This window comes from Balearica regulorum, chromosome 3 (assembly GCF_011004875.1).
Source record: "Balearica regulorum gibbericeps isolate bBalReg1 chromosome 3, bBalReg1.pri, whole genome shotgun sequence".
NCBI classification, from domain to species: Eukaryota; Metazoa; Chordata; class Aves; order Gruiformes; family Gruidae; genus Balearica; species Balearica regulorum.
This window is the reverse complement of record NC_046186.1, coordinates 83787991-83858663: the sequence shown is the minus strand read 5'-3', so window position 1 is coordinate 83858663 and position 70673 is coordinate 83787991. Positions and strand designations below refer to the sequence as shown.

Below are 70673 nucleotides of genomic sequence, written 5' to 3'. Positions count from 1 at the left end.
CTGTGTTCTAAACTCAGCATTTGTACAGATTGACTGAATGACCTCAGACAAGTTGCAGTCTCAATGCCTTCATTTCTTTGTCCAGATACACCAATGTAATTTCACTAACATCAATGAAATTAAAGTTACACACTCAAGAAAGCAACCTGGTTGAACGAATTGCCAGTCTGTAAAAATGAACTAGCTACTTGTTATTCATTCCACAGGAGTGATACAAAGATCAGTAAAAGGGGCAAAATCATCCCTCTACAAGGCAGTGTTAGGCACAATCTGAATTACTGCCAAACAGGGATAACGTGTTCTTTTGGAAACATGTATAGTACAAGTTTTCCTTTTCCAGAACTGTTGTCCTTACATCCTGTCCAACAAAGCTTCACTCTGACACTCAACTGTGTTAAGAGTCAGCACTGAGAAAATGAGCAATGTTCCTGCCATGCCTGACATGAAAGCAGCGAGGCCTGTATTTTCCAATTCCTGTCTTGAAGACAAGTGTTCCCTTTCCAGCTATAATCTCTCTGACTGACTTTGGCCAAATTCTCATCTCAGGAGCAATGGGTATCAATTTTGCACAACATACTTCCTGATAGAAGTCTGGTTGCTCTTCAGATCTACCAGCAATAACCTACTCATGGTGAAGGCTCTTGTATATTCTCAATCCCTCTGAATGTGGACAAGTCTTTTGTTTCTTAATTGGCTCACCTCTCTCCCTGCATAAATCCAGTTTAGCGTAAGTAAAGGAGGAGAGGAGAGTATTTGCATGTTTCTTCACTTCAAAACCAGTTTGTCTATAGGATAAATGCAGAGGAGTTGTGCTAATGTCTAGATCTCTTTTGTGTCCCACAGTTAAATCTGGAATACCTGTAATCTTCCAAAATTTCGTAACAACCAAATTCAAGAGGTTTTGGGGTTTTTTTTCAAGCCAGATGCTGTTCTAGGTATTTTTCCAATTCATATGGACAATAGTTACTGGAGGTGGAGTCAGCAACTAGGACAATGGTGAGCCTACCCTTATAAGTTGTAAGGGTCCACATGTCTTTACAGCAAACTCCAGAATTCCTTTTTTATTTGAGATATCTGAACACATCTTCCTCTGGCCTCTTTTCCCATGATAAAAGCATTCAGCAGAGGGCTTATTTTGCAGTTCAAATGCATGGATTCACATATATCTTGGACTTCTCTAGGAGAGACTATTCAGTTATGAATATACTTCTAGAACACTAAGGCACTTTTTCATTCGTTCCCCATGGCTCAGCAATCCCCCTGATACCTCTTTCAAAGGTAACCCTGGCACACAGACGACCTAGGGAAAATTAGGCCAATCAGGCTCTAAATTTGTAGGGCCTGATTTTTTACTGTTAAAGTACCGGTGGTGGAAGTTAGGAGAGTCATAGACTGCACTTTCAATTGCAGAAGAGAACGTGTAAAACAATGCATGATGAAAATATCAGCCAAATATAGGATTCTGCTGGGCCTAAAGGTTCAAACCACCAGGCCCACTCAGTGGGCAAAAAGACAATAAGTAATCGTACCCCGTAAAGCACTTTAGGGAAAAGACAAATTCCACAGCACTAGCATTCGTTATCCTAAAACTATCCACTGGATGGGGAAATGGAAGTATGGGCAGTTTGGAGAATGTGCTTCAGTTTTCTTTCTGTAGATCAGGAATAATACTAATGCTGTAAAGCATAAGGAAGTATGTGAAAATCAAATACCCAACAGATTTCAAATACTTGAAGACAAGTACAAATACTGTGATGACCACAGCTGAAAATCATAAATTTTGTATTTGTGAATATGCTTCAGCTGAGTGCAACAGACCTTCATTGAATAGAAAAAAGAAATCGTAATGCTGTAGAGCACTGCTTATGCAATGCACTGAACAAAGCAGGATTTCAGGAGAAAAAGCAGTTTGTGACTACACAATTAAATTCTGCATTGTGATACATACAAGCAGCTGAATTAACACTGCTTAGAAAACTTCACTCTGGCACAGTCCACCACTAATTGACTTGTGATCTTTATGTTCTTTTAAGATATCTGCTCAACAATTAATTATAAATATATTATAAATTAAGTAATTATAAATGAGTTCTGAATTGGAAGACAGTTCCTACAAAATGTTAAGGAAAGCAATAAAGGTTTCCAGTGCAGCCTAACAGTTACATAACCACCACAGCTTCTGCTCAAGAAAGAACATCATGTTTTGCATCTCACATCTGTCTGTTGTAGGTTCACACAAAAGAGTCTTCAAATGTGTTACAGTGACACAGATAGATGAGGCACATCTTAAAGATTAAATTGGTCATAAATTGTTTAAAATGTTTTGTTGCCCCTCTACAGACTAAACCAAAGCCCATACATCCTACTGTTATGAATCAGCAGGTATTGCAAACCAAATGGGTCCTAGCACAAGTAGAGCAAGAAAGATTTTTGAAGCATAACCTTCCTGTGCAGTATTTGAGAGCATTACAGCACGAACTTTGTCTCTGGCCACCAGGCTTATTTAAAAGAGGTGTATCAGCATCAGTGGCAGAATCACCTGATTCTTAGCGCCACACACTCCTCTTCACTACATGTTCAAGGCAAGGCTGCCTTCCTACCCACTATACTAAGTGCCTGTCAGGCCTTCTGCAGAAATAGCACCCTCCTCTCGGTGTGTCCAAGGAATTGCCTCTGATATCACTGGGCCTCTTAAGTCTCTCTCAAGTAGTTTCTCTGCAGAGAACTCACTTAGGTCACTGGCATACACAATGCAGGTAGAATGACAGAGTAAGAAATGCATTGGAGAAAACATTGACATGTACTTTTGTCCGTAAGAGTTATTAGCTGTTATCAAGAACATTTCCAGTTGTCAAGACTATCTTATGAAGGGCAGCACAGAGTCTTCACATCATCTCAAGACAGCAGGGCCAGTATTTTAACTGAAAACGTGGCACTTCTAGTACATCAGCAAATATGGAGATCTAGGCTTATCAGTAAAACTCAGTTACATGCCCTTGCCACCTAAATCAAACACACTATTTCTTCTAATAACAGGTTTTTTCCCCAAGAATTCCCGAGATACATAACAGCGTGAACGGTTTCCAATGCACAATGAAAGCAAATACAAAAGCCAAACATTTTTTAAAGCTGCACTGAAATGCAGGGAAAAGTTTTGGTGGTTTGTTTTTTTTTTACAATTGCAAATACTTTGTATAATTTAGTATCACAGAAATGCACTCTCTGACTTTCTAATACTTCTAAAAATATTATAGTATTAATATCTCTCTCATATATATGTGTATATGCATACATTAAAAAATGTTCAGTTTTTCCCAGTGTTCACAGTGCCACTGTGCTAGGCATTACATGAATGCATAACTCATTCCCACAAAAAAAAAGTAAAATAAACAAACTTTAGAAAGCGGATAAATAAAAATATGTAACTGAATATAACTGACCAGCAAAACTGGCAGAAATATTTTCTCCTCTCTGATACCAAATGGGGATCATATTGTTTTCAGCCATCATCATATAAAAGTAGTGAGCTCATTCTAGTTCAAACCATGTATTCACCAGGTATGGAAAAGGCCCATGGACTGGCAGTGACTGGGGAAATGAAGTAATGAAAGCAGCACTGGCTTCAATGGCCAGCTTGGAATTTGTATTTAGTGCATCTGAATAGGAATGACACTATTTCTCCTTCAGGGAAAGAGCTGTGATTCATCTCAGCATTTAAAAAAAAACCAAACCAAAACAAAAAAAATCTCAAAAACCCAAACCAGCAAATGGCTGGCTGACAAACAAATAGAATTTTGAACAGCTGCAGGTCAGGAATGGGCAGTTGCACCATATGAGATCTACTGCTATTCCAATGCCTGTCAGTTGCTTGAATAACAGGCAGTTGAGAGAGGTGACAGCAAGACAGTATGCTGCAGTAAGAAAAGCATGCTGTGTTAAGCATGTTCCTTATTGATCACTTTTTCCCCCCCTCCATCCTTCAGCTTATTGTCTCTTTTACTGTTTACAGCCCTGCTATGAAAGATGAGACATGTCTAGTACACAGCACTCTCCTTATTGCTTACTACATCCAAGTCCCTAATGGCCACGTTGCTACAGTCTGATTACCAAGTTCCCCCAATGCATTAAACAGTATGACTCACAACTACCACACAGTAGATCTATGACATCTACTCTCTCAGTAGATCGTCTGGCACAGGTATCTTTTCATAACAATAAATGACTAACATATACACATAGTATCATATTTCCCAACCTAATAAATATCAAATCATGACAAAGGACTACCACAATCACAGCAACTATGAGAGACATTTTCCTATTTTTCATTTCAACAACTGTGCAGTCATTAAAACCCAACTTTCTAGTTGACTTTTTACACAATAAACAAAAAAATCACAATTCATCAGGTAGCCTAGCACTGAAAGGACTGCTTTTTTCTTCCATTTTTCACCATCTCCATTTGTCTTCCTTACTCTCCCTGATGCTTTTGGGACAAACTAGACCTACTTCAAGTGGATACAAATGGAATTACAAATATGACTATTGCCTACCCTTTTCAAGCCGATGTTTTATCTGTATGTGCCTAGCTGAAGCTAGTTTGTTGTTTTTATTTGGGTTTATTTCTCCTTATCTAGAATATATATTTAAAAGCTTCCAACAATTTTGATTCAAAAGCCCTGTTTATACTGCCATATCAGAAAGCCTTTAATACAGTAAAATCCCCGAAATAGCTTCCCACCAACCCATACAGAGGGTTTCTATTTATTATTAGTTCTGGAATGCAGCTACACATGAGAAATTATGGCTGGGGGAAGCTGCAATAGATTTTCCAAGAAAAGCCAGGGAAATATGATACTGCCTGCCACAGTGGTCAGTGTCAGTGATGTGCTTCATACACTGCCTAGCAAGGAAGCTTCTTCTAGCTCTTCAGTTCAACTGAAGAATTTTTCTCCCTTCAGTCCTCTTCCAGCAATGAGAACTGCAATTCTCTGTAACCTCAACAACAATCATATTATGCTTGATTGTTTCTGCCTCCAGTTACATCAGCTGCGCACTCACACAACTTCACTGACCTCATCAGAACTACTCCTGAGTTTCACTAATGTAAGCATAAAAAGATCAAGTCCTTAGGGGAGGAAGGGAAAACAAATCTCAACACTCTCATTGTATGTATTTGCATTGCTACATGACACGGTGGCTCCAATTTATTTGCTTCTAACAAAAGCTTACCCAAGGGAAAAATGGCCTCAATGCCTTATCAATGTATACTCTGCACTGTCTGATCATTTCATAACGTCCAGAGGTGATGACTGACTGCTGCATTGTCACAGAGAGCAGAAAGAACTGAAAATAGAGAAAAATACATCACTGCAGCCTTAAAGTACACAATAAAGCACTGTTCTTCTTGATAATTACAGTAACTCTATAAATTCAGAGACCATAGATGAATTCTTATAAATGATAAATTTTCAATAGGGAGCAGATATGTACACAAATTAAGAACAAAGGACACAGATTAGCTCAGAGTAGCAGATTTAACTGCACAGCCTCCAAAACTACAAAATTTTGGTATGTCTCCTACAACCAATAACAAAACAAAATACATTTCTTGTCAATAAGATTACCTTGACTTACAAGATGTTCAAGCCACTGCTCCACAACACAGATCAGTTTACAGGTCAGCATACATATACCCACATTAAACACACATATCTGTTAACACCTACTTCTGCTTAAAAAGTTAAAGAACTTGATAGACTCTAAGAAGTTACAGTCTCCTTTGCATATCCTATAAAGGTTTTAATATCACTTCATTATGCTGCAATTAGATCGTATTTTAGATGTCAAACACTGCCACATTCCCTATTAGAAATGACATGGGGAAATGTCAAGGGACATACCAAGATTATTAGAAAGCGATGGTGAAGTGGCACAGAAGGTGGCTCTCTTCCATCTCCTTCAGAACTGTTTTAGCAATCCGAAATCATAGTGGCTCAGTGGATTACAGGAGGTGGTGCAAGCAGGAAAAAGCAGCATCATCTGAGCAAACTAATTAATAAGCTTTTGAGAGTACTTAAGAGTACTTAATACAAAGACTCTCTAACTTTGTATGTAAACAGTAAATTGTATAGGTAGTACTCAATTCCTTACCTTCATTTTGATATATTACAATTGAATGCTACTGAACACTCCTTTATCAGAAGTGATTCTCTTTTCCTCTTTAAATGAAAGTCCTCCCCATCTGCTGCCTACACATAAAACCAAATCAGAATGATAGAATCATGGAATGGTTTGGGTTGAGAAGGGACCTCAAAGACCATCTAGTTCCAACCCCCCTGCCATGGGCAGGGACACCCTCCACTAGACCAGGTTGCCCAAAGCCCCATCCAATCTGGCTTTGAACACTTCCAGGGAGGGGGCAGCCACAACTTCTCTGGGCAACCTGTTCCACTGTTCTGGGAGTGCACCTAATGAGAATTTGGTCTACAAAGCAGAACAAGACTTAGTCTGCATAAAACCTCTGAAATGCACACAGTGTGAGGAGCATTCCTCAGCACCACTTCATTCTAGAAATTTGCTCCTTCCGAGCTGCATTGCTTACCAAGGTAGATATATCTCTATATATGCACAGCTGGTGAGGTGAGTTGGAAGGAATATAAAGACCAGATCTTTATCTATATGAAGACATCAGCTATATTTGCTCCAGTGGTAGCACAAAATTACCCAGACATAAAGAACATTGAAAGTTTAATAGTGTTTGCATTTCTCAATCAAACCTTTTCAAACACACTAATGCTTTTGAGTGAATATCCTTACAGAAAACGCTTGAAACCGATCTCTTCTTTCCAAATAAAAATTAGCATATGACAATTTATATTCTAAGACTTCAAGATTTTTTAACAGACAATCTAATCTATCAAACACAGTTTAATAGCAGCCATCAGCAGAGGTGATCTCAGCTGTAGTATGGCTATGAATATTCCACCCATACAGACTAGCTATGTGATGATGTAGGCACTGAGAAGCTGAAGGGACTGGTTGAAATAGGCTTGGATTTAAGGTCATAAAAGCATCTCCTTGTAGTCCAGCATGGAGCAGCTGTGATATTCAGCTTCACCACTGGGGAATTACAAATCCAACTAGGCATATCTCCTAAGAGACTTTCTGTTTTTACATTTTTCCCAGGAAACACTTTTTTAGAATTAAATGAAGAACAAATATTTTTCTCTCTGCAAAAGATGTCTCTGTTCCTCCAATTAACCTCCAAAGGGAATCCCAGCTTTACTCTGAAAGCAAAAAAGGATGGAACAGAAAGCACAAAGGTATAAAACCTGTCTTGCAGCTCTCCATGGGAAAGAATAGAATGTGATAGGAGTACTGGAAAACCTGAACACATTTCAGCATTTACAACTTCTAGTTTATCTTTCCGGCTACAGCATTCAAATAATGAACCACATTGCTAAAAAATTTACTAGTTTTCTGTGTTGGTTTTGCGTGGCAAGGTTTTGGTAGCGGGGGGGCTACAGGGGGGGCTTCTGTGAGAAGCTGCTAGAAGCTTCCCCTGTGTCTGACAGAGCCAATGCCAGCCGGCTCCAAGACGGACCCGCCGCTGGCCAAGGCCGAGCCAATCAGCGCCTCTGTGATAACATATTTAAGAAAGAGAAAAACAGTTAGAGAGTGCTTTTGCAGCCAGAGAGAGGAGGGAGAAGATGTAAGAAACTCTGCAGACACCAAGGTCAGTGCAGAAGGAGGGGGAGGAGGTGCTCCAGGCGCCCGAGCAGAGATTCCCCTGCAGCCCGTGGTGAAGACCATGGTGAAGCAGGCTGTCCCCCTGCAGCCCATGGAGGAAGGATGAGGGGGTGTAGAAATTCCACCTGCAGCCTGTGGAAGACCCCACGCCGGAGCAGGTGAAGACACCTGAAGGAGGCTGTGACCCCGTGGGAAGCCCGCACTGGAGCAAGCTCCTGGCAGGACCTGTGGATCCGTGGAGAGAGGAGCCCACACCAGAGCAGGTTTGCTGACAGGACTTGTGACCCCGTGGGGGACCCACGCTGGAGCAGTCTGTTCCTGAAGGTCTGCACCCCGCGTTGGAGAAGGTCGTGAAGGACTGTCTCCTGTGAGAGGGACTCCACGCTGGAGCGGGGGAACGATGAGAGGAGTCCTGCCCCTGAGGATGAAGAAGCGGCAGAAACACCACGTGATGAACTGACCGTAACCCCCATTCCCCGTCCCCCTGTGCTGCTGGGGGCGGGGGGGCGGAGGTTGAATCCGGGAGTGAAGTTGAGCCTGGGAAGATGGGAGGGGTGGGGGGAGGTGTTTTAAGATTTGATTTTATTTCTCATTCCTCTACTCTGTTTTGCTTCGTAATAAATAAGATGAATTCCCTCTCTAAGTTCGGTCTGTTTTGCTCGTGATGATAATTAGTGAGTGATCTCTCCCTGTCCTTAACTCGACCCGTAAGTTTTTTTTTTTCCATTGTACCTTTTCTCCCCTGTCTAGTGAAGGAGGGGAGTGATAGAGCGGCTCTGGTGGGCACCTGGCCCTCAGCCAGGGTCAACCCATCACATTTTCTTTTTTAGAAACAGCTTTCTGCCCTTTGCAAAGACAACATTTTTTAATGTTTGGTATTTCTAGACATGGACACATGCATATTTATGCAGGTTTAAACTATGCTAAAAATAAGGTCACATGAAGGCTTCATAACAGAAAAAAGATGCACAGAAGCCACAAGGAATGTGAAAAAAAGCAACAAATTGGCCTTTTGGTTTGCAGCACCCCTAGCCAGGTCATTTGCTAGATGATCAGAATCTCAGTGTTTCCACAATCAGAAAAATAGCAATGCCATTAAATCAGTAATATCCTCCAAACACCTTAACACTGTTACAACTGCAGCGTAGCAACTCTTAACAGCTCAGCAATTGCTGTCATTACATACAGATAATACCACATCAGAAGTAACACCATATACAGTTAATAGATGCTCTCTGACAAGGCACCAGCAAATATAATTAGACACAAAGTCAGACGTCCAGCTTCATTTCTCTGCTCCCATTCCTACAAAGGCTTAACTTAGTACAAGCAAAAAAATCTTATTGAAATCAGTGGATATTCCTAATGGATAAAACTAAGCATTTAAACAATTCTCTGCAACCCTAAACTTTTATCAGCTTTTTCTATTTCTACTTTATGCTAAATGATTGCCAAATAAGGCAGCTTCACAATGTGAACAAATTTGTTATTTCTGCCATAGCTATACAGCTTCTCAACAATACATGGAAATAATTTTACAGGTCTGGTGCTGGAATTATTCTACTTCGCATAATTTTGTCCATCTGCTGACACCAACTGAAATCAGTTTTATTTCTCTTTTTCTGCCAGGCTTCTCCCGGTTTGTGACAAGCCACATTCACTTTCTGGCTTTGGGCATCACTTTCCAGGTGCAGAAGCCTGCAGACTTGAATGCAAACTGGTGGGAGGCTTCAAAGGTTTTAATATTAGGAATTTCTTTTTAATCTGAGGGTAACCAAACCTTGGATGAGAGGCTCAGTGAAGCTGTAGAATTTCCATCCTTGGAGATACTCCAAACACAACTGGACCAAACTCTGAGCAACTCACTCTAAGCTGGCCCTGCTCTGGGGCTAGATAAGGAGACTTTTAGAGGACTCTTCCAACCTATTTAGTTCTGTGGTTCCGCAACTGGGATCTAGCCCGTACACACTACAGTAGCTTTCAAGACCTTTTGCTAATGGGATTCCTGCACTTCCACTAGCATCACGCACTCCAGATACGGAAAAATCCTAAGAAGGAACAACTCCAGTTGCACATGCTGACCCCGCCGAGTAGATCCCCACCCACGGCCCGGCCTGTTGCCTTGCTGGGCTCAGCGCAAAGCCAGCAGCACACCCTGCCACAGACACCTCACTGAGCCTTCTCTATCCCTCCACCGGCACTGCGGGCCTTCACACCTCAATTAGTCGCCTGGACCAGCCGCTTCCCCAACGCGGACAAGCCAACCCCCGCCCCACATCCGCACGAAGCCTCCACACGGAGGCCGAGCTCCCAGGCACCCGCCCGGATGCGCCAAACCGACCACAACGGCGGCAACGGCCAACCCCCCTCACGGAGAGGCGGCAACTGCCAACCCCCCTCACGGAGAGGCAGCCACGAGCCAACACCTCCCCGCCTGCAGGTGGCGCGTGCTCGGTAGCGCGCATGCCCGCAGCGCCGAGGTGAGGGAGGGGCGTCTCTCTGCCGGTCCGGGGCGGAAACTTCCCGTTCCGCTGGAGCCGCTGCTTCCGGGTTAGCGGCGCGCGCAGCCCACGTGGGGCCCGGCACGGAGCGGCGCGGAGCCGGGTCGGTGTCGGGGACCGGGGCTGGGGGACGCGTCACCGCCTGCCGCTGTCCCTCTTCTCCTCTGTCTTGGCTGGGCCCGGCCCGCCCCCCCGTGTGTGTGCATGCCTGAGGGGCAGCTGGCAGCGGGGCCTGCACCGGGGGCGGCGGCGGTGGGGGGCCGGAGGGAGACGGTGTTTCTCTGTGCAGCTGCTTTATCTGCAGCTTTTCTCTCGTTAGGTTTCTTTGGAGGCTCCTTTCCTTGAAGCACGACGCTATGACGTCTCTGGCGGAGCAGCTGAAGCGGCTGGCCCTTCCCCAGAACGATCCCAGCCTGCTGAACCGCAGCGAAGTAGCGTCACTGCTGTTCAGTTGTAAGGAAGCGGCTGGCATTGACAGGGACACGTTCTTTGCGATCGGTGAGTTTGGCTCGTTAGATGCTAGTGATTTTAAAAATTACCTACCCAAAAAACAACCGGAGAAAGATAAATGGGAAAGGCAGACCCATGTTCATAAAAAGGCCAAAAGGATAATTGCAGAAACTACAGGCTAGTCAGCATCGCTCCAGTCCACGGGAAAATCGTGGCGTGGGTCCTTTTGGAGCACATTTCTGGGCACATGAAGGGAAGAGTCAGGGGCCCCAAGGTGGTCAGGGGCTGGGGAGCTTGCTCTCTGAGAGGAGGTTAGTGGGAGGAACGTCTCTGGTCTCATTCAGTCTGGAGAAGAGAAGGCTCGGAGGGTCTAATAGCAGCCTACCAGTACCTGTGAGGAGGTTTCAAGAAGAAGGCTCAGGCTGTCCAGAGTACATGGCTGGAGGATGGGAGACAGTGGGCATAAGTTAAAACAAAAGAGATTCAAATTGGATATGAGGAAAAGCTTTTTCACCATAAGGACAGTGAGCAGGTTGTCCAGGGTGCTTGTGCTATCCATCCTTTTGAAAACCCCAACTGGATAATGCCCTGAGCAACGTGGTCTGATTTCAGGGCTAACCCTGCTTTGGGCAGGGCCTTGGACTAGAGATTTCCCAAGGTCCCTTCCAGCTTGAATTCTGTGATTTCATGAAAACATGCTGACACCCTGGTCTTTGGTGACATTATGGCCACAAATAATGTAAAACTGAAAAGGCCATTGCTGTATTGGCACACTTCAAATCCTTTGTGCTTATCTCTTCCCATTTTTGTATAGAACTTTACCCAGGAATGCATTACTTCTTGAATAAAAAAGTTATCTAAAACAAAAAAGATAGATATCATATATCAATTCTAAGTAACAAGATTGTAGATATATATGTCTTTGCAACACAAAGAATTTTCTAGTTTCTTAAGTAGTTACTGCAGAACTGCTGCCTATGATAACAATTTATTCCATATTTCAGCCAGCTGCCTGGTTTCTTTATTTCATCTGAAGTTGTCTGCTTTGTGCTTAGCCATTAATATTTACAAGTGTGTAAAATAAATAAATAATTCCAGTGGTTCTCCTGTGGTGTACATGGGATATTACATTTTGATTTATTCAAAGAGGTTCCTTTTCTTGCTTTGTCCATATAAAATCATAGAATAACTTTGACTGGAAGGGACCTCTGAAGGTCATTTGTTACTAGCTCAACTGAGTACAGGGCTAGTTAGCTCAGGTCTGTGTTCAGCTGAGTTGGAGGATGGAGGTTTAATAGTCTCTGATCCAATACTGGGCCAGTATTTGACCACCCCAGTGTTATAAAAAACCCCACAATCAATCCATACATTGACTTGTAATTTCCTATGTTCAGCTTGCATCTGTTGCCTCCCATCCTTCCATTGTGCATCTCTAAGAAGAGTCTGGCTGCATCTTCTTGATAACCTACACCATATCCCATTAAGTAGTTGCAGACAGCAGGAATATTTCCTTTTGACTCTCTTCTCCAGGATGAACAAACCCAGTTCCTCCTTTTGCTTCTATGTTTTTTTCCAGTCCCCTGACCATCTTAGTGTTTCTCTGCTGGACTCACACCCATATGTCAATGTTTTTCTTCCACCGATGAGCTCAAAATTGTGCACAGTACTCCAAATGCAGCCTCACAAACGGAGGGGACGGTTCACCTCCCTCAGCCTCCTGGCGATGCTCTCGCTAGTACAGCCCAGGATGCTGCTGGCCTTCATGGCTGCAAGAGCGCACTACTGATATTTGTTAATGTTCTTTTTCTCCGTCAGTTAAGAACTGAAAACTTTTAAGCATAGCAAAAGTTTTGGTCTTAGACCTGTTTACGATTTGGTTTGGTTTGCTTAGTGAGGATGACATACACCGGTATAGCAAAGAAGTTGGCTATGCCAGTGAGGAGGTAGGTGGGTAGGACTGGTGAATAAAACTGTTGCATTTAAAGCCTTCTTCCGTTTTTTTCCACAGGATGCACTGGCTTAGAAGAGCTGATGGGGATTGATCCTTCCTTTGAAGTGTTCCAGTCCAGTTTGTTTAGTTCCACGTCCAAAAGCCTGGAACGCAGTGTTCAGTCTAAAGCAGTAAATCAGCAGCTGAATAAGAATATTTCATTGTTCCTGATTCACCTGTCCCCTTACTTTATGCTTAAGCCAGCCCAGAAGTGCCTTGAGTGGCTAATTCACAGGTAATCCACCTGTGAATATCCTACATGTCAATAGATAAGGCTACTAGAAATGCCAGATTTTTTTCCCTGATAAGAAAAGTTTTGAATAGTTTTACTTTAGTTTTCTGAAAATACAGGTTAAAAATCTTAAAAATATCCATTTTGGTTTAGTCTTTATAGGGCCAGATGTTCTTCTTTGCCAATTAGATTTTTGTCTTTTGATAAATCTCTGTGAAAATTTTGATCTGCCATCAAAATAGTTAGTCTATATAAAAATAGTTAGTCTATATAAAAGCAATTATTTCTTTGCCTGGCTTTCACCAAAATTGCCTAGCTCTAGCCATCTTACATCTCACATATGTAATATGCTTTTAGAAATGGGCTGTGTAAAATAGCTACTTTTCAGTATTAACAGTGAAATGTAAATAGCATGCTCTTGAATTTGTAACATGAGCTAAGTATTTTTATTTCAGGGTTACGTAGGAAGATGTGAAGAAAAAACAAGCCAATTATTTTGTGAAGTGGTGTTGTATTTATTTATATAAATTAACCTATCCAGATGCAGAAAGCGTAATATTTCATGTCACGCAAGAGTGGATGACTTTGTTGACACAACCTTTGGATCACAACATTTTTTTATATATGCGTTATGCTGAAATTTGTACTAGATTATTGTAGTGTCTGGTTTAATATTGAGATCTATGCAGAAGAAACTAAGGTAATCTTAAGTCCTACAGGGACACAAAATTATTGAGAGTGAGGAAGAAAATTGCTAGCAGTGTTTCTTTCCTCTAGCACATGCAGGCTAGTGGCCATCCTGGGATTCTGGACTGTTGGCAGACCATATGTCTGACAACCATCTCCTGCCTTGCTTAAAAGCGAGTAAACCAAGTGTTCTGAGAAGAACGTGGCTGGGTCTCATTTTTGGACTTCCAGATAATTTTTAACTGTGTATATATGTGGTTTTTTTCCCTTAGATTTCATATCCATCTCTACAATCAAGACAGTTTGATTGGTTGTGTTCTGCCATATCATGAGACTAATCTATTTGTGAGAGTTATTCAACTTTTAAATATAAAAAGCCCAACTCATAAATGGCATTGGATGGATCCAATAAGGGTAAAGTATTTAACAGATGCAAGTTGGGAGAAACATGAGGGACTTTATTAGTAAATACTCCTGACTCTGTTACTAGGTTTATGGATATGGTCCACCTGTTCATGTGGTTAGTTGTAGGACTGTACTGAAAGATTAAATGCAGGGATGGAGCCTGAATGTGCCCACCTGTTGTTTCTGCAATCTTTCTTTAAATGTAAAGGTAATTATAAAAAGTTTTGATTGTAATTACTCTTTATTTTGGCAAAGTTAAATTATGCTTTTAAGGTGCAAGTATTTGCTACTGCTGGGAACATACCAATTACTAAAATATATAGATTGAATATAGATTATATGTAATGCTCTTCATTGTCTGTCTTAATATAGATACAAAAAATTTCAGAGGTGTGTGCATTTCCATTACTTATTTCAATTTAAATGGTGTTAATTGATAGGTAGGACTAATTTAGAATTTATATTAATTTTTACTTTGAGTGCTTCACTTTACCGTTGAGTGTTCTAATTTTACTTTTTTTCACCATGTAAAGAAACCTGGAGTCCCACTGGCAAGGGGTACTGTGATTACACACTGCTACAAAGACCTGGATTTCATGGATTTCATCTGCAGGCTGGTGGCAAGATCCGTGAAGGTTGTTCATTTATTCTAGAACGTTACTCATTGTCACTTGGTTTTCCCATCTTTATATTTAGATAGTATTATGCTGTTTGCTCATATTTTGAATTACATATCAAATAGTAAAAGGAGGCATTTATTTGTAAATAATAGGAAAATTTATTCTCTTATTACTTGTATAGATGACAGTCTGTCAGAAATTCTGGTAAGGAAGTGGCTGAGAACCAATGAGCCACGACAAAACAGTTTGGCAATATTGTATTGCTTAAAAATACTGTATTGCTTAAAAATACTTAATTGTCTTAATTTCTTTTATAAAGTTATTCCTGCTATTAGTTTGTAACTGTGCTTAGAATTTGGTTATCTCTTTTAGGGGTTGATAGGGTGTTTTAAATGTATGTCTTCAAATATTAGTGAGAACTTGAGAATGTTAGAAGGTGAATGGATCTTTCTTCTCAGTGTCAAATAGAGAACTAGTTTTATAGTGTCAGAAGAGTAAGATGTACAACATTTCCAATTATTTGGAGAGCTAGAATGCATGTACTATCAAGCTAAGCAAAGCACACACAATACCAGGGTATGTTCACAGATGTAGTAGGGGGTGTTAAATATATATCATTCAGCTTCTTGGCTGTCCAGTTCTCAGTCTTGAGCATTACACCAAAATCATTTAGGTTACCTTATTATGATTAACTATAGTAGGTGAGCAATAGCACCCATTTCCTTCTAACTTGTCTGCAAGGGGGAGCAGTAACCTCTGGCGAGGGGTTATTGCTTGGAGGAGTTGATGACTTCAGTTGTAACACCAGCAGCTGGTACTGCTTACATGCTGGAGTTCTGAGGTATTGCTGGTTTGGGGGGAAGCCGTTGGTGTGTTTCTACTTCTCCTGATGTCTTAACAACTAATTTTTCTGTGGTCCAGGTCTTTTCAGAGTGTCCTGGCAACTCAGCTCAGTTGAGAGTTCTTCTTGTGTTTTATGCCTCCACCATTGTATCAGCTCTTGGAGCAGCAGAGAAGATCACAGACACTATAGTCTCTATGCTGCTCCCTTACATCCAAAAGGTACATGAAGCTTTGTTTTCCTTCCTGTGTGATGACATGTACTGTTTTGTGCCAACGTGCCTTCTGCAGGCAGCATTTAAGAGGGGCATTCTCTGTGAAGTATATCGTACCACTCTCAGCCTGCTTTGAAACATCAGGCGGGTGAAAGGTTCATGACTAGTAGTATTTTCTCACACCTCAGATGAGCACTCTAAGAACTCTGTTTCCTACTTGACATGAGGAGTGAAGCTCTGAGGAATTCAAACAGAGTTTGAATGAACTTCTTTGCCTCAGAGACTTATCATGCTAAGCAATGAGGAAATGGAGTCAGGGTGGACAGCCTGCTTTAATATCCTCTTTCCTCCAGGATTGTTGCTCTGTTAACGAACAAAGCAACAGTTAATGAATGTGTCTTCTGTACGTGTGACGGCCTGCATGACGGCTTTTCCTTCTTGAAAGTTGGGTTTATAATTCCCTTAAAAGTTAACACATGGAGAAGAAAGTAGTGCGATTGCCTGGATGTCAGAATACAAATGATTTTTATGTTAATGTATGGGGTTTTTTTAATTTGTGTGTGTTAAAAGTGCACCTTTATCTGTTTTTCTAGGGCTTGAAATCCACTGTACAGGATTACAGAGCTGCAACATACATGATAATCTCCCAGATGACAGTAAAAGTGACAGTGGAGACTTCCTTGGTGCATTCCTTGATGTTACAGATAACCAAGACATTATATAAAGTGCCCTCATTAGTCAGGGAAGGGGTGGCTTGCTTGAACCTACTTCTGCAAACTCAGAAAGGAGACAAACTTGGGAAAAAGTAAGTCTACATGAATTAAGTTTTCTCAGTTTTTCAAGCTCAGGCTGCACTCTGATAATTTGAATTTTTTTATCCTCCTCATTAAAGGGACACTTTCCTATCAGAAATTTAGGTAGTTGACATTTCAAAGGGCTCAAAAGTTTCTTTGGCTTGCTTTGAAAATTTGTCTGCTTGCTGGAGTTAAGGAGTCTCAGTGGTGCAAGTCTGTCATCTTATGGTCCCTGTCCTGCCACTTCCCTCAGTGAAGGATTGCTGTCACTGTGCAAACCTGAACTGTGCCAGTAAGGGGTTTTCCTCAACGTGGGATTCCTGGAAGAGAAGCCAGCATAATGGTAGTGCAAATTTGAGGTTATTTGAATAGCTTGGAAAAAAGAAGTTTTGTGCCTTTGATGGCTTTGAGTTCATGTAGTTTAATGCCTGAAGTGTAAGTGTTTCTCTGCCACCACTTCTTTGGTCCCACAAGTCAGGTGTTCTTCTGCAAATACATGTAGTATTTCATTCCCATTGACTTGGCTGACCTGCACTGATGCAGTTAGCTAGTGCTGTTAATGTGCAGTTGAACACAGTGATGGAAGTCTCGCATGCTACAGGGTGTTTGCTTGCTGGATCCAGCTAGGTGGATATAAAAGGAGAAGAGAGGAACTTTTGATTAGCAGGAAGGGAAATTGTTTCTTCTGTCTTTGAGGATCTCCTGTCATTAAGCTATTATTCCTCCTCCCTTCCTTTTGCTGCTGTGGGTTACTAGATATGCTCCTTGCAATGTGAGGATACCTCTTCATGCAATCCATACGAGTAGTTTTTTCTTGGTACTACCAACTTCACAAAAATGTAGGTATGTTCAGTGTGCCATTGCAGCAGCCATGCTCAACATGACTGGCAGAACCCAGGTTTTTTTTTGGATATTAAATGCACCTCTAGCAGTGAGGAAGTAGAACCCTTTAAATCTTTTTGGCATTTGTTTATGATGAGGCTGTTACCTGATGCTGAAAATTGAATTCTTAGGAAGTTTGCATGTTGGTAACCCAGATGAGCGTATGTACTTTTTTTTTTTTTATTTCCCTGTTCCATTGTGCAGACCATTTAATTATCTGTGCAAAACCCCAGAACTGGTAACACTTCTGCAAGGCCTTTCAGCAAGCTATGATATCTCTCCTCTTCTGCGTTACATGTTGCCTTATCTTGTTTGCACTGTCATGAAAAATGATACAGGTAAGTTAGCATACACTTTTAAAATTTTGTTGAATCTTATGGACAGATGACTGTGGTCAGTGTCGTAGCTGTGTAATTTTAGTTACTTCTGCAATTAAAACTGTGATAATACATGTGAAAACCTGACTGAGTGTGTGTTGCTTTTTGTTTTTCCAGGTCCTACAGAGGAGGCTATTTTAGGCATTGTTATATCTATATGGCTTGGATATAGATGTTGATTTGCAGTATTTCAGCAGTAACAATTTTGTTGTATGAAATTTCTGACTGACAATACATCTGAGATGACTACAATACAATCTGAGATGTATTGTAGTACTGCAAAGTAATTTTTAGGTAGATCACACTTAGTCCATGTGTAGTTAGAGATCTATGTTTATTTGGTGAATTAAATGTGCCTGTGAATGGTCCGGGACAGCGAGGCTGACTGGCATGCAGTAGTAGCCAGTGTCTGCACTAGTAAGTCTGGACTTGTAGCTACCAAATCATGGTTGGGAAAGCCCTTTTATTGAAAAGGGCCAGATTCACACCAGGGAATGTTGTAGGGAGCTTGCACAGGTTGTGGTGGTAGGTCTGGAACGTTCCAAAGCATACTTAAATTTATTGGTGGCAATACAGCCTTTGGCATTTTAATGACATTGCTAGCAGCACATGGAGACTTAGTGCTAGTAATCAGTGGACATTGTGGTCTTCAAGTCTTGTGCTTGTCAGGATGATGCCTGAACAAGCTATTAGCTTTAATCAGTGTGAGGGGGTTATTATGAAATTATTGTTCATCTTTTATGATTATGCATTGTCCTTAGAGGAACAAGACGAATCTGAGGAGGCAGAGAATCAGATTTACATCAAACATCTTGAAGCTATTCTTCAGAGTATACCACTGGAAAAGGATTTAGATCACCTGTTGGCTTCGTGAGTTAACATCAATTGTTTTTCTTCTGCAGTACTACAGTCATTTCTGGTTTAATAACAATTAGTTTCTGACAATGGCGTTAGCGTTATATGAGCATGTTTTTCTGAGTTCATAAATTAACTCCAAACCTGGATCTTGAAAATGAAACATTCAGTAATCCAGAAGAGCCATGCTTTTAGTGCTTCTGGGAGTACTTGTGGGGCAGAGTGACACTTCAGGCCAGGAGCAAATCTGTACTTGAATAAGTAATGCATATTAATCCTAACCTCTTTAGCAATGTGCTTTGTAACATTAATGGAAACCGTACTGTCCAAAAAATGGTGGCTTTTTCTTTCGTTTGTAATTTTAGCAAGTTTCTTGAAGAGTTTATCTCCTATGGTACAGAGATTGAATCTAATCCCACCAAAATGGCTGCAGTCAATCAAAAGATGCTTCCTCTTATCAGACTTCTTGAGAGAAAGTAAGTTCTATTTTTCTATGACAGACCCACAATCTGTAGAATAGCGATGTCAGCTATGATCTTGGTTTATTGGGTGTAGTAAGCACAATATTCTTGCCCAAATAAATACAGTAAAAATAACTGACTCCTAATCTTTGTCCAAATTTAATTTTGCTGTTCCTTATATACTTTGTTATCGCTGTAATACATGGGCACAGACTTACTGGCTTTGTACAGCTGTTTGCTGTGTAGCATGACCTTTTCTGCTCATTATTTATACTAGTAGTCTGCATATCATTCGTCTATGTTAAGACATAATGGTTGATTGCATTTGCAAAGCTATTTAAAATGGCTGGTTCAGATGAGTGCATGTGCATTCAGCTTCCTTGTATTTCCCCACTAGTTCTCCAGTAAATACATGTTCTTCTGTAATCCTCTGTGGAAAATGGTGGGGATTTTGTCTGTTGGCAGGTATCCTAAAGCCTTAGACTCTGTGTTGGAGAAGCATCTGGAAGATTGCACAGATGAAGCTGAACAAAATCTTTTTCATCAGTTTATTTCCCTTTCGTTAAGCTGTGGCAAATACAAGGTAGGTAGAAGCTCAGTTCATGATCCTAGTTGTTGTCTGGGTATACTGTCAGAAGGCTGATATTTTGGTAGACTTCTCTGTCTTCTTTCTAAACAAAATCTCTACCATTGCCTCAAAAAAAAAAACCCAAACAAAAAAAACCCCCACCAACCAACCCCCCCCCCAAAAAGCAACTCCACAACTTAAATGTGATTTGGGGGTGGGGCTTGATCAAAACTGTGGTAAAACCAAAAGCTATCAGATCTAAGTTTGTGTTTCTCATGAGCAGTCATGAGTGTGAGCTTTTTTTCGTGGTTAAAATTTATGTATTTCCACCTGCCCTGATTGCTATCAATATTTTTCCTTAGGAACATGGCCACTACCTGTACTGTAGTGGTTGGTAATGCCAACATGGTGGTGGCCAGCAAGGCCTCCTCTTACTTAAAGATTTTAGCAGTGTCAGAGGTGTCTGTTTTGGGAAAATTGACAAACAACTTATCACAGTTGAGAGAAGGTGGCTTGTTCCTTTTTCTTGCATATGTTTTATGAATGTTTACAGTCAGTAACATGGAAGAATAGAGTGATTGCAGAGCTCTTCCTGTGCCATTTCTGAAGAGCAATTGAAACTCAGCTTAACACAGAATAACCATGAGTGCAACAGATCTGTCCAAGGAATTTATTATAAGAGATGGTTAATATTATGACTGTTGTTTGCAATGATTGAAAAACTGAAAGCGCTTAGGAAAAGATGGTAAACTACATAAAGAAGTGCTTTGCGTATTTTTGTACTGATTTAACGAAGGCACAGATTCTCTGCCGGAATAACAAGTGGATTAACAGAAAAATGAGGCATGCAGAACAAAGGCATATGACTCTCTTCTAGCCTTTAAGGTTCCTGAGATAAGCGCACGCAATTGGACTGGCAGGGATGCCTTTTTAACAGTTTCTATCTGTGCTCTGTCACACTGACATTGTCACTAGAGCTTTCTCAGAATCCTTAGATAAGTGTAGTGCTTTTCTAGGACAGAAGGGGATCTCTGGCTTACTGTACTTTTCAAGCTATATTCCAAAAACTGTCTGCCAAAGTAAAGATGACCAAATTTGAAACAGTTATACAACATCGTTGTTCTGTAATTGATACTTTTGGGGCCTGAATTATACAGGTTTTCTTCTGGTACAAAAAATTGCTCAAACAATTTCTCCCATTATCCTTATATATACTTAAGTTTTTTTAACATGCAGCAAGTCTCTCTGAAATCTGTATTTCAGTTTCTGGAAGACTCTGATACCTCCCTTCTGCTTAGTTTGAATCATCCTCAGCCAGCTGTGCGAGTCCTGGCTCTTCAGCATTTGAAAGATGTTATTGAAACATCAAAGGTTTGTGTCCTGAATCTCCTGCTTACAGAACTGACTTAACATACAATGTCTTCAAAAAGCTGTTTGCCAGACATATGATTTGAAGAGGGTGGTTCGTTAAACAATTTGTATGTCATCCTCCACCTTTTGTGGCGTTTTCAGTAGGCTTCTGTCACTATTTTCCCATATTCTGGAATCTGAGTGTAGTTCTTGTTTATTAAGCTGCTTGTAGTCTTAAGATAAAAATATAAGTTAATGGACACTTCTGGGTTTCCTTCTTTTGTTGTTGAAAGTTAGTCTGCCTGTTATTTGAGGTTTAATTTAGATGATGTTACTACTTTTCTCGTACTAGGATTCAGATATTTCATTAAAAGCCTGTAAATTATGCTACCAAAAAATGATTATTTTTTTTCTTTTGGCTCTTTTTTCCCTTTATTCTTTCAGGAAGGCTTTGATCAGTCTTTCATAGAAGAAGCAATTTTTGATCGGCTCAAGGATGACAACAGAGATGTTGTAATGTCTGCTCTCAGTTCTTTAGAGGTAAGTGGGTATCTTTTGATACATCAGGTGAGATTTTAGCTGGTCTTGAATATGTGTGTCTGGAATGTATTCTTTGTAATTGCCCTTCTGCTCACGTCCTTAGTGTACAGCTTTTGTCCTTTAACAGGATGAAGGAGCACAAATTTAGGAGGCTTGTGTTGGTTACCTCCTCACAATCTGCCCCCCCTCCCCCCCCCCCAGATTTCTGCTTCCTTATCTTTCCCAAAGTGTTTGCAATTAACCTGAATTTATTGATACTTTTTTTATGTAGCTACTAAAGCATATTTTAATCTTTGATTATTATTTGGAGTTTACTTCCAGCTTATCCTGTATGTTTTTCTATACAAACGCAAGCCCCGTCATCTGCCTTTCGGACGGAAAACAGCGCAGTGACAGGTCATTACGCTAGTGAGAAGCGCTCAGTTGAGTTTTTCCGTATGAGAGTCATTTGATCAGTTGATAGTGGCAAAGTACTAAACTCCAGCTCAGGTTCACTGGCTAGGACTCTGGTATGCATTGTGCTGATTGTTTCCAGCTAGAGTAACAGTCTGTCTTTATTGCTTCTCCTAGTAGTAGTGGAGAATATTATTAGCAGTAGTATAATTGATCTTGTGTGTTCATTCATTCTCAATCACTAAAAAATAGGAACAAAAGTACGTGAGTGCTTCTTTAAACTTTAGTGTCTTTCGTTATTGCGCCTTATGTTTTTGTCATACAGATGTCATGTAAAGTAAAAGCAATTCTTATTTAATTATAAAGTGGTTTGTTTATTGCTTATTAATTTTACCAAGCATTTCTGCATTCAACAAATTCTCCATATTTTAGTATATCAAGATGGCATACTGGGCAGCCTTATAACTTCTGTTTACTCTGACAATATTTTTATTACATGATGATCAATAGGAATTCAGTTGGTGATGTTTGATCCATATTTCCACTTGGTTTAGCAGATGCATTTTCCATTATGATATGGTAAATTCTTTTGTAATTTATTATACTTTATTTTTCTTGATTACTTTTCAGATTTTCAGGAAACAAGTCAATCCAGAAGTAGTAGTATCAAGTCTTTTGAACATCTTCCAGAAAGCTGATCTTTCAAAGGATGGAAAGTGGTATGTTTGTGCCTTTTTTCAGTCTACATTCTTTCTGTGTAAGTTAAATTTAAAAAATGTAACTCTAAAGAATACTTTAATACCTGTTTTTCCACTTCAAATAATTTTTCTTATGCTGTATCGATGTGTTGTGGTTTAACCCCACCAGCAGCTAAAACAACCACATCGCCATTCACTTACTTCCCCCCCAGTTAGTGGGATGGGGGAGAGAATCAGGAAAAAAAAGAAGATAAAACTCGTGTGTTGAGATAAAGACAGATTAATAGGACAGAAAATGAAGAGAATAATAATAGAATATACAAAACAAGTGGTGCACAGCACAATTGCTCACCACCTGCAGACCACTGATGCCCAGCTAGTTCCCAGGCTGCAGTCTAAACCTCCAGCCAGCTTCCCCCAAGTTATATGCTGAGCATGACGTCCTACGGTATAGAATATCCCTTTGGCCAGTTTGGATCAGCTGTCCTGGGCTTGTCCCCTCCCAGCTTCTTGTGCACTCCCAGCCTTCTCACTGGCAGGGCAGTATGAGAAGCTGAAAAGTCCTTGACTTGGTTTAAACATTACTTAGCCACAACTAAAACATCAGCGTGTTATCAACATTATTCTCATCCTATATCCAAAACACAGCACTATACCTGCTGCTAGGAAGGAGATTAACTCTGTCCCAGCTGAAACCAGGACACTGCTGAGCCACAAGAGAAATGTTTAATTATTTGCTTGCCATTTCCCATCAGTTCTGTATTTGTTCTCACTGCTATTTGGATTCAGAAGATCACCGTGGATGATGGAGAGCAAATCAAAGAAGTGTTGCTGCTACGATTGAGCAATGGGTTTTCAACATCACTTGTTCTCTTTTAGGTACAAGGTTCTGGAGCGAGCAATAAAAATTTTAGTCAAAGAGGAGGTTTTGAAAGAAAAAAAAGAACTATTAGATGAAGCAGTAATGCAGTTGCTACCTTTTATGGTAATCACTAACGCGAATTCAAAATCTTCAGATTGGAAAATGGCCGTTGGTCTGTCAGAATCTGATCTCTGCTCCTTACACCCTTTACTGAAAGGCTGGCCAGAAGGTAAAGCATTAATTGTAACTAGTTTGGTGAAAGAAAACTTGTGACAATTTAGGACATGATGCTTATTGAACGTAAATACTTACTGAAGGAGACTGGCTGTCATTAACAAGCTATCATGCCATGAGTGTGAATAGTTTTCTTTAAAAAGCTCTTTGAAAAGATGAAGAAATTGTCAAGTATGTTTCTGACTGTTTCTAAATATTATTGAGCCACTAGTGTTTTAATATGTCATTTGTATACCTAGATTTTCTGTTGGTTTTTTTTCTTGGAATAGCTCTCGAAGAGGCAGTTAAATCTAGCAAGTCTGCAGAGTTGATTGGAGTGGCCAATAAGAAAATGATTCTGCTGTTTTCTAAAAACATGACTTCAGGGGACCCTTCCTTACTATCACAAATGGTATGCGTACCACGTTACTTTTCAAGTGATCACTGCAGTAGAACAAATGTGATATAGAAGAACTTTTTATGCGTTTTTCTTAGTATGCCATCATCAAGCTCCTAGGCAAATATCTATATATATAAAATAACAAACCCTGATACAGTCTAGATAAAACAAATTTCTATTTTAACATAAGGAAAAGAAGAAGTGAAGGTATTACCTATTTGGACAAATTATTAGTGTAGTGAAATTTCAGGGATTTTTAGTTTCCTGGGGGGAAAAAAAAAGATCTAGAGAATATAGAAGTGTACTTGTGGGTAGTTCATAGAAACAGATGTTTGTGCATTCTTAGGTTTCCAAGAGTACCATTACAGCAGACGGTAATTTCTAAGATGATAAAAGGTAACAAGAATTTAATTGGACATGCAAATGAAACACAGTATAAAGTCACAGTGAAGTCTCAGTGTCTTAACAGACCTTTTGTTGTTTTTCCTCCACTCCCTTTTCTAAGGTGGATGATCTGATACTTGTTACTGAAACAGAATCTGACAGCGTGAGACAGAAAGTAACTGCTCATATAATTGGTTCAGTGCTTGTTCAGTGCTGCTGTGATACACAGAGGAAGGAAAATTATTTTTCAGTGGCCATCAGAGTCTTCCGTTTCTTGGATAAAAAAATAAAGGATCTCAGAGCTTATGATCCTGCAGAGGTAAGATGTAAACAGTTTGAAGAGGGCATTTTCTTTGTAGTGGAGAAATCTTCTTTTATTGCAGAGCAAGAAGTTTAGAAACCTTGTGAAGGACTGAAAATAACACCTTCATTTATTTTCATAGCTAAACCACACTTAGCAGCAGTACTAGAAGCTACCATTAAGAATTGCTTTTACATTTTACCACTCTAGTGAGTCTGCATTAAAAAATTAAGAACTCCAGAGCTTTAGGCTAGCATCCCACCAACTGATTGAATGTTTCAGTGCTGTGGGCTTGGCACAAAATTTGAGGCATTTCTGCCAGCTTCTCTGTGGCATCATGTGGTGTCATTGTTTGACTTTGGAATATCAGGGGTTTTAGTCATTGAGTAAAGGTTTTACTGTCTTGTTCAATAGGGGAAAGAAGGAAATGCAGTCGAGTACGAAAAAGAGCTTATGCTCAGAGCGAGTCCAGAGGAGGCCACAAAGATGATCCAAGGGCTAGAGCACCTCTCCTATGACAACAGGCCGAAAGAGTTGGGGTTGTTCAGCCTGGAGAAGAGAAGGCTCTGGGGAAACCTTTTTGCAGCCTTCCGGTGCCTGTAGGGGGTCTACAGGAAAGCTGGAGAGGGACATGGAGAGGGACAAGGGTATGGAGTGACAGGACAAGGGGTAATGGCTTTAAACTGAAGGAGGGCAGATTTAAGATTAGGTATTAGGAAGAAATTCTTCCCTGTGAGGGTGGTGAGGCACTGGCACAGGTTGCCCAGAGCAGCTGTGGCTGCCCCCTCCCTGGCAGTGTTCAAGGCCAGGTTGGATGGGGCTTTGGGCAACCTGGTCTAGTGGAGGGTGTCCCTGCCCATGGCAGGGGGGTTGGAACTAGACGATGTTTAAGGTCCCTTCCAACCCAAACCATTCTGTGATTCTATGAGTTGCAGCCTTAAGCAAGTCCTTGCAACATCATTGAAAGTGTTGTTCCTGAATTTGTTGGGATTTGGTTTATTGTGCTGCTCCGTAAGCAGTTGTATTGACACTTGGGAGGTAACATGGAGGCAGAAAGAGGAGCCATGATAGAGGCAGGAACAATGTTCAGAAAGCATATTTCTGCATCTTTTTGCTACCTTTTTTTTTGCTTTATTTTTATCCATATTTCCCATTGGGATTTTCTTGATTTATTTTGTTGTTGAAACGGTTTGCTCTTTTTTGTGTGTGTAAGAAACCCACATGAGCAGGGCTGTGTTTCTGTGTGTGCACCCCCTCACACACACACATAGCAATACATGGTAATTAGTTATTCTGACCTCAGATTATTCCATTAAAGAGATTTTATATATACAAGTATGTGAAAGATGCGGATTATGTTGCTGGAACAGAGCTAGATAAAAGGATTAAACTGATCATCCACAAAATGCTGTGAGTAACTTCTAATCCCTTTGAAGAGATATTTTAGAGAGATTGGCATTTTATGTACACTGTTAATTCTGGTAGTAAAAGCTGGCGTAGGTTTTAAAACTACAGATGCAAGTTTAAATGTAAAATCAGAAATGTAATTCACTTCATAAAGATAACCTCTTTTGAGGTTGGAAATTAAATACTGCTGGGTTTTAGTGCTAAATTTCTGACTTCCGTTGGATGAAATTGTGACAGTATACATCAAAATGAATTTTCATTCACAGGAAACTCCCCTAAATTGGTCTGTTGAAACAATAGAGGAAACCTTGGTGCCTAAGGACTTGTTAACTGCATATATAGAAAAGCTCAATAGTGATCAGACTGCTCATGCAGAGGACTCAGCTATGTTCCTGTTCTTATTGAAAAACTTCATTAATGGCCTAAAACCTCCTCTGTCCTTTTCACAAGGTAGGTGTTAAAGTTTTATCTGTCCTTTGTATCAATGAACTGAAGAAGAAAAGTCAGGGGTTTTTTTGTCTTCTGAAGTTGTTGGAAACAAGCAAGCCTTGCTTCCTTAACCTTCTTATGTTCTTACTGAGACCTGTAAAGGTTACTTACTTGTGAGCATGAAATCAGCCTCATGTATTGTCTTCTTTTAACTAGAGATGTCTGTTTCCTCTTGGTTGTTCACATACATACACTGTGTCTCATTTTTAACCTGTATTTTTTAGAGGAAACTTGGTGGAATCCCGAATCTCTGGATCAAGATAGCCAAGACTACCTGCATCTCCTTTTGGGGCTGTTTGACCTCCTTGTCTGCGGAGCTAGTGAGGGAAACAATGCTGTTCAGTACAGAGCACTAATGAATCTCTTACTCAAGGTATTATTTTTGCCTTTATTGCTCTGAATTTAGTCATGAACTATTACGCAGTTACATAATTTTAAGGAAAACTGAGAAAAATTCAGAACTGATCATGCAACACTGCTTGTGGCATGCTAGTACTGTGGGCAGATGAAAAAGCTTCAGCTGGTTAGTTAACCCTAATTAAATGTAATAATAGAAAAATAAAGTAAAAAAAACAAAAACAAAAAACAAAAACAAAAACCCCACCAACCCCCACACACACACACCAATAAATGACCAGTTGAAACAAAGGTGAAAACATTACACTGATTTGCAGGACAAGGGCAAGAGCTTGAAGTTTGAGCTTTGGTCTGATCTGGGAGCAAAACAAACAGTTGCTCAGTAAAATTTGTTAGTTTTTAAATAGAAAAATTGGAAGGAAAACTTTTAGAAGACATTACATATTTCCTTATAACATTATCTTATGTTTTCTCACCCTCACTGAGTGATAGATTTTTGTGAAGAGAATAAGGGATTTTGGCAGTCTGGATTTTAGATATTGCTAGCTATTGCCAGATTGTAGTAAGCAAGAACTGTAAATTGATTTGGGATACTATTGGGAGACAGTGTAACTGCTTCAAAATCAGAAGCTGTCCTTGTTAAATTTTGACAGAAAGGTCCTAAGGCAAAGTTGAGGTAATTGGGCAGAGATGTAGTGTGAAAAACTGAATTGAATCTTCTTGGAGCAGCTATTATTATTGCAGGGGTGGGAACATGTCTGACCTGTGTCTGCATTGTCAGTAATACATGTATGATTCAAAATTTGTTAATTTTGGTCCATGCTCCGTTATTATAAAGCCTATACAGCCAATCCAGGACAAATTCAAGAATAAAGTTTACTGTGAGTATTCAGCACAGAAAGCTGTGCCGTATGAGGAAACTGGATGCCCAGCTCTTCTGAGATGCTGGTTTATAGACTTTTGAAAACCACTTTGTATGACTGGTGAAAAAGTAAGGGATTACTTGGAGCACTTTTAATATTAAGATTACTGCTGCACAGAACAGGAGATAGAAGTTCTTTATTTTACATGTAGATTTTCTTGCGCAGTTGACATACTATACAAATGTTCGTATGATTCTGTTTTCAGTCTGTTATGATAAGAAAAAAAACCTGTTGTATTTACATACCTATAGACCACGAGTTATCTGTTAAACTAAGCCAGCTGTTAAGCAACATGTGGACTTCTATACACGTGCAAGTACTGTTTACCCAAAGACGTCTGCTCAATGAATTTTTCTTTCCAAAAGACACTGTTTCTGACTCTTTAGGTCTCTTTCTGTGTACTCCTTTGATTTGGGTAGTTTATCAGGTGTTGTGAGTAGTAGTTTGTCAAATAAAGTTATTAAACAAGTGCTTTTCTCTTTTTTCTTTTTTTGTTTTTGGTTAAATTTAAGGTACATCTAAAAGATTCAGAGATTCTCTTCAAATTCCTTTCAATTTTATGGACTTACAGTTACAACCTTTCAAATCATCTGAACTATGAAGTCAGCGCAATGCTACAGACTCAAGCTTTATATATTGGCTATGCACTGCTCGAATCACAGACATACCAAAAAAAGAAACAGCTGCTATCACCATCATCTCCAGGTAAAGTAAAACAGCATCTATCTCTCATCTTAAGACTTAATCACAATACCTTTTTATTTTGTGCAATTTTACTGTATTTTATACCATGAAGGATATCTATAGTCATTTATGTTCAACTGCCCTAGGCTGAGACGGCTCACTCCTGCTGATTCACTGGGCAGTTACTAGCCCAAGCTTGGAAGTAGGCAAAACCACTTTTTTTTAATCTTAAAAGTGTTAGAGAAGCACTCTCCTATGCCATCAGTCAGTTACAGCACCTTACTTTCTGTACAGTATAAGTATATGGCAGTCAGTAGCAAAATAGGAACTCTGAGCTTAAACACAAACGCGAGGATTGTGATGAAGAAGTTCAGAGCCATGGATCTGTGAGATTCATGTTGTCTTTGTGTGTTCTAGTGGTTTATAGTGAAAAGAGATGACTTTTTCATTCCAAAGTAATGTTGATGCCTCTTCAGAGACAGGTATGGTAAAATTCTGACCACTCACTGAATTCTGTTGTTTTTTCCTCCTTCCTTCCCTCACTGTTTTTGCAGTGGTGATATCTTTGCTAATTAACTTGGGTAGTCCCGTGAGTGAAGTTCGAAGGGCTGCTCTCAACTGCCTCCATTCCTTGAGAGGGATAAAGGAGTCTCTATTTCATCCTGTTCTTCAGCATTTGGAGCAAAAAACAGAAGAGATCATATCTGACCGTACATACATAACACAGGTATTTTTGTTAAGGAGTACTTTAATACAAGGTTTGTCTGCTGCTGTGAGCTCCCATCTTTTCCAGAAGAAATCAAATTAACTGGGAAAGTTCATTGTCCTTGTATAGCAGACTGATTTTTTAAAGGACTATAAAAACATTCAAGTGAATTACTACATACAGAGAATTGAGAATGTCAGTCAAATAAGAAGGATTAACTTGTGGTTTATTTACAGATGAAGAATTCTGTTTGTAGCTAGATTGCATTATTACAAACACATTGAATAAGCATTGGTTTAAGGCATTTTTATTGCAGGGAAAGAACTTAATATTCACTTTGTTAATGAACTAGATAATGGAAACTCTTTTTGAGGAGCTTGAGACGCAACCAAAACAGAAATCCCAGAAGAAAAAGTTGTCAGAAGCTTTGGAAAGCATACTTGATTGTGTACAGAACCCTATTTTCCCATCATATGTTGCAAGAAACTTAATGAAAATTCTTCACGAAGTCCACGGTGAGGTAAGTGCAGCATGGTAATCTCACATTAAGTCTTGTATTTTTTCCTCTTGAATAGCTGTTGCATAAAATATTGTATGCAGTGTGTTACCAGAGAGGAGATGGTGCAGTAAAATGAAGCCATGCTATTGGAAGTTTGTTAAAATGAGAATGGATAAAAACTTCTCTTCTAAATTTCCTCTGTTTGCAGATGATTCTTTCTCACCTCTTGCCTGTGCTAGACCGGTTGCTAGAGAAGGTCTTTAAGAAACCTGAGGCAATGTTGAAAGATGAAGTTGTTCTCCTGCATCTCATCCTTGGAAAGTTTAATGAATATTCAGCCACGCTCTTGTGCAAGAATCAGCAGAGTCTGGATTTATTTATCAGAAGTCTGCATGCTGCCAAGAAAATGTATGAAGAAATTCCACCTTTTCAGATCACAGCACTTGGGCAGGTATGGCTTTCTGAAAGATCTTTAATTTATTTTTATGCTTAAAGCAAAAAACAGTGTTTAGGATTGGTTTTACAAGGACTCTTCCTGTGTTAAGGATTCCATAGCTTTTAACCTGTCTTTCTTCTAGTACAAGTTTTCACGGTCTCCAGAGTGTCTTTGAAACATCTAAACAGGCTGCAAAACTTTCTCTCTTAAACTTGCCAGAAGGAGAAATTGCTGCTTGCTTTGTTTTTGCATTTTGACAAGTACAGACTAGAAATACCATGGTATCTGCATGCAGGTGAATACCTGTATCGTTGCCTGCAGACACTATGGTTCCACTGTCCTTAGTATATGCTTGGCATCTAAGGATTCCTGGATATATACAAATGTATCGTTAATATGCCGTTGGTTGGTTGGTTGGTTTTTCTTTACAAGATACTAACATGTGTGTAATTGGGATATCATACATAATCTAACATACCTAAGTTCCATAGCTTGTGATTTTGTTACCCTCTTACAGTAAACCTCTCTGCATCCTTTCTTTTTTCCCTTTTGTAGATTACCAAACCATTCTTTGCAGCCGTGTCAGAGATGGTGCAACAGAAGCTATTAAAAGTCTTATTTGACTTACTTTTAAACTGTAAGAACCCGCTTTGTGCCCAGACAATTAGCAGTGTGTTTAAAGGGGTAAGTGGCAAACTCCAGAACACAGAAATATGTTCAAATCTGTTGCAGTGCTTCTATGTTGCTACGTTAAGTAACACTCGTTTATATCATTCATGAAAGGAATTGAAAACTATTTGTCACATAATATAGTTGCGTTAATGGCATAAGAAGTTTGTTAAGTGACTGTTTTTAGAAGATTTTTCTTTAAAAGACATGCATCAGTCATTTTCTGTACTATGTGAATGAATTCAGCGGAAGTCACTTCTTTCTGCTGCACTGGTTTTCATTTTCTGGGTAAGAACTGCTTTAGGAGGAGACTTCTCCCAAAATACATTCATTGTAGCTTTCATATAGCAATTTGTTGTGAACTACAAGTAGGACAGGCATTCAGAGACTGTGGTGATATGACTTGAATATATGGATTATATAGCCATATGTGCATGAAAGGGATGTGTTTAAAAACAAAGGAGGAGGCATAGATGAGTGAGATAACACATTGTTCATTGGTACTTGCGTTACTGTTCTTTCTTTCAGATTTCAGTGTGTGCTGAGCAGATGGTCAGAGAACTGGAGCCACCTGAGAAAACGAATAGTCTGGCCACTGTTCAGCAAACTAGAAGGCAGAAAATGCAGCAACAGAGGTAAAATAACTAGAAATCAAAAAAATGTAATCTGTACAGTTTGAAAATGCCACTTGTTTTACTATGTTGTATAGTTTGTATTGAAAGCATAAGCATCCTTTCCCCTGCACAGTAAAATAACTCTGAGCTACTTTTGGCAGGAGAAAACCAACCCGCATAGCTGTTTGAGAACCGATGGAACTATAGTAAAAAAAAAAAAAATAATAATTTCCCCGTACTTTTTAATGTTGGCATTTGCTCTTGTAGAATCTGGCTTGACACAGTTGAACAAGATTCATTTTTGTAGGTATTAAACTTGATTAGTAATAAATATGTATGACAAATTACATACACATGGCTGAAATCTAAAGATACTCATCAAAATGTTCTTGTTAGCTGTCTGAAAGACAGTATTTTCTTTCAGTTAAAATCTTAATTTATTTTTAGAACTGTTCATCTTGTTTTTTCTCTCCATTCTCTTAAGGAATGTTTTGTCCACTGTACTTATTCTCATCTAAGCATCGGCTGTCAGCCACTATTGAAACAGGATATTGAGTTGGTTTTCTTTGTTTGACGTAGAATAGATGTTCTTATGTTCTTATTTTCCTTGACCTTTTTTAACAATCATCACCCATTAGATTGATCCATCTGTAAACTGTCAGAGTTCATAAAAACATGCACTTGCACACACCCCCATTGCTTGCGTAGTCAGTGGTTAGACAACGAGTAGTTAAGAAGACGCAAGTTTCCGGGATGGCAAGCAGATCGGTATTTGGACAATTATTTGGTAATAGACTTTGTTTTTTTTCCCCAGAGAAATCTGCTTCATTGTGTAGACTTTTTGTATACACAGAAGGCATGCTATACTTGTTTGTTTTTTCAAGTTTGCTCTGGATTTTCTGTTGATTGTTTAAAATGTGTTGGTGCTTCAGTCAAAAGCCCACACATTGCCACCTCTCCCAGGAGATGCAGTAAAGGATATTACTATGTGAAAGAAAGTTTCTTTTTTTTTACTTATGTGTGTGCTTGTTCCCCAAAACACCGTACTATTTTCTTGGCAGATGTATGTCCTGATTGTTTGTCTTCTCTTTTTAGAAAGCCTCAAGATGCGGAATTGGCCCCGGAAGCAAGCCACTTCAGCTGGCGGCGGGTTATGCTTATTCTGGAGTTACTGCAGCATAAGAAGAAACTTAGACGTCCGCAGGCGTTGGTACCTGCGCTTTTTAACCTGCTGAGCCGGTAATTGTGCCTCTGTAACACGAGTCCTTGAGCTTTCTCTTCTGCAGCAGACACTGTAAAGCATTAAAATGTGGGCGACTTTCTCTGTGCTTTGTTGCCGTGTTTCGTAGCTTTTTTGTTGCCATGTTTTGTAGCTTAGCTTGCCTTCTTTACTTGAACTTCTTTTACATCAGATGAAGGGAATGGGAAGTTGTTGCAGATTTTTTGCCCTGTAAACAATGTGGTGGGCTTTTTAAGATGGTTACCTGATGCATAGCTTCTTATGTGAAGACTTTGTTTCTCAGGTGGAGGGCTTGGCACAGCTAAGAAGGATGACACCTGTGCTAAAACTGGCATAATTGACAGGATTTGTGTCTTTTGCAGAGCCATTATAATAATACTCTAAACTTTAAAGTTCCTCCCAAAACATTCTGGAATAGCCTTCATCCAGTGCAACCGAAGAAACTACTGCTTTTCCTGCCAGCCCTATCTCCAGGCACGTAGGAAAGTTTACATAGAGATTGGGTATTTTTCTTTTTTTTTCTTTTTTTTTTCTTTATGCCTTGCCTTTACATAGACTGGCAGTCATATTTCAGGTAATCATCTTAGTCCTCCGACAGTGCTTTGATAAATGTCTTATTTGACCAGTTCATGTATTTGAAAACAAAAAAGAAGAGACGCTTTTTGGCAAATGCTTTTTAGAAGCCTCAATTTAGAAGTTCTGTAGAATGAAGATTGCAGTTTCTTATTTGTATCTTAATATATAGTTTGGTCACTTATTTTTCTGTCTCCTTTTTCAATTCCTAAATTTTTTCCTAAATGTATAGGTGTCTGGAACCTATGGCATCAGAAGAAGAAAATATGGAATATACAAAGCAGCTAATCCTCAGCTGCCTGCTAAGCATCTGTCAGAAATTGTCTTCGGATGGTGGCAAGATCCCAGCAGGTAAAAATTGCCAGACTCATTTCTTGGTACTTCTCTCGCCAGTACAGCATTAGAACAATGGCCTCTAACGTTTTTCTTCTGTGAATGCACGCTGAATTCTTGAGGAGAAATAGGTTCTTTTATAGGGTATACAATTTTGCCTTCTTAATAATTTTTTGTAGATCCCTTAGGTATGGTCTGCAAATTGAGACCAGTGCTTGAGTGTACTGGTTTTATTCCTGTGTTGTTGACCATTAAAGTATTCATCAGTGAATATTTTTTTACTTGCAGATATCCTTGACAAAGAAAAATTCAACGTGGAAGTGATAGTTCAGTGCATCAGGATATCTAAAATGCCCCAGACACACCACCATGCATTACTTCTCCTTGGTGCTGTTGCTGGCATGTTTCCTGTAAGTAGGACCTGAAATGTATGTGTCGGCTCTTGTCTTCAGGTTCCAAATATTGGGAAGAGTGAAGAACATATAGAGCTGTTCTATGGGGAGAAACTTCCTGAAAGGAGCAAGAGACAAAACTGGCAGGTTTTGTTTGCTCTTTTAGGGCTTTCTGTTCCATTTTACTTGAAAACAAACCTCTGCCTTGATGCATTGGTCACTAGTCATTTATGACTCACAATGAAGCCCATTAGAAATGGAAGAAGCTTTCTGACAACAGCCCTGCCTCACCTTCTTGCTGCTGTCAAAGTTCTGGTGCATTGTTTCTTCTTTCCCCTGACCTTTTATATACAAGAGAGAAAACATCTAGTGCAATAGCACATGTACTCTACAAGTTCCTATCTTGTACAACACTGAGAAATGTAGTTGTAGTTGATGATAAAACCAGGTTGGTCTGATTTTAATAGACTGAGAAACAGGTCTTGTCTTCTATGGATTGAAATTTGACTGTACACTCACTCTTCTAAGTAAGATTCTTTTGCTTTGAAACTATAAAAGCAGCAAAATGTATCCAGATGTATCAAACTCAGTTTGCACCTTTATCTTTACCTCACTACTTTCTCCACACGTTCAGGAAGATGACGTTTTTCCCAAAAGGCAAAACTGGAATGTTTTTGACAAACTTGTGGAGGGTTTGGCTTTTTTATTGTTGGGGTTATTTTTCTTTGCCATCATCTTACTGCCATCACCTGCAATAGAACTGAGCTTTTATTCTACATTAATATTGGCTCTTACAAGATTTTCAAGGTCAGAATACAAGGAAATAATTTGTATGAGTTTCATCTCTCTTTTTAAATCTAAAACACTCCTTTCACTAAAACTGAAAGAGAGAGGTACCCATAACTTCCTGTTCTGAGTTCTGGCAAAATCTAGGAAACTAACTCTTGAGCTAGGTGACACCTCTAAACCAGCCCTCTTGAAATTAATTACTGTGGTTAAGATCTCATGCCTCAAAAAAAGCCAAAAATTAAAATGAGCGTGATTGCTTTCCATTGTATGACTGTAGGTACTGCAGATGTTTTACAAATATAAAAAGGGTAGATAGGAAAGGTACTGAAAATTGCTGGAATCTGTGCCACACTCAAATTTGTGCTTCCGCAAATCTCCCCATAACTGATTTTGCTATACTACCATGGCACTGAATTGAAGAGTACAAGGTATTTCATCAGACTAAACTCTCAATTTCCACTCTTTAGTTACTTGCGTAGAAGTGTATCTCGGTTTCTCTAACAATCATGTAGTGAGTAGCTTTAAGGGACACTATACATGTAAAATTAGTTAGTGGAGATTTTGGAAGATACTAATGATTCTCGTTTTCTTTTATAGGAATCTAGAGGCGTTTGTGAGAAGGAGAAATGCCTTAAGGTATAATATTCAGAGCAACACAGTTCAAAAAGCAAACTAATCTTATCTGTTGTCTTTTCCAGGATAAAGTTCTCCACAACATTATGCCCATTTTTACATTCATGGGAGCAAATGTCTTGCGTCTGGATGATACTTACACATTCCAAGTAATTAATAAGACAGTGCAGATGGTTATTCCTGCTCTTATACAGGTAAAGTTGTCTACTTAATGGAAAGGAGTAGGAGGAAAAGTGAACAATAAGATTATTAGTTAAGTATAGTAAATCTGAATTCTAGAGTCATTCATAGATTTAAACATGAAAAATACCATATACATTTCTTATGTAAAAAATTAATTTAAAAAAGAATATTCTCACAATGGGCTGAAAGGTTTTGGGATTTCCTCATGTATTTTTTAATGGTATGTATGCACATTTTGCATCTTCTTGCAGATCTCTGTTAGACAAATCAAGTTGTTTGTGGCTTATTGTTTGGGTTTTTTTAAACCTTTCATAGCAGCCATCACAAGTTTCTGACAATTTTTTTATGGCACACACAATTAACTACATGTGAGGAGAGCCTAATGTTACTTACCTGAGATCATGTGGCCTACTTGTATTATGTTTACTAGGCCCTTGAATCCAAGACCCTATCAGGCTTATAGGCAACATTTTCAGAAGGATGCTTTCCCTGAAAACATCCTGTTTGTTTCAGCTGATGCCAAGTAACTGTTTTGTTTTGGTTTTTTTTTTCTTTGGGTTTTATTTTGTTTGGGGTTTTTTTCTTTCTTTTTTTTTAAATTTCATTTGAAGCATCTTCCTTAAACACTGAAAAGGAACTGTGTGATTGAAAACTGTTTCTTTTGGAGCACTTCTGTTTTCCTTGAGATTATGCTTTTGGGAAAAGCATGTAGTGATTTCTCTCATTTGCTGAATTTACAAGAAAGAACTTGTTTGAACCGCGGTTCCTGTCTGTACATAGGCTGAAGACAGTGATTTGTCAGAGTCCTCGGGAAGTGTGGAAGAGGTGGTGATTAAAATCATTCGCGTGTTTGTGGATGCCTTGCCCCATGTGCCAGAGCACCGCCGCCTGCCGATCCTGGCCCAGCTGATCACCACAGTGGGAGGAAAGAAGTTCCTCTGGGTTCTCCTGGTGCTGCTGTTTGAGCAGTATGTGACCAAAACTGTGACTGCGACATCAAGCATAGACAAGGTTAGAAGACTAGTGGGTCAATTTTTTCCTCAAGAGACTGATCTCCTCCTGTCTGTTCATGGTCTTGCCTTCAAGAAGGTGCAAGATAAGCCCCCTGGTTACGCCAAAATAAATAGTGAGCTCTGAGCTCGTGCTATAGCAGGACCTGCTGGTGATGCTGGCTATACTTTGTATTGCTGGTACAATATTGTTTTGTCCTGTAGCCTGAACAATAAATCAGGCCATATTGTACTGCAGTCTTTGACCTGAAGGGCTGATAATCTAATTTTGAAGTGCTTCAATATTTTTAAAGTGGGTTTTCTTTCTTCAACTGTGTTTGTGAAACATGATACTGGTCTGTCTGTACAGACCAAGATAAAACCCTGTTATGTTTCTGTGTAGGCAGGCCCTCAAATTAGTTGAAAGGATAGTTTGTGGAGAAAACTAAAAGAGTTAGCAAGAAGATACAGTCTTTGCTGCAACAATTTAGTCTATCTACACAATCTGGAGCGAAGTTCTCTCCAAAAGCTTGCTGCCGTTACCCTTGGTGTTAATCCTGGCAGTGTTTGGCTCACCATGGTATTTTCACAAACTCACTGAGGAGTTCTTGAGTCTTTTTATCATTGTTAGTAATGGTTTTTAACTCTTTTTTTTTTTTTTTTTTTTTTTCTAAACCATAAACAGGATGCTGTTCTGGAAGCCGACACTGAATTTTGGATTTCCATCTGTTGCGAATTTAATGTACATTCTCAGTTCCAGAGCATGATGAAAATAATCCAGTACTTGACAGAGCTGCCAGAGAACAAAGAAGGTAACCACAAAACAGAGCCAGCACAGCAAATGCATGTAAACCTTCCTTATTACTCCTCTAGACAGAAGACTAAGGGATATGGAATTACTCTAATGACATTTTTTTAAATAAAATGGCTAAGATGTGATTACTTTTTTTTTTTCATCCTTTTAATTATAGATTGATTTGAGCACTTAGAATCAAGCAGTAGTCCTCATTTAGAAGTTACATTAAATCATTTCATTAAAAGCTGTTATTCAGAGAAGACAAGATCACAGGGACTACTGGTCATTTCTGGGTTTCTTTAAAGTTTCATTTCTTTCTCCTACAATACAGTGGAGCAATAATTAAACAATATGTTTTAATAATATTCCAGTCTGTTATTTCAAAGAGCATTGGGGAAGGTGGGTGAGGGTTGTTTGTTGCTTTTTAAGGAAGGACTTGCCATACTTGATGTTTGAATGCATTTTCTCAGCCAGGAAGGACAAGGTAATAACACTGACAGCAGTTCTCCCAAGTATGTGACACTCGGTGTATGAGGTCCTGCCTCAAACGTCTCTTGTGTTTGTGGCCAGCATACTGTAGCTTTAGTGCCAAGAAAAAATAAGATTCTTCACATAAAGATGATCAGATGGAATGGCAGTGAAATGGCACTACTGCTTTTGAGGCTGCTGAAATGAAAAATTTATCTCCTGAGGTATTTCAGAGCATCTTTTAGGGAACTTTGACATGATTTTGGATACGCAGAATGACTCCTTGATAGGCATCTGACTGCAATTTTTCTTTGTTTCTGTAACCAGAAATCAAATGTCTCTTCCTCTTGGCTGCAAATTTGTTTTGTGAATGTTTTCAACAGATGATCCTGGGTCAAAAAAGTCAAGAACATGCAAAACAAAGCTAAAAAATCAAGATGGGCAGCTTTTTAATGTGGAGTCTCACTCAGACAAACAGCTTCGGCATTTCAAATTCTTGTCGGTCTCCTTCATGTCACAACTTTTATCCTCACAGAGTTTTGTGAAAAAGGTAATAATGGCAGATTGCTTTTAAACTGATCACATGAATTAATTGTGCCGTACTGTAACAGATGAGGTTTCATTTGCTTTTTAGTATGGCTTTATATTCAATGGGGATGAAAGAATACACTGTCCAGTCTATCTCGCTGACACCTTTATTGACACAGTTTTGAAACTTCTCGTTAATGTTAATTATTTTTAATAAGGCTTTTCCAGATAGATTCAGCTTGTGTGACTGATGAATAGGTAACAAAGTGAAATTCTGGTCCCAGTGGGTTCCCACTGGCTTTATGGAGTCTGGGATTTCACTCGCAATCTGTGTAACTCCAAGTTTGGTGTGGGATTCATACTATTAACTCTGAAAAGACAAAATAAATGTTAGAAATTTTAGGCTGTGGCTCTAGCTGGAAGTAGTTCCCAGTGTTTCAACTGAATGTCATCCACCAGAATGAAGTGTATTTGCTACTGTCACTGTATTGCCTAAGATTCTCATATTTTCTTTTAGAATGATGGCTTAATGCAAATGTGGGGAACTCAGAATTACTATGTTTAGTGGACATTTTATTCAGAACAAATAAATTTGTTTATACCAGAGTATTAACTTAATGAGGGGATGTAGGTTTCACACTTAGCATTTTCATTCTTCCTTTTTAAACCAGATAGTTGAATGTGAAGAAACAGAAGAGCTGCAGAAGTTGGAACAGAGGTATGCTTTAAATCTGCTCCACTCCTATTTCTAGCTTTTACTGCAACATGGGAATAGTTTTTTAAGTATAGTCCCATTAGAATATTTTTCCCCCAAGGATATATTTCATGTTGTCCTTGGCGACAAGCAGTATTTACTATATTCAAGTTATTTAGGTTTTGTTTTGAGGTTTTTTTAATATGATGTGGAGTTTTTTTATTTCTGAAAGATTGCTTTATCCAGTATCCATTCTTTCTGTACTTCTGATGGTGTTTATTTACATACTTAGTCACAACTGTTATGCTATTGATGATGGAGTCTCTAAAAGAATTCTAGATTTTTAGCAAAACGTATCACTTCATTTGTAGGAAAAAAAAAATAAATTGTTATTCACGGGTGCCCTTATATTGGTGTAAGAAATTTACCAGTAATCACAGATCACAGTTGTAGTCATTGGGTTATGACAGGCAATGATGCAAAATGGAGGGTTTCTTTTGTGGAGGCTTAACTTTTATGTTTGTGCTAAGCAAATAAGCTTGTAGAACTTAAATGCTTTGTTCCTTAAACACTTATTTTTAAGCATCTATATATTCCCAGATTGTTTTTGTTTTAAAGTAGAGTTCTAAAAAACAGAACTACTATTGTATGTAGATGCTAATTTGGGGGTACCAGGTAGACTTCCTTAATTTTCCTTATTGCTCTGCCTTTTGTTACTATGTAGATGTGATCTGCTACTTTCTCTATTAGGTGTTTCATTTTCCTTTATGTTGCTGTTCTTGAAATGTTATGTTTTCCAGGAATAAAGTTGACTTCGTTAGTGTTGGTGTTACTTACTAAAAGATGCTTTCTTTCCATCTAGGCTATTAGAAGAAGTTCTTCACTATATAAACACAGTAGCATCCTCTGTGGAAGGAAACGTGGACAAGCCAACAGCCAAATTTTGGAGGGTTCTGCTTAACAAGTCCTATGATATGCTGGATAAAGTATGTCTCATTAGCCCTCATGTTAGCTGTGGGACATTTCTGCTTTTGCTTGTTAACATGGTTGTAACCTTTGCAGGATTTCTTGTTGGATTAGTACTAATCTTTATTGGATGGTCTGCAACCTGCTGCATCATTGTTTAAATTCCTCTAACAATTTTCATAACTACAGCTAACAGCTTAGAACAAGCAGAAGAAAATCAGGAACACTTATTCCCTCTACTTAGTATTCTGCTGGCTGGAAGCGGTCATTTCACTATCTGTCTGGTGGAGAAGAATGGCTTTTGGCAGCGTTTCCCACCGTTAACTCACAAAATGATTTAACTAATGCTGTTGGAATTGCTGTATGTTTTTACGTGGAATTTAAATAGAGAAAAAAGTCCTTATGCTTTTCTTTCTGATCTTTTTCTGATCAGAAGTATATCTGTAGAATTGAACTGGCTATCTCATTGCATGCTGAGGAGTATATGACTTCTCACAGCTTGCAAAAAAATTTTTTTATTTTGAAGCATATTCCAGTTTTCATGATGTACATGCACAGGGGCACTTCCAGAAGTATTTTAGGCTAAGGAGGGATAGCTCACCAGTGTAGACAAAAGGAATTGCTGAGAAAATCTCAGAGCTAGTGGGTATTGGCTGGTTAGTAGCCAGTGAACATACATCAAGTACTGTAACTGGAACCTGCTTTGTTCGTTTGCTTGTCTCAGATACAGCGTTGCTACCCTGTCCGCTCTTCTTTGATCCTGAAACCCATGTGGGAAGTTGAAGAGAGTTTGCCTATGTTATTTGGAGGCTACGGTGTCACAGTGCATGGAAGAACATTTATGGTATTGTTTTGTTTGTGTTTTCTTGTAGGTCAATGCCTTATTGCCAACAGAAACCTTCATCCCTGTAATTAGGGGACTAATGATGAATCAGCTCCCATCTGTGAGACGTAAGGCAATGGACCTTTTGAACAATAAGGTGCAGCAGCGCACAAGGTGGCAGAAGAGCCAGGTGAGGTGAAGTGGTTAAGTATGTGGAGAGAGGTTGATGTGGAAGAGGTTTGTTCTATGTAAAGACATCAAGTACCAGTGCCAAGTCTGGCAGGCAGTTCTTGAGTAGTCAGAGGTAGGTTACCTGCCCATAGTCACCTTGCAGGTTCTGAGTTTCTAATTGTGTGTCTTGTGTGTGCGTGTTCTCTTGTCCTCTTAGATCCTGCAGCTCTTAGCGCTAGTTCCTGAGCTCATTGCTATTGTGCAGTGTAAAAGAAAGGAAGAAGAGGAGGAGCAAGCCATCAACAGGCAGACTGCTTTGTTCAGCCTCAAACTACTCTGCAAAGGTTTTGGCACAGAAAATCCAGCGCCGTTTGTACCTGTTCTGAAAACTGCCATTGATCTGATTTCTTCCGAGAAGGAGGAAAAGAATGTGATGGGAAGTGCTTTGCTCTGCATAGCTGAGGTCACGTGTACACTGAAAGCCCAAGCAATACCTCAGCTTCCAAGGTACTGTTGGCTTCTTTTTAACAGAACCAACTTCAGCAGGAATAAGTTACACTGAAACGCGTTACTGCAGGAATGCTGATGAAGGCCAAGTGGCAGTCTGCCCATGTGTGTGTTTTGTGTAGATAAGAATAACGGTATTCGTAGCGCTTGAAGGTGCTTCCTGGTTGTAGAACAAAGAAGCCAGTGGGGAAATTCTAAGAGTTTTATAATCAGAAGAGTTCCTGGTGGAGTCCGTGACTGTGAACAGCGAGGCAGTCTTCATGGCTTTAGAAAAGTCAGACCGTATTCTGTGTTTTTACTGTAGAACAGATTGCATTTAAAAACATGAGAATCAGTACAGTTGGAAACCCTGTGTGTTACATTATTATCCCTGTTCAAGAAGAATTCAAGCATCTAGCTTGTTGCTTTTCAGACTGTTTTATCTCATTACAAATATAAGTTTCTTCTTGTCAGTAAATCTTTAAAGACAGGGCTTTGAGCAACCTGATCTAGTGAAAGATGTCCCTGCCTATGGCGAGGGGGGGTGGACTAGATGATCTTTAAAGATCCTTTCTGAGCCAAGCTATTCTATGATTCTGTGATTCTACACCTAATATCCTTCATTAGCTTCGAAAAAATGGAATACAGCAGAAGAGCCCAGAATACTGAGTTTTCTGAAATACGCATGTAAAAATTCATGTGAAAATTGTCCCTGCAGGCTTAACAGATGGATTGCTGTGATTGGAAACGTGCCTCCAAATGGTCAGTGGTTTCATCTTTCTCTGTTTACACTTGGTTATTCACAGGCTGATGCCAGCACTGTTGAAGACTTTGAAAAATAGGAAGGAGCTGGTCTCCAATGAGATTTACTTGCTGAGTGCCATCACTGCTCTGCTGAAGGTTGCAGAAACATTACCCCACTTCCTTAGTCCTTATCTCTTGGATTGCTTGCTGCAGGTGAGCCAGCTGACTCCTACAGATGCATAAAGGGAGACAGGATCTGCCCAGTTCCTAGAAGCTACAGAGATTATTTTTTCTCTCTGAAACTGAAATAGGAGTCTGTGCCAACTATGTGGAAGGTCATAACATACTACGCTTCTACGCTCCTTCTTATACAGATAACTAAGATACAGAATATAAAAGCGTCTCCTATTCCTCCCTCGGATAGCTTGTAGTTTGCTTCTTTGGAAAGGGAGGTGAATGCTGAAGGATCAGTGTGTAATATCTATGATCTCATCAAAGGTGCATCTAACAGCTCTAGTTAGGGTAAATCTGACCCCCTGCCGCTGACATGCACATTTTTTCAGTGTTTGTCTTCTGAAGCCGGTGAAGCTCTGTACACAGACATCCTAATGCAAGGTGCTTCAAGTGCTGCAAACAGCAAAACTGCCGTCTGACGCTTGCAACAGACGACTACTGTAAAATAAGTTCTTGAGTTGTTTTAATTATGCCTAACTTTTGCTGGATTTCCTGATAGGTTGTCTGCTTGGAAAAGATTGTGGTCGAGTTTGGTCCTTCTTCCCAGATAAGCTTACGCGTAACATCACTGAAAACTATCCTGGCTACGAGGCTTTCTCCCCGAATACTCTTGCCTGCAATTACAAAGTGTTACAGTGAAGTGGCAAATACCCGGAAGGTAAGGATGTTTTTTCATTCTTTTGCACTGTGATTAGAGAGAAAGGAAAAAAAGAAACAAGCAGGGCAAAATTCAGTTCAGCTGTCCCAGCTGTGTCCCCTCCCAACCTCTTGCCCCCCACCAGCCTACTCACTGGGGCAGCAGAGTGAGAAACAAAGGAAGTCTTAATGCTGTGCAAGCACTGCTCTGCATTGCTAAAACAGCAGTATGTTACCAGCCTTGTTTTGCTCACAAATCTAAAACAGCACCATATGAGCTGCTATGAAGAAACTAACTCCATCCCAGCCAAACCCAGCAGAGCCTTTATATATGTCTCTTTTCTTTTGTACTGCAGTGGTGATTCAGGAAAATTAGACCTGGGAGAAATGCACCACTTTAATGTCCTTAGCATGTTAGATGATGAATGCTGGGGAGATGAACCCATTCATAAAGGCCTTGATTTATCTGCTAGGAACTGGAGTCATAATTTTCATTTAGGCTTTGCTCCTGTCTCATAAGAGCAAACCTTTCAGACTTAGCTGTTAGCTCCAGGATTGGAGATGGGAGACCAAGCTCTTTTCAGGAATCCTACTAACTCAAATTTCCCAAAAAGTACAGGAAAAAGTCCATTTATTTTATCGACAGCATCTTAAAGAGTAAATGCGGGAAGTGCAAAAAACCAGTTTCCTTGTTCTGTTTCTCAGTTACTCTCAGTGTCACAGTTGCCTTTGCATTGCTCTGCTTTTGTTTTGGCAGAACTGCCTGGGTCCTCTTATGAACATTTTGAAGGAGCACATTGCTGGTATGGAGAAGGAGCACCTGATCTCCCATCAGTCTGAGCTGACGGCATTTTTCATGAAAGCCCTGGACTTCCGAATGGAGCACGCCCAGGTGGCTTGTTTAGGGGGGGTGACCAGAGGCAGTTCAACCTCTGCATGCTAATTCTGTCAACTGTTCTAAAAAATGTTAGTAGTTTCCATCGCATATGTGCTCTGAAATTCTGGGTATCAAATATTCTGCTCTGGAATTCTTTTTGGGGTAGAAAACATTTGGTTAGGTATTTAGTCTGAAACAGACAAAATTAAAAGGTGCTTTGAAAGCTCAAATTCTTACATTTCAAACTTGGAATTATGTTTTCTAATTTTTCTAGGATGATTTGGAGGAAGTTAGCAAGACAGAGGCTTACATTATTGATTGTCTAATAAGTATGGTTATGAAACTTTCCGAGGCTTCTTTCAGACCCCTCTTCTTCAAGGTAAGAAGTTTAAATATAATTCATCTACATCAGCATATTTGTATTTTCCAGTGCACAGGTACAGGAAAGAGCTAATCTGCCTTTCCCTTTCAGCTCTTTGATTGGTCCAAAACAGAGTCTACCCTAAAGGACAGACTGCTGACATTCCACCGAATAGCAGATTGCATCGCAGAGAAGCTCAAGGGTCTCTTCACCCTGTTTGCTGGTCATTTAGTGAAGCCATTTGCTGAGACACTGAACCAGGTCAACATTTCTAAAACCGGTAAGTTCTCAGTTACTAACCAGAGAGAGGCATTGTCAGGCTAACTCTGATCACTGAGAGGTTAATTAGAATTGCTGAAAGTTTAGTCTTACAGGATTTACTTCGCAGCACATACCTCTCGTTTCTCTTCCCTCTCCCATAAATAAGGCATCTTTCTTATTTTGATGGAACCAAAGGACATTTTTCATCCATGGGCTCTGGGCTGCCAGTACAAAGTTGAGACCAGATGAAAATTTTCAATGTGAGTCCCAGTGAGTTCCATGAGAATAAAATTGTGTGGAAAGATGGTGACTGGTTTCTGTTTGTTGGGATTTTTTTCCTCTTTTTTTTCTCCCCTCATTCTTTGACTTCTCTTACATGCTACCTAGTGTATTCAGACTCCTCTGCTTTCCTGGCAAAAATAGGTATTACTTGAATTACTTTTTTGTATGGGAAGTTATTTGCCCATCCCACTTGTAGTGATCTGAAGAAATCCTCCGTATCCACAGGTATGGCCAAGCACTTCTCCTGTAGCCTGTGGCTATCCTCTTTTATCCCCAGCTGACTGAACAGTAGTGGCAGACCTGCTAGGGCATCAGCTAAAAGCCAGATAACATATTGCATCCACTTCGTTGCTCTGAATGATGAGTACATAACTACTATGTTATGTACTCCTTTAGCTATATTCACAAGCTAACACTGTTTCTATCTTGTGGGGAAGTTTCGTATTTTCATTTTTTTGATTTTTTTTTTTTCCTCCTTGATCGATGTGTAGATGAAGCTTTCTTTGACTCTGAGAACAGCACAGAAAAGAGCTGTCTGTTGTTGCAATTCACCATGGACTGTCTGCACAAGCTCTTCCTGTTTGACACCCAGAAGTTCCTCAGTAAGGAAAGAGCAGAAACTTTGATGATGCCTCTGGTTGATCAGGTACTGACAAACACAAACCCATTCATAGCTGATTTCCCCCACCTCCCCACCCCATCTGAAAGATATTTTTTTTTTTTTATTATCAGGCCTCAATCCTCTCCCTTAACAAAAAGGGAGGAACTAATTCATTGTCTTTGGGCTACAAACAGTATTAACTGCTTTGCCTAAGGCTCTGAATTACTAATTTTTTTTATCCTCTTTCTAAATATCGTCATTCTGTAAGGTTCGTGCATGTTGTTGAGCTCTTGCAGAGCAGTGCTTTCCCACTGATGCTCTTTGATGTAGCTCTTGAGTACCTGAAAGCCAAAGCTAGAAGATCTGCTTTAGGCTGGATTTATCTGAGCCTGGATCTGTTTGACAAGCTTTTTTCTTCCACAGCTAGAAAATACGCTTGGAGGAGATGAGAAGTTCCAGGAAAGAGTGACAGCACACCTGATACCCTGCATAGCTCAGTTTTCAGTGGCAATGGCAGATGATTCTCTTTGGAAACCGCTGAACTACCACATCCTGCTGAAAATGAGACACGCCTCTCCTAAGGTTCAGAGCTATCAGAATTTGAACGGGTTTTCTTTGTTGCGTTAGAAAATGGGAACAGCGCCCTAAAAAACAGAAGTAGATTAGCCAAGTCATCGCTAAAATAGTGGCCTAGATTAAAATCCTGATATTGTACTATGCTACTCCCACGTTCTAGAGGTGTGTATACAACACGGCCTTCTGCTCTTACCTTACACAGTCAATATCCACGTGCGAACGTCTTCCATACTGTGTGCTTTGGGATTTTAAAGACTTGGTAGCTGCTGGAATAAGAGCTAACCTGTTTGTGTATGAAGAAAGGGGCACTTTAGAGGCAGAACTGGAAGACAGTAATTTATCAGCCTTCAGACCTGTTTATTATGTTAGAGTTTTGTCAAGACTCCAGTATGGCAGGTTGTATGTATTTAGGGGGAGTACTTGGGTTTTCATTGTTCTGAGCTGAGTCCTCCTGCTACAGTGGAACAGAGTAGCATTGTTATGGGAAGTTAAAGACTGTTACATCAAATAACTTCCAGCAACATACCTGCTTCTTGCAACCTGTTTTTCCTTTGACATTACCTTAATCCAGATGGTAAGGTTTAAATTAGCTTAAAAATAATTCCCTTCTGTAGGGAAAGTTAGCTTACAAACTTATGTGGAAAGAAAGGGGGGGGAGCAGGGGGAGAAAGCAGGGAACTATACTGTAATATTTGTTTTCTTACAAAGATTATTGTTTTGGTTTAGGTCCGATTTGCTGCTCTGCTTGCATTGGTAGAAGTTGCACAAAAACTGAAGGAGAACTACCTGGTCCTGCTACCAGAATCTATTCCATTCTTAGCTGAGCTCATGGAAGGTAATGTTCTAAAGTGGCTTTAGTGCAGGCAGACAGCTGGCCTACAACCAAAAAGGAACAAGGGCCACTTACTTCAAAGATTCAGACAGGCTGATTGCTAAATTTCTATAAATCTTATGAATTGGTATACAGTAGCTTAAACTGTGCAGGATGCAGACTGAAATGGATTGTATCCAACACACTCCTAAAGTTCAGTTAAATTACGGTAGTTTCTTCAGCAGTACAGCCTGTGCACATCTGTCCAGTTGCATGTTTTAGATCAGTGTTACAGTAGAAATAATTTGCCCAAGTCCTGAGTCAGTGCCAAAATATTTTTTTGATAATTTCATACCTGCTGTTTGAAGACAGTTCTAGCCTTGATAAGTGATGAAGCCTTCCTAGGGTAGCTTTATAATCACTATTCTACTTAATTCCTGCTTTATTTCTTTTCTAGATGAATGTGAAGAAGTTGAACAGCAGTGTCAGAAGACAATTCACCAACTAGAAGTCATTTTGGGAGAACCCCTCCAAAGCTACTTCTGAGCTTATCCCCTTTATTTTCAAAAATGTGCTTCATGTGTGCAAGTGTAATAGGCAATCTGTATTCTAATTTTTATCAGAGCTAAGATCATAACTTTTTAATAAAATATTGTAAGAATCTGGCTTTATCATTTTTGGATGGTCTAGGGACTTTTTGTATCGCTTTTCCTTAACTGCTCTTAACAGTGGGAAACAAGCAAGCTATCAGCAAATTTTGATAGCTGGCACAAACAGTGTGGCGTGTGAGACTCACTGAATTCCACCGTGCTTGGGGGACACAGTTACTGTCCCTGGGGAGGGGCTCCCGTGCTACAGTGTAAGCGTGGTACTCACTGGACCAGTGCACTGCCATCTTATGTATCTATCTGCCTTTCATTTTTAGGGAAGTAAAAAGTAAACCCACTGAAGATACTGAAAAGGAAGTTAGAAGAAACTGGAGCTTACAGGAGCAAAAGCTGTTTTTTAGTCTTCAGAGACTTACTCACCTGAAGATGAAGAATAAATTGCTTGCTGTGTTAATGAATTTACCAAAAAATTCACCACCCATTTTACACCAGGAGGTGCTGGTTCATTACAGTACTAGTAAGAAAGAAAGGCAGTCAGATTCTGTAAAGTATGGTTTAAAATGCCACAGGTTAGAACTAACACTACAGGGGATACTCTTCCATCCCATCAGATGCTAGGAATGGGCCTCTGTTCAGGGTGCAGCACGCCATGCAGATCCCAGCTGTGGAAAAGTTACCCTATGGTGGTCACTCATGCTCTTACAGGAATTTTGTAGAAGAATTTCGTAGAACTATTAGTGATGTCTGCTGTCTAAAAAAAGGATGTTCACATGAGAACTTCCTTCTGAACTCTTAGATAAGGGCACACAAGTGGTGCCATTGGCCTTACCAAGGGGGAGCTGCCTACCAGCTCCTCTGTTAGAATCAGCCAGCTGAGTTTATCCTGCAGCCGAGGGATGTACACATACAGCACATCGCTCCTGAAGGCCACACCAGCACAGCCAAAGCCTAAGGCTATGCACATTAACTGGTCAGTGGATCGCTAACTCCTTGATGTGGAAATGGTCCTCCGATCAGGATCACTATGGCACCTCAGAGATACTGGTAAGATAAGTGAAACAAGACAAAATATAGACCAAAACGGGATCGTAGCTACTCAGCTACGCTTGGAGAAAAGCAGAGTTCACAATTGTTTTTATTTATGCTTTTTATACATTAAACTTGGTAATTTATCTTACACAGTTTTTTAGGGTACATCTTATTCTTGAAATTGCTTCACTCTTTCAGCAGCTCTTAAGATAAATAGGAATATTCCTCAGGCGTGTACTGACAGCCAGGAGCAACTTATTTTTAAAAAGAGTATAAAAATTAAGACTGACATTTGCATGGAAAACTGATTGAATAGGAACAACTCCATGGTTTCAGATCAACAGTATTTTAACACAAGACCGGAAAAGGATTCATTCTCTATTCCACTGATGAACATCCGAGTCACATCTCAGCTGAAACCCTGCCTGGAGTACCTGCATTCACTCATTTTTTAAAAATGATAACCACAAACATCTACTTCAGTCCCTAAGCAATCTCAACTCAGTAAGGAGCCATTTCAGATCAAACAAGCTTTCAAAAGTTCATGCAATTGGAACCAGCTAAATCATTTTAATTTGTTTCACTTTGGCAAACTAAAAGCTAGAAATGCTGCCGTATGTTTCATTTAAGCCACTTACTTACTTAAAAGCAGGAGCTGTCATAACCACATGTGGCAGAGAAGGTACTACTGCAGCAGCAGGCTAAGAAGCAAGATGAAATTCCTCCTTGCCTTTTGCTAGAACTGATGGGTCAACTGTTTGCTTAATCCAACCTCAGTAAAAAGATTATAGTTGCTAATAAGCAGAAGACCATATTTCATAATTCTATTCTAAATGAATTATCAATGTCCCTTTTGGAGTGAATAATCATGTCTTCAGATCCTATTTCAGTCTTATTTCTGCTTCAAATATTGAATGTATGCTATCAAGGAATGCTGAGTAGTAGTTTAACTTCTTAAAAATACCGAGTGCAATTGTTAGACACATTATGATGCAGTATTTTCATATTGCTAGGTTCAGTAATACAGGAGCTTTATCTGAGCAAACACTTACTTAGCTTGCCAGGAAACTAAAGGAGGATTTAATCTCGCAGGCAGCAGTTCTGGTACTCCCCTAACTCAGAGAGGCAGATGCAGAAGCCTAGATAGATAAAGGCAAGCTCAGCACGAGCCAGCACCTGTTTGTATTTATTTGACAAGGAGGCACTCTCATTAGAAGAGGTTTAATTCTTGTAATAGCGATCAAAAAGAACTACCAGCTCCTCACATCTAACAATTGAATATCTCCTGTGATTTCCAATTCGTTGATCTTTTCAAGCTGTTTAAAACGATGCTTGTATTCCAGAATGTGAACACCATTAACAGCAACTTTGAACTGGTGGGTGTCACAAAAAATGATCAGCTGAAAAGCAAGAAGAGAAAGAGTTAAGTTTTAAGCTCAGGTAAGACATGAAAAGCAACCTGATGATCTAGCCTAGACTTGGGCAAGCCCAGTTTCTGTTACCAAGAATGTTTCATGCAGAAGAAACATTTAAAAAAGTGGAACTTCAAGAGCATTCATAGAATCATAGAATAACTCAAGTTGGAAGGGACCCATAAGGATCATCGAGTCCAACTCAATTAAATTAAAATTTGTTCTAAGCACCGGCTGAATTCTTCCAACCATTTAAAAAGAAAACTGTCATTAAAACCAAGTTAAATCTCTCCTCCCAATGCTCCCATTTAATCCTAAATATTCTCACATTGACATGCACTGAAATGCAGGGATGGCAGCTTTATTTAAATCTTTATTAGTGACATGACATTTCAGCACCACTGCTAATCCTTTTGGCAGAATTACCAGTTTGATGCTATATTTCAGTTAATCTTACCTCAAAGTACATCCCTGGACTGAAAGGGAAATCGTCAACTTCCTTTTCTTCTTCTCCCCAGCTGTCACAAAGGTATGAGTTTCTTACAAAAACTTTATTTTTCACTCGGGGATTCAGATGTAATGCAATGTCCTTTGAGTCACTTGATTTCAGATTTATCACAAAGCTGGAAGATATTTTTTAAGAGTTTACTATACCAAAGGTTTATAAACACGATGCAGTAGTCCATGCTATATATCAAGCCCTTAGCCGATACTCAGAACTGTTCTGGAGCCAGGGCTATGATTGACCTGAAGAACCAAGCAAGCAGGTAACGTGCAATTGTCTCCTTCACACAGAAACCTTTGCTGGAGGCAGCAAACGTAGCATGACCCTGCTAGATCTGCTTCATCACTCACAGCTTTCTGTTCATGTCTCAGCAAGGAGACATTGAGCCAAGTGTTGCTCGCCTACAGCACCAGGAAGCAGCATTCTCACAGAAACATGTGGTGCTACTTGCTCCACCACCTCTTTCTTTTAACTCGGGCAGTGGAGAGTGGGAGGCTTTGTTTTACCTAAAGACATTATATTCCTTCTGCCAACAAACTGGTTAGACTCTAACGAAAAGTGTGAGTATTTCCTCTGTACATTTAAGACTGGTGGGACACCATGCATGCAAAGTGTTACTTTGTAGGCAGCTGTGCTGGTTTTGGCTGGGATAGAGTTAATTTTCTTCAGAGTAGCTAGCGTAGGGCTCTGGTTTGGATTTGTGCTGAAAACAGTGCTGATGATAACACAGGGAAGTTTTTGTTATTGCTGAGGGGTGCTTACACAGAGCCAAGGCCTTTGCTGCTTCTCACCCCACCCCACCGGCGAGTAGCCTGGGGGTGCACAAGAACTTGGGAGGGGACACAGCCAGGACAGCTGACCCCAATGGACCAAAGGGATATCCCATACCATATGATGTTATGCTTAGCATATAAAGTCAGGGGAAGAAGGAAGGGGTGGGAAACACATTCAGAGTGATGGTGTTTGTCTTCCCAAGTAACAGTTACATGTGATGGAGCCCTGCTTTCCTGGAGATGAACACCTGCCTGCCCGTGGGAAGTGGGGAATGAATTCCTTGTCTTGCTTTGCTTGCGTGGGTGGCTTTTGCTTTACCTATTAAACTGCCTTTATCTCAACCCAGGAGTTTTCTCATTTTTGCTCTTCCAATTCTCTCCCCCATCCCACCGGGTGCAGAATGACCGAGTGGATGTCTGGTGCTCAGTTACCAGCTGGGGTTAAACCATGACAGCAGCATAACTCTACCCAGGCTGAATTAATACTCTGCCATCTCAGACATGTCCACAGCACAGAGTTCCTGAAGGGGAGCTCTGGAGAAGAGTGATCAGAGGGAAGAATCATCCAAATTCAAATCAACGCTTCAACCTGCAGAACCAAAACCACTCTTCAAGCAAAGTGTATGCTGAAGCACAGACATTTCCTCAGCTCCATTCTGACCATGTTGCGCTCCCCTCCTTCCCCCCCCCCTTTAAATCATGTTGGGAAAATGTCGTCTTTGCAACCCGTTGTTCCTAATTTGCTATCAAAATTATAGCTTATACTACTCTACCAGCTTTCATCACTCAGTTGTCACGTTAGGCACCTGCATGCTTCTACAGTCCCCGAGGAGGCCGTCAGAGTACTCAGAGAAACATTGCAACATGCAGCATTTGAGCACACCAGCAACTCATCTGACTCATTTACCATCTATTTCTGCCAGTTCCCTTACTCTTGGATCTCTTTAGAATAAAAGCTGTCTGTGTAAGATATGTATGCTCACTTGCCCTGCACAACAGAAACCCTGAACAGACACACAAACTTGTGGATCATGCAGATTTAGCAGGTAAGACACTCAGGTTTTACCTTCACTTTTCACAATGGAGCTGTTCTTTAAGTCCTCCCTAAAGCAGTATCCTGCAAGTTCCCAAGAAAAATGCACTGTAGTTGCAGATGATTGCAGATGCAAAGTTGCAAGTGAGTAAGGATATACTGAGGCAATGGAAAAGCCTACTCATTCTCAAGAGTAGGTCAGTTAAACAGCAGAAAAAGTCAGTAACACTTACCTCTTTGGTTTTTTATTCACTTCTCCTTTAATGGCAACTGCGCGTCCTGGATGAAGTGCAGTATCAAGTTTCCCAACATAAGGAACTCCCTAGAAGTACACCACCAGTAAAAATTTTGACTGTGACTTACTTTTTTCAAGCTGAGCTTTACTATGGCAGGAAGAGATCTGGCCTACAATTATGAATCTGCACTTACAGCTAAACTTATTCCTACCAACATGTCCTGGGACACTAATACTATAGTGGAAAAGTTACACTGAGGTAAACATATCAATGTGTTGGGCTTTTTCTTTAGACTACCACCTTCGGTTCAAAATAAACATTATTTACAACTACTTCTGCCACCACTAATGGTGGAAGAGGGGGGAAAAAAAGTAAGCATGAAACTCTGCACATAATTATTCAGATACAGACATCCTGACCTCTCCTCTCTGAAAGCTTCAGTTATGCTTTAAATAAGACTCATGCTAGGTGTTGTGTAAGTACTAGAAATAGGGTCACTGAGTATTCTCTCCTCCTGGCACCAGTTCATAATGACAAATTTTATTTACCTTTTTTCATGTGTTAGAAGTTTTGATCAGGGAAAAGGAGTGAATGAAGAAGTTGGCTGGTTTTTTTTTTTAAGTACATCCACCACTCACAAATGACAATATTGCATGTTATTTGGTTTTGAAAAGATGACTGAAGAAGGCAGACTGTCAAGTGACACAGCAACTAAGATCATGGCACTCACTGCAACTTCACCTTCTCCATAAATTCTATTCTATATTATTGGCTTCCAAACCCTTTTCACCTAGAGCATGGTCCTTACTCCAGTCTGGATACTGTTCACTTGTACAACTTTTTGCAAAAAGATGAGCACTCACTTCTAGCTAGGTGCGAGCTCCAACCCTAAGGTGTGATGCTAGCGTCTGGCCACCCGAGGTGTACACAGGATAAGCATGGATCTGTCAGCAAGAGCCAGATGTAGCCAGACAGGTTCTGGGATACACACATTAACATAAGGTGATGTGGCATAGTATGACTGCAGAATACTTTCATTTTGCAGATATTCCCTAAGGTGGAGAAAGCTAAGTATGCTTATTTGAAAAAAAGTTTTTAATGTAATTTGGTCTTTTAAAACTTCAGGAGGTATCCCCACTTTTTATTTCTCTGTTGATGGCTGTGGATGCTGAATTTATATTTCGGGTTTTCTATATGCTTTAACAACTAGCCTCACTTTTACTAGCAGCAGAAGAGAGGATTACTCTCTACAAAACCTCACTGATGATCATCTTCCAGTAGATTCTCAATTCCCTTGTTCTGTGCATATTTTTTCACAAGTAACAGAGATGGTTTTGATTTTTTTTTACTATTCACATTTGCCACAAGTCTACACAAGACACTTACAAATTCTGAACCATCTGGCATTTCCCCCTACAAGAGAAAACAAATAACATTAACTAGTTTATCAGACAACAGGGAGATTCTTTCAACGTTTTTACAAACATACATACATTTTCTGTGTTTATCTTTGTTATTCCTAGGGATGATAGCTGAGGGCCTTGTAGAGGCTGCAGAGAGAGAGATATTTAGACATCATCGCGAACATCTTAGAACTTTAACACGAAGTTAGTTTAGAACCTGTGCTGCTTTGAAGGGTCTACTGTTAACATGGAAATTTAAGGCTATGGTAAAGAAAAAGCCACATCAAGATTTCTTAAGACCACCTCATTACAGTTTGAATCTTTATTTAACAGTCAGAGCACTGATAACCCCTTCGCATTTGAGGGTAACCACTGAGCTTTCCTCACTGGGGTAGGAATAACAGCAGGGCAGGTCCATGTACAGGGCCTTGGGATTTTAAGCAGCCCCCTGCACCCCTGTCCCTTCCCACAGGAAGGGTGTATGAGCAATGTGGCCATGCAGTGATACAGTTCCAGCTTAGCCCTGGCAAATTGTATCTTCAGCTTGTTTATTTCAATGAAAGCCTCTCTCTTCCTCCTCAGAAGATTATATTAGAAGCAAAGACAAAAAGGAAACAATTACCCCTCTCCATTCCTTTCTTCCCCAAAGGATACAGCATCAGCAATCACAGACTAAAGCTACTCTGTTTCATTTTGTGCTTAGGACAGAAACCAACCTACAGGACCTGCCAGCCCGCAAGCTCTTCTCGAAGTCAGTCCTCCAAGACCAAGACCAGACCGCTCTGAAGTAAGATTATTCTGGCAACATGCCCAAGGCCAAGTGATGGGGTCCACAAAAGTCTGTACATAGGCTTTGCAAATGATCCGTGATTAGATCTATCTTTAAAGCTTAGACCCCATTTTGTTCAGGCCCAAATCTCCACTTCCTATCAGCAGCTATTAATCTGCTGACCTGAGTTAGACCGGACACTTGCCAGTAAGAGATCCAAGCTTTGCCCACAATGCAGCGAGGATGGGGCAGAAGAGACCCCAAACATTACACAGGAGGAGGTAGGCTGCCTTAGTGAGTGGCAGGAAGAACGGGAAAAGGCATTCACCTTCAGTATCCCCCTGGAATTTATCACCTTCCGTTCCTGCTCTAGAGGTCTCACCCTTCCCTTCCAGAGCAGAAAGATGTCTCCTTCTGCTCAGGCGAAAACATGCTGTTCAACTCCTCCCTGTTGGTTTACTTTCTCCAGCAGAGCTGGCAGCTGAGAGGAAGCACAGCACTGCCTGCACTTTAAATTCACCGCAGTTTGATCCAAGTGCAAGTCAAGCCACAAAGTCTTCGAGAAAGGACACCTCTTCTCACTCCCCAGAAATAAACATACACTCCTAGTTATGATTTCAGTCAACAATTCAGTCATTTTAGCAGGAAAAAACAGAATTATGTGCACAAGCAGTTCCAGCTGTGACTGAACTTGGCATTTGGAAGCCAAGTAACAAGTTTCAGCCATGGCTGAACTTGACACTTAGAAGCACTGAATACTGAGAGTCCATTTGCAATATTTGAAAAGTCTAATCCATTCCTAGATCCAGCAGCCAAGCAATTCTTATACCATGTCTCCTGTAAACTTTGTCACCCTTTTGCCCCTAACCTCAAGACTGAAATGGGAAGACAAAGATCCTCATGAGACTCACATGTTGAAACAGTGGGGAAAAAAGTCTTGTTACGGATGTTAGGCTATGTGGCTGCTTTTCTCTACTTCCTTTTCACCATAAATCCTACTCTGTGGTTTAGCAAGACAGAGAAAAGGAATAGAACAAGTCAGCTGTATATGTAACTTACTTTAGAAACAAATTCTATAGTTTTGATCTGCACTTTGCCATATATTCCAAGAGTATTTATTTTTTCAAGACTAATTCTGTGGTTGTAGAGCAGCAAGTGCTTCTTGTTTACAGACACCTAAAGAGACAGGAAATAAAATAGGAAAATTGTTCTAAACATACATTACACCAGCCACGTATCAAATTGTATGCATATATCTCTGTTTTACACTGCTTTGGTACAGAAGCAGGGAGCATCCTAGAAATTTCAGAGCAACTACGTTCAGTTCATCTGTGACTCAGTCTCTCTTTCCATCACTATGAGGGAGATTTATTTGACTACACTAAAATTTGTATTTCACACCTTTTGTTTCTATCGCCCAATCATTTGCCCATGTGGTGTTAGCAATCTAATAGAATCTATTATTGCAGTCTAACAGAGCAAGACAAACACACCTCAGATGTTTCCTCCAAGGACTGTCCTACACTGGGCACAAAACAGGTTTATCCTAAGGTCAGCCCTTTGCACATAAGAAGGGAAGGGTGGAGTAGCCATTAGCCATGGCAGGAAGTTACTTGCCTACTCATCCAACTTAGAGGGAAGCAATGCAAAATTAAAGGTCTGATTTACTTAGCACCTCTTTAAAGAAAAGCTTCTAAATGTTTCTGTAGTTAGACTATATCTAGGTAACAGAGAAGCCAAGGCTCTCAACTATTTATTGTAAGTATACAAAATACCTCTATTGTATTGGGCAAACAACTAGCTACAGATAAAGAATCAACCCAGACTCACCTGGAATTTATCCTTTAAAATCATGATGACAATCTCAAATGACTTCCCTTTTTGAAAGGGCATCTCATAAGTAATCTCCTCCCAGCCCCATTTTTCCCTCTCCAGTGTGTTGCAAACAATGCAGCCAGACCTTTTGAAGCGGGGGTTGAAATGAAATGCCACATCAGCTCGAGGCTTTACACTGTTGCCACACTGCAAATCCACCTGGAACCTAATCATAAAAATAAGACAAACCACATTCAGCTCAGTCGGTCAAGAAATCATCTAAGAGCTTGATACACTTGTCTTTTACTGTGGAGCCTCAGAACAGGCAGACACAATGAATGTTGTTGGATATGGAAAAAACCTGAATTTGTCCAACTCCTACATATTTGTGAATGGTTCTCCCATCATTTATTGCAATGAATTAAAATATTTAAGTATATATTCAATGGTCATCATTCATATCATGTAAGCTCCTTCCTTACTGTGTGTTCACCACCTTTCTTCCCATCATCTTCAAATAAAATAACCGAAGGAACCTTGGGCAAAGTCAGGGAACAGAACCCCCATACTAGCCACATGCACAAGTTCAAACCCCATATCCCAGTTTAAGTTAATTCCTTCACGCAACACAGTCAGTTATCAAATTTGTTAGTCTCAGATAATCTCTTTAGACAAGTTGACATATACCATGACAGGGAAAAAAAAATTGCCAAAGCAGGCAAAGCAAAAAGAGAGAGGATCAGCAGAAAGAAAAAAATCAGTTCATCCTCCACTTCTCATCACAAAGCTTTCATTAATCACTTAAGCCTGTATTCATATATTCACTCTGACACTATCACAAGGATTTAGATCAAGCCTTTGTGTGCCATCATAAATAGGACCCCTGGAAACATTTTATCCATTACATTATTGTTCACATGGTGACACAGCAAAAAGTGACGCCGTAGCCACTACCTGTCTGCATCATCTGGAACAGTCCCATGTATCACAATCAGCTCTCCAGGAACAAGTTCATCAAGTATCGTCCCAACATACGGAATGATCTCGAAGAGGGGGAAAAAAAATAGGAAAAAAAAAAAATATTCAAACAGCATGTTGTGATGGAGGCAAAAAAATCCCACAGTAGTCTTAAAAATAATATTCTAATAATTATGTGGTGGTCTAGCACATTAAAAGAAACACAACTAGCATATCATTTAAAAGAAACAGTAGAAAAGCACTAAATACCCACCACAACACAAAGGAAAAACCCAGCACATTTTCATATATGAAAACCAAGCTTCTCAGGTAAGATTAAAACTAGAATTTCCAGCCTCCATTCCTAGCTCTCAAATGAGGAATGGCAATATGTTATCGTCTCACTTTTAATAGAATATAAAGCAGATTCACTTCAAATTAGGTCATTGCCAAGGGCTGACTATTACCAGCCCTTTGCTGGTAGCAGAAGGCACCTTCCACAACCCTTCTGACCCCAGACTACAGCAGCTGCCTTTTTGCTTGTTCTTGCTCCATTCTGGAAAACAGTGATGGGAAAAGAAGTGACTATGTCACAGAGCAGAGTGTCTTCTTAGTAAAAACTACAGGACAAACACAACAAAATACCCCACCCTAATGAGCTGAGAATGGCAAGGTGCACTGAAATAGCCCTGTTCAGGTGCCTCAGTCTTTACGGTATCTATGGTATGCAATCTAGTTAAAAGCCTGCCTATTTCTTCCGGATTAATAGCTGGAGAAGGTAACACATGCATGTTATGCTAAACTGAAATGGCAACAAGTAGTAGTTGTTGAACCATATGAGGGGACATGTCAGTTAAAATAAAAGCCCCAAACACCCCAGCACAGCTCTCTGGCAAAGGCTCAGACGTGCTGACTGAAGCCCTATCCTGACCATCATCTGGTGCATCCAGAATTTCAGGGAGGGAAGGGGAGCACCTTAATAGAAAACTGTGGAAGTTCACAGGAGACTGATCAAAAAGCAAAGCTATAAGTTTGCATGTCATCACATGTGCTTAGATTGAAAAAAGAAGCAAATGGTGGCAAATGTTGCATTTGCTCTCGTTAACAGACAAAAATTTCTGCCAAGGTTGTTTTTTGTATTTTTTTTCCCAATAAAAATCCCTGATCTATGGAACAGTGTATAAGATTTGAGGACATCTTTGAAATGAAACATCAATTGCAAACAAGAGTTCCAGTAATTTAACAACAAAAAACGAACAGACTAGAAATACTACTCTTGAATGGAATATTGGACAATAAAAGGATAAGTTGAGATATTATATATCATGCAAAACATGAAAATATAAAAATGGGATGTGCTTGCTGACATCTGTTTTTGTGAATTTGTGAGGAGGAGAGGAGAGGAATGACAGGAAAAACTGTCTAAATCCAGTGTGTTGATCATTTCTGCCAGTAGATACACATCCTTTTCTGCCCTCTCTCCACTTCCCTTCTTAGCTACCCACACACTGCACAAAACCGAATTTGCAGTCATCTTCTACCTCAGGCGAAACAGACTTAAAGAACTTGCTTCTCAACCATAAGCTCACAAACGGTCAAGTTGTTTTGTCTTGTGTATTTTTACTGGCTTAAGCAGGTGCAGTAGAGGAAGAAATTAAATGAACGTGAAAATAAGTGTTGAAAGTGAAAGAATAAAGAGGCTGAAATCCCTTTGCTTCCTGGTAGTAACTTGGTTCCTTAATATACAAGCTGTACACAAGAAGCTCAATTTTATTCAAAGAATAAGGACGATATTAATAAATAAGAAAAAACATGTCTTGATTATTTTAACACACTGCTCCTGAGGGGTAGTAGCTGAGTAATGCAGTAGAGTAATAAATTACTGGTTCAGTCTCCAAAGACAAACCAGAGAAACATACAGACACAGGCCAGGGATGCTGGGACTTAACTACTCTAGTGAATCACAGTTATTTACCCCTGGAAGAGAAGCTGTGGCAAAAAAAAATTTCTTTACATTCAAAAGGATACATTTATTTAGGAGAAAAGAAGGTTGGCCCATCAACTGTTCAGAAGCTCGGACATGGAATCTGCAAGGCCACAATACAGCATTTCCTGGGTGCAATACTACAGATTTAATGAGGTTTTGTCATCACAGAATGTGCCTGCAATTTCCTCACATCTCAAGATGTTCTTCTACTAATTTTTCCTCATATAATAAGAGTAATGCTTGTGACATCGTATAATCTACCAGCATCCTGGCTCTCTTCCAGACCTCCAAAAACTACCTCTGAAGCCAATTGGTCAATGTCAACTGAGTTTGAGAGGTCTCAAAGATCAAGCTCTCTCTAATATCTGCCAGTTTTCATAAAACGAGAGGACAGATTATGGTCTTATAGAGGAAAGGACTGTGACAACACAGCTTTCATCTAGCTTGCTGGGGAGTGGACAGCTGCCCCATGATAACATTTCTTGCCAGAGGAGTCGAGTAAAGGGCATAAAGAGGAAAGCAGGATTTTCTGGATGATTCAAAACAGTACAGTAGTGAAGAAATACATCTCAGACTCAAACCTGTAATAAAGCTCTTAAGTTTTGCCGCTCATGGAACGATTCACTGAAATAGTGAATTTTTCATAGCCTGCCCTCCTCCATCCGTACTAAGTTCATCTTGTGGTATCACACAGGTGATAGAATCACAGAAGGGCTGAGGGTTGGGAGACACCTCTGGTGTCAATGCCTTGCTCAAAGCAAGGTCAGATAGAGCAGGTTGCTCATGGCCTTGTCTGGAGATTGTCCTGAGATCATCAGCACAATCTTTCCCAACTCTGTATCTATATTCTAATCCCAAACACTCACTCTTATTCCCACTTTAGGCTCTTGACCCCTAAGCACTAGTTTACCCCTTTATATTCTCCAGCCTGGTCTTGTCACCCATCATACTCATCAGTCTCCTTGTAGCCACCCAATTTTGCTGAACTCTTACTCTCTCCCTTACATAGATTATTTGTCCTAAATACCTCCTCTCTCAACAAAATCCCCATCTACAAACTTTCATCTTCCCTTTCCTTTTGCAGTTAAGACCTTTCATTGTCCACTCTCCACACAGCTTTCCTTCCTCTCCCAGCTGGGTTCTTGTGAAGAAGGTTGAAGTTATTCCCCCATCATCTCTAACTCTATCCACTTTGCAAGCAGTGAACATATAGTGGGATTGAACAATCAGATTCCCTGAGGGCACAGGTGTGTATCACTGCAAAACTGCAATAGATAAGCAAGTCCTGTGCAGATCTGTGCTACCGTACACTCCATATAGATACATTACAGACTTTAATATTTGTAAAGAATTCTAGCACAGAATGTTAAAAATACTGTTTCCTGCAGGCTCAAAAGAACTACCTACTTCTTTAAAGATACAATGAAAAACACAGCTCCAGCCCACCCCTTCAGCCACATGCTAGTGTGAGGCCACTGTCCCAGATCATGACAATACTAGAGCTTTTCAGAGAAATCTCCAGACTCTCAGCTAGGCAAACAACATTCTGTCAAATTCACTCTCTGCAATTGCTGAATAATTTTAGTTCAAGTCTTCTCTACGAAACAGGATTTATTATAAGGTGTATAGGGTCTGGCTGAGACAGAGTTAATTTTCCCCCATAGCAGCCCTCATAGTGCTGTGCTGGATATTGGTAGCTAGAGACATGCTGGTAACACACCGGTGGTGTGGCTACTGCTGAGCAGTGCCGGCACACATCCAGGCTCTCTCTCCAACATTTCTCCCCCCCCTCAGCAGTAGGATGCTGGGGGTGGGCAAGATCTTGGGAAGGGACACAGCCAGGACAGTTGGCCCAAACTGACCAAAGGGATATTCCATACCATATGACATCTGCTCAGCAATAAGAAGCTGAGAGATAGGGGGAGGAACTGTGGGCATTGGGGTTTTTTTGGGTTTTTTTTAAATGTTTTTCTTCCAGAGCAACCGCTATGCGTACTGAAGCCCTGCTTTCTGGGAAGTGGCCAGACATCACCTGCTGATAGGAAGTAGAGAATAATCTTTTGCTTTGCTTCTGCACGCAGCCTTTTGCTTTTGTTGTATTAAACTGCCTTTATCTTGACCCATGAGTTTGGGGTTGGGTTTTTTTTCCATCTTATTTTTCTACTCTCCCTGTCCTGCTGAAGAGGGGAGTGATAGAGTGGCTTGGTGGACATTTGGCATGCAGCCAAGGTTAAACCACCACATAAGGTAAGATATCAATTATCAAAAAAGGTTCCAAGTTTAATTGTTCAGACTGAAGTTACAAGCACCACCACCAAAAAAACCCCACGTTTCACAGGGCTGTCAGGCACCACCCATGTTTACAGAGAACTAGGAGTGAAAACACTGCTTATCATATTTTCACCTTCAATCCAGCACATTCTGCAAAAAAATGGCAGAGGTCCACATAAGCTGCATATGAAAGAGGATTACCCTCCAAGGGTGACAGAACTTACTTCCTGTTTTGGAAGTCCTGTGCACTAAATGTCCATTTGTGTACGGCACAGTTTTCAAACAGCATCAGCTCCTAGTGTCACCTGTGACATTCCCTCTCAAATATCGCAGCAATACAAAGAGTTCTCAGGAACACCCTTCACTATGCAAAACAGTATGAGTACTAACTCTCGACATATAACCGCAAAGTCCCATTTCCCAAGGGAGAGGTTGTTGACATGACAGGGGAGTTACCGGGTTACTGATTGTCTTGGGCAGTCCATCCAAGGACATCATCTTCCCTCCTCCAGTCCAAGTTTGTCAGTTCTGTGTGACCACTGCTGGAGCGTACTTAAAGGGCTCACTGGTCTGCCAGCACCAAAGGAGGGATCCCTTCAAAAAATCAAAACTTTTATTAGAAAGAAACAAAGCGACACTACATGAAGTGAAACCCTCCAAGGTATAACTTTAAACAGCACAAAAAATTATGCAAACATCTTTCCTTTCCAACAAATTTACTAGAATTTTGAAATATGAAAATTAAAGGCTTGCTTAAAGAAATAAGGTGCCACCTTAACGAGGGACAGTGCACACAGGTACACAATGTCATCAGCAACTTCCTGAGATTATGTGTACTGAGACAGAATTCCACATAAAAATCATCATTGCACAGGGCAACACTGATGACTCGGTGCCTCTCAGCTGGGTCCTAACAGCCTCCGTTTGCAGCTGACCCCTGCCTGCAGACAGGGAAAAGATACACAGTACAAAAGCAGTTTTCCCAAGACAACCAACCAACCATTTTCTGTTTCTTTTAACACTTTCTGTGCTATCCCCAGATTTCCCAAGGCAGACAAGCCCTAGGGGCTGAACTTGCTTTTTCCAGTTTTATCTTGAAGTTAAGAGATACTAGGCAAAGACATAGCAGGGAAGGAAAGGGTGGTTTATGTTTCTTCCTCCAATACATATAATCCCTGAACTCCACAAGTAACTACAGGAGTTTGTAAAACTTGCATTAAATGCACAGCATTAATAAGAAATGAAACAACAGCTTGTGAGTATATCTAGCTACACTGTAATTTCTTTAGCAAATCTTCTAATGAAGTGACCAAAATTCAGGGCCCAATTGAAACTACTAAGCAATTATTTCTTACACATTGTGGAGAAACAACTAAGGTAGCACGCAAACTGTGTGGTGATGACAGGCAGAGAGGGAAAAGTCAAAGGTGAGGGTTCTAGCATCATTACAAGTGCTAGCAACATTAGAAGGGGAAAAAAAGAGCAAAAAAACCCAAAAAACAACAACAAAAAAACCAAAACAAACAAAAAAACCCACCCCCACAAAACACCACCAAACCAAAATCCCAAGGTCTGTGACCTGTGCCACAGTGCCCTGAGGTTAATCTTCTGCAATGATTCAACCATAGAGCAGCCCATTGCAACATCTGCTTATCTTGTGGGAGATGTGAGCCAGAAGGGTATTAATTCTCCTACTCAAGACCAGTGTCCAGAATGAAATTCAGAGAACATAAAGTGCCTACCCCGCATAACTGTTTTGCCCCTTTGATCTTGATACCACATCTGTAAGGCCCTGAAAACAAGTGAATGTTGCAAACACCTGTCTTGACATGGGCAGGGATGGGCTGATGACAAGGTAGTGTTCACCAAGAACAGAACCTGCAGAGGCAGGATAACATCCTGTGAGTCCTCTCCTCTATTCCTGAAACATGTAGACAAAGACCATCTGTGTCCTGTGTGCGATGTGCCTGTGAAAGATCACCACTCACTTGGTCAGCCCTGAAGGGGGGAGACAGTGAGACCTCCAAGACCCCCAAGACCCCCACAACCCACCGACTCATTTCTAGAACATTTCTGAACCTTCCTGAGCACATAGTGCGCCTACTCAGTGATGACAGGCCCCCGCCTATGGGGCGGGCACATTGGGTTATAAAAAGGGAAAACATAAGTTTTCAGTGTGTGCCCACCACCTGAAGACTACAACTACGAGCAGAGAACATCGCTCAATCCAAGGGTGGTGATATCTTTTCTCTCTTTCTCCTTTTCTTTTCCTCTCTATCACTCTCTCTGTCTCTAACTTAGTTTTCAGCACATTAGGGTAATATCATCACAAGTTTTGCTAAACCATTACCTTTCATAGTTCTGCTAAGTTTTAAGTATTACTATGACTTTTAGTCAAGCCTCTATCTTTTGTAGTTTCACTGAGTTTTAAGTAAATTTGTGATTTGTTTGAACCTCTAGAGTAATTGTCATTACTCCTGATTACCACGCAGAGAATTAAAAAGTTAACCTCACCCTAACCCACCGAGTGGGACAGGACACCATCAATTCACAACACGAACATGCAAAGGCAAGCAAACTTCATTATTTTCATTTTTAAGAGGAGGAAATCAAAATCAAAGCAAACAATAATTCTGCCTTTAGCATCGGGAAGTCCAATAGCAGACCCAAAAAAAATGAAACACAGTTTCCAGCAGCCTGCTAACTGAACTTCCCTGGGTGTGAAGCAGCAATCTAAATCCCGCTGAAAGAGGATCCTGGAACAGAACTGACTGTCAGTCTTGGTAGACCAGGTGGCACTCTGGCAAAATGATGGGTTGAGGTTTTTTTTTTTTTGTTGTTATTAGAGTTTTTTTATTGAACAGGTCACATTAATGAGGGACAAAACAGGACATGGACATGCAGCTGCAAGGTTTTCCTGTAACCTTCTGTCAGAGGAACCTCTGTCAGCACATGCTACACCAAATCTTAAGTCTGCAACATGACAAGTTATGGTTTCATGACCACAGTCTTAGAAATGAAAAAGATGCATGCTTTCCTGTTAGCTCACACATTGCAAAGCAGCCACAGACCTCTTCAACAACAACAACAACAACAAAAAAAAAAAAAAAAAAAAAAAAAAAAAAACAACAAAACCACCCAACAGGAAAAAGGCCAAAAAACAGCTATTAACACTCTTCCTCTGTGACAATCAGAAAATATTTTTTGTGAGGGTAACTCAGGTTAGACTTTATAATCAAAGCCAGTTTTTACACCAAGGCAAACAAGGCTTCCACAAAGAGAATAAGCGAGGTACTTTCTGGATATTTGCAAGCAATTAAAGTACAAAACACCAGTGGCGTCCCCCGGCTATAAACCCAACACTGCAACACACCAGAAGGATACAGGACTAGTTTCACCAAGAAACCTCGGCCACTTCACCCGTAACGCGCCCCGAGGAAGCCCCGGCCCCCAGAGCGCCTCCTTCAGCCGGGCCCGCCTCAGCCCCGCCAGGGAGCGGCCCCCTCTCCCCGACAGGCAGACACGCGCAGGGGGGGTTATTTCTACCGTTGCCCGCCGGTTCCCCCCTAACGGGCCGCTCCCTCTTTATCCGCACAACGTACCTCCGTGACTAGCAGCGCTTGGAGACCCGCGGGCTGAGACCAGCCGGCGCTGCCATCGCCCCCCCCCACACCCGCTGCCGTCAGCCGCTCAGACTCCGCTCCGCGTCTGGCCCGGCGAGGCCCCTCCCAACGTCTTCCGGCCGCCTCCTACGTCACCGCTGCACGGCGCGGCCTCGGGCCCGGCTGTGGTAGGGGCGGCGGGGCGGGAGCTGATGTCCTTACCAGGTCATACAGCGGCCGCGCCTGGCCCACAGCGGAGAGCAGGAGCTTCCTCCCGGGGGGTGGCGGTGCTCTGCTACGCCGGGAGGGCGCCTGGCACCGCGGGTGTTTGACGCGAGCCGCGTTGGAAGGCTGCGCGGGCACCGTGCCTTTTCTCGCTCTCCTCCCGAACCGTGCCCGGGACTTGTCGGAGAGCTCTGCTGGGCCCAGGCCGAGCCATGCCACAGGCCTCCGACCCGCTGATACAGGGGAAAAAAGGGTTAAAACTGCATAAAGTATCCATGGCAACATGTTCTGAAACTGTAGTAAACAGGATAGGATCTCTCAATGGACCAAAGGTTTAGAACAATAGGGCCCTTCACAGTGTTCTTTCCCTATTGTAAGTGTATATAAAATAAATCTGGCCTTGGAATAGTATCAAGAAATAGCATATCCTCAAGTCACCTGTATTGATTTTAATACTAAAATGCACACCCCCTTTGTGAATACTGAGCATGCTAGCTAGAAGACCTCCCCAAATGTTTGAAACATGAAGTAAAATGTGTATGTATTGTTACCGGAAAGCGGCAAAACAATTCATTAAGACTTATTTTGAATTTTTAGAAAGCAGGCATTCTTTATTGCAGCGCTGGGTGCACGGGGGGATAACACCACCTAATGTGTGCACCCAAAAGACAAAACTAACAAGTATTTATACTATGTTAATATACATATTCATTATATTTCCAAGTAATACTTATCACATTCATGGATTTTCCAGGAACTCGTTAGCATATGCTAATGTCTTTTGTTGGCACCTCCGGGTGGTGGTCGGGGGTCTTCAGATGAAGGCTCATACTCTTCTTGACCTTTACTTCTATGCAGACTCAGTCCTGGTACCATGTATACCTTCTCCTTCAAGGCTGGTTTTGTGATCATCTTGTAACTTTCTTATCTTTGCGCATCTGGTCTTCCAAGGCCGAGCTGTTTTAAAATGAGATTATTCCAGAGCTTCTTATCTTACAACTATTCTAACTATTTTCTAATTCGTAATGGTTTCCCTTTTGTCTGGTTACATCTATTAAGCAATGGCTCTAATTGCTTGAATTGATCTTAATATTTGAATATTCACAGGTATCAGTATGGTGAAGGCAGGTGAAAGATGGTTAAGGAAGTTTTAAGAACAGCAGTCAGCTACACCTTGTGTGTTGGGTTTGTGTGGCAAGGTTTTGGTAGTGTGGGGGGCTACAGGGGTGGCTTCTGTGAGAAGCTGCTAGAAGCTTCCCCTGTGTCTGACAGAGCCAATGCCAGCCGGCTCCAAGACGGACCCGCTGCTGGCCAAGGCCAAGCCAATCAGCGCCTCTGTGATAACATATTTAAGAAAGACAAAAAAAACAGTTAGAGAGAGCTTTTGCAGCCAGAGAGAGGAGTGAGAAGATGTAAGAAACTCTGCAGACACCAAGGTCAGTGCAGAAGGAGGGGGAGGAGGTGCTCCAGGCACCGGAGCAGAGATCCCCCTGCAGCCCGTGGTGAAGACCATGTTGAGGCAGGCTGTCCCCCTGCAGCCCATGGAGGGAGGATGAGGGGGTGTAGAGATTCCACCTGCAGCCCATGGAGGACCCCACACCAGAGCAGGTGGAGGCACCTGAAGGAGGCTGTGGCCCCGTGGGAAGCCCGCGCTGGAGCAAGCTCCTGGCAGGACCTGTGGACCCGTGGAGAGAGGAGCCCACGCCAGAGCAGGTTTGCTGGCAGGACTTGTGACCCCGTGGGGGACCCATGCTGGAGCAGTCTGTTCCTGAAGGCCTGCACCCCGTGGGAGAGACCCACACGGGAGCAGTTCGTGAAGGACTGTAGCCTGTGGGAGAGACTCACGTTGGGGAAGTTCGTGAAGGACTGTCTCCGGTGAGAGGGACCCCATGCTGGAGCAGGGGAACGATGAGAGGAGTCCTTCCCCTGAGGATGAAGAAGCGGCAGAAACACCATGTGATGAACTGACCGTAACCCCAATTCCCCGTCCCCCTGTGCTGCTGAGGGGGGGCGGAGGTTGAAGCCTGGAGTGAAGCTGAGCCTGGGAAGATGGGAGGGGTGGGGGGAGGTGTTTTAAGATTTGGTTTTATTTCTCATTGCTCTGCTCTGTTTTGCTTGGTAATAAATTAGATGAATTCCCTCTCTAAGTTCGGTCTGTTTTGCTCATGATGATAATTAGTGAGTGATCTCTCCCTGTCCTTATCTCAACCCACAAGCTTTTCGTTGTACTTTTTCTCCCCTGTCTAGTGAAGGAGGGGAGTGATAGAGCGGCTCTGGTGGGCACCTGGCCCCCAGCCAGGGTCAACCCACCACACCTTGTTATTATAAAAAAGGCATGCTTGATGTACTCGGCGTGCCAGCTGGTGTTAGATGCCTGAAACCCTATGCTGGCCAGAACTGAAATAAGTAAATACTCTGTGTGTGATACGCTCTTTGCACACCGGGTGAAGAACCCAGATTTCAGACACCACCACTGCTCCCACATGTGCCCTGTGGGCTTGGATTTACAAGCGCTAAAGTAACAACTTGGTCACACAGTTCATTCAGCTCCTTACCACTACCACAAGCTTCCCCTGCAAACCCTTTCACTTCCTCTAGGCTTTGTGTTTCCTCTGTAGGTCCCATGTTACAGCCTAACCCCATCACCTCCGAGCAAGACAGATCTGCTGTGATCAGACCCAAATGCAGTTTTCAAAGTTGACTAGGTCATTTGTTGCTCCAGGACTATGGAGTTTCTGAAACCTGGAAATCTTACACTCACACCCAATCTTATACCCACAGCTCCAAGGCTGTGCTTTTATCCTCCCATTCTCTCAGAGGTGTCACTAAGCCTAGGTTTGGCTGTTTCGGTCTAGTAAACCGGTAGGGCAATGAAATCTGTAGTAGTTTTACAGCTCATGATATGTTGCAGCATGCTGCTCAGAGAAGTGCTACTTGAAGTTTGTCCTATTCATATGCTGGGTGGGGGAAAGATGAGCACAAAAATGAAGGTTGCAAATAGGAAAGGACCACAAAACTAAATCACTCTATCCTGTTCAATTACAGGCATTATTTTGTACAGGCTGTTTGCCTTGCAGGAAGCTGTGCATGTGTTTATAGCAAATAATAATAATAAAAAAAAGGTATTCAGCCACTATTGTCACAAAGACCATTTCAATATCGTAGCTAGATAATATCCAGTCTCCTATTCTACAATTAACCAGCACAAAAAACCCATACCAAATCATATCTACTTGCTAGAAATCATCTAACTGTTTTAAAATAGCTGCTTTAGAGGGTACACCAGCTTAGCTATATGAGATTTGAAGGATTCATTCACAGAAAGGTATGGTAACATTTCTTTTGAGAACTGCCAAAATGATCTATTCAGATTAAAGAGCAGCAAAGCAGATCGGTTGGGGGATAGATACCTTAGAATCATGCATGGTTTTGAGAGAGGACTGAGAACTGTTGTCTGCACTTTTAAAAAGAGAATTAAAAAAAAAAAATCCTAGAGCCTGAGCTACCACTTAGTTTTCCTTTGAAGCTATTGTTCCAGGCATTCTAGTCTAAAGAGTAGAAAGTTTTGATAAAACCAGACTGACAGAAGTACTTGAAAGGCCTTCACTTCTCAGTACTAGAAAGCAACCTCAAAGCAGGTTTGAAAGTTTGGGTCAAACAACAGGGACAGAAAAGATACTGAAGGGCTGGAATGAAAAAGTAGTGATGCTGAAAGGAAGAGCAACAAGTGGAAGTGTTTCTAGAAGAGCCACAGAAAATAAAGGTTTACTATACTACTACTTCCAGCTCTGAGCTCTTCTACTTTTGGGAAGAAACAATCCAAAGGAAATAGTCATTTAAAGTATGCACCAGTTCCTTACTGAAGCAGAACAGCTGTTTGATTAGCACACTGATCACCTCACTGAAGGCTGAGTCATAGGCAGTTTATGAAATTTGCAGGAAAATTCCTATTTCAGCTGCCAAACCTAATGCACCATTGACAGTCAGTTGGGTTACAGCTTGAGTAGACTTGTACTCACTGCAGTTGTTTTGTTGATAGATTCTTGTTTTCCTGCTGATTTCTTGTAACTGCTATTTTTAGCCATTGACTAGTGCAGTCATGATGACAAATAACAGTGTATTCCCTTATTTCCATGGTCCAAGTCCTAATTCAGGCTTTTGCTTTTCAAGCTACAATTTGAATTGTACGCAACCATTGCTGGGACTGTGTGTTACCCTGTCAGCCTATTCTGACTTTCCATGTTCCAGCAGAATTTTGCTTCCTGGGGAAATAGAAACACTTTGTTAAGACAGAGCCAGGCAGTTTCAGCTGAAGCAAATTTAGCAGCTATTCTTGGCCAAAAGGTAGCATTTGAGGGAGGACCTTGTTACCCCTAAGAAATTTTACCTCCCTTTCCTGCCTCAGCTACAAGAACTTGGAGAGGAATATAATCACAGGACAGCAGCAGTGCAGAAGCTGCTACTGCACCTCAGCTGCTACCGTACTCAACCAGCACTACCAAGTACAGTCTTTATGAACTTCTTGCTTATTTTCAGTGATAATCAGGTGATCTCCAAATCTTACATATTCTCTCTTGGGTACCAAGAGCTGCTTAGATTCATCTCATAAAAAAGCCTGAAACTTGATCTTTTATAGACTTAGCTTTTGATTCTGTTTTCCCTTTCTACTTTGGTGAAGAGATGGACTTAACACTTGAGCACCAGTGTCAGACCACAACCCCCTAATTAGGACAGACCGATGGCATCTAGCACCATTTTACACAGAGCTTTGGATCTATGGGATTGAGTCTAATAGTGACAATTTTTAGTTTAGATAAATACTGTGCACACTGAGTCTGTGGTCAGCAAAACTGGATTTGATACAGTTTGTTAAAATCACCTGCATAACTGTGGCATGCTTCAACATAAGCTTCTGACCAGCAACACAGGCCATGCTAATAACAGTTAAAGTCCACTCAGAAATCTGGGACAATTGAACTAAACTGATGACCTGGCACTTTTTTGAACCCCTTCTCACATATTCAGTCAGGTGCCTTAACAAACACCA

The 70673-nt window shown here is 40.7% G+C and overlaps 2 protein-coding genes and 1 long non-coding RNA gene across 5 annotated transcripts; 1 reads left to right on the top strand and 2 right to left on the bottom strand.

Annotated features, from left to right (window-relative positions):
* The first annotated feature begins 10255 nt into the window (after positions 1 to 10255).
* HEATR1 (HEAT repeat containing 1) lies at positions 10256 to 47675 on the top strand. Its single transcript, XM_075748759.1, has 45 exons — positions 10256 to 10356; positions 10573 to 10751; positions 12712 to 12928; positions 13885 to 14026; positions 14551 to 14652; positions 15559 to 15699; positions 16286 to 16497; positions 17573 to 17706; positions 18507 to 18615; positions 18966 to 19076; positions 19527 to 19644; positions 20893 to 21000; positions 21424 to 21519; positions 22543 to 22631; positions 23490 to 23701; positions 23976 to 24097; positions 24591 to 24788; positions 26444 to 26627; positions 26891 to 27039; positions 28459 to 28651; positions 29185 to 29357; positions 29689 to 29856; positions 30044 to 30286; positions 30827 to 30955; positions 31469 to 31575; positions 32650 to 32793; positions 33600 to 33718; positions 33989 to 34110; positions 35580 to 35708; positions 36478 to 36708; positions 37372 to 37498; positions 38334 to 38500; positions 39150 to 39196; positions 40035 to 40158; positions 41011 to 41151; positions 41350 to 41639; positions 42425 to 42575; positions 43096 to 43254; positions 43990 to 44124; positions 44384 to 44488; positions 44582 to 44750; positions 45505 to 45659; positions 46038 to 46196; positions 46917 to 47025; positions 47459 to 47675. Exons 2-45 carry the CDS (start codon positions 10610 to 10612, stop codon positions 47545 to 47547), a joined length of 6471 nt encoding a protein of 2156 aa, XP_075604874.1. The 5' UTR covers positions 10256 to 10356; positions 10573 to 10609; the 3' UTR covers positions 47548 to 47675.
* Positions 38500 to 47457, bottom strand: LOC142601048 (uncharacterized). Its single transcript, XR_012834605.1, has 3 exons — positions 47357 to 47457; positions 46384 to 46473; positions 38500 to 38848 (listed from the first exon to the last, which is right to left on the bottom strand). It is a non-coding gene; the product is annotated as an uncharacterized LOC142601048 (long non-coding RNA).
* Positions 47676 to 48726: 1051 nt separating the features above from the next.
* LGALS8 (galectin 8) lies at positions 48727 to 65545 on the bottom strand. 3 transcript variants are annotated; one of them, XM_075748761.1, is made up of 10 exons: positions 65402 to 65545; positions 62256 to 62393; positions 57539 to 57627; positions 56600 to 56810; positions 55829 to 55945; positions 54091 to 54147; positions 53984 to 54010; positions 52595 to 52683; positions 50508 to 50673; positions 48727 to 50038 (listed from the first exon to the last, which is right to left on the bottom strand). In XM_075748761.1, the coding sequence occupies exons 2-10, from the start codon at positions 62295 to 62297 to the stop codon at positions 49889 to 49891; spliced, it is 948 nt and encodes a 315-aa protein (XP_075604876.1). In that variant the 5' UTR covers positions 62298 to 62393; positions 65402 to 65545; the 3' UTR covers positions 48727 to 49888. The 3 variants fall into 3 exon arrangements, with proteins under 3 accessions (XP_075604876.1, XP_075604877.1, XP_075604878.1); XM_075748762.1 differs by lacking the exon at positions 53984 to 54010; XM_075748763.1 differs by lacking the exon at positions 54091 to 54147.
* Positions 65546 to 70673: the final 5128 nt, after the last annotated feature.

Coding starts and splice junctions, on each gene's coding strand:
- HEATR1 (XM_075748759.1), top strand. CDS start 10,610: ATGACGTCTCTGGCGGAGCAGCTGAAGCGGCTGGCCCTTCCCCAGAAC. Junction 10,752..12,711: donor GGACACGTTCTTTGCGATCG/GTGAGTTTGGCT, acceptor TTTTTTCCACAG/GATGCACTGGCTTAGAAGAG. Junction 31,576..32,649: donor CAGAAAATGCAGCAACAGAG/GTAAAATAACTA, acceptor TTCTCTTTTTAG/AAAGCCTCAAGATGCGGAAT.
- LGALS8 (XM_075748761.1), bottom strand. CDS start 62,297: ATGATGTCCTTGGATGGACTGCCCAAGACAATCAGTAACCCG. Junction 57,628..62,255: donor CCAAGACAATCAGTAACCCG/GTAACTCCCCTG, acceptor CCCCTCTTCGAG/ATCATTCCGTATGTTGGGAC. Junction 50,674..52,594: donor GTGAATAAAAAACCAAAGAG/GTAAGTGTTACT, acceptor AATATCTTCCAG/CTTTGTGATAAATCTGAAAT.